This window comes from Protopterus annectens, chromosome 15.part0, assembly GCF_019279795.1.
Source record: "Protopterus annectens isolate FY-2018-M chromosome 15.part0, PAN1.0, whole genome shotgun sequence".
Lineage (NCBI taxonomy): Eukaryota > Metazoa > Chordata > Ceratodontiformes > Protopteridae > Protopterus > Protopterus annectens.
In genome coordinates this window covers 607,714,127-607,786,215 of record NC_056749.1, presented here as the reverse complement: position 1 = coordinate 607,786,215, position 72,089 = coordinate 607,714,127, and positions in this window count along the sequence as shown.

Below are 72,089 nucleotides of genomic sequence, written 5' to 3'. Positions count from 1 at the left end.
TTTAACTGTAACTCCAGTTAAATACTACCCCTATTGCAGTTATAAGAAGGTACACATTTATAATTTGTACCTGATAAGTTCATGTACAATACTGCATGCATCATGTGTAATTTGCTTTTGTTTTTCTGGCCCAGATAGTAGCTGAAATTGGTCTTTGCATCAGTCCACTCACCCAGGCAAGAAAAAAATCTAACAAACAATAAAAAGCAACAAGCAAATGCTTAATAAAAATTGTTCTATGAAATGTAAGGCATGATGGCAGTTCATATTTTCAGGAAATTAAAAAAATAATATAACTATAATTCTCCACACCCAGTTCTAACATTGTTTAGCACACATTATACAACTCCCCCCCCCATTAATATTCAAAAACGTACACGCTGATTGGTCAGCGTGCACATTGTAAATCAGCGTTATAGTAATGGAAAAAGGTCCGGTTGCCCAGACTTTTTCCATTACTATAACTCTTTTCTCACTGTTTCGCTATGTTAAACGAGTTTAACATAGCGAGACAGCTTTAAAAAAAGCAACGGAGATTCTCCGTTGCTTTTTTAAAGCTGTCTCGCTATGTTAAACTCCTTTAACATAGTGAGGCAGTTTGTGAAAAGCAACGGCGATCTTGCATTCTTTGTTGCTTTTTTCAAAACTGTCTCGCTATGTTAAATGGGTTTAACATAGCGAGACAGCTTTAAAAAAAGCAACGGAGAGTCTCCGTTGCTTTTTTTTAAAGCTGTCTCGCTATGTTAAACCCATTTAACATAGCGAAAACAGTTTGTAAAAAGCAACGGGGATCTTGCTTTCTCCGTTGCTTTTGCCCACAGTTCTGATGTACTGCGTAGGCATACGCATGCGCAGTACATCAGAACTGCCGCAGAATACCAGACAGCTGCGGAAGGGCAGCAAGGAGGCATTATACAATGCCATTATTTAAGAAAAGTAATTTTTTTTTTTCTTAAATAATGGCATTAACCCACTTCTGGGTGTGGGCAATGCTGGATTTACCCACGGTTGGCTTTGTTTGGCCACTCGGGCTTCGCCTTCGTGACCAAACCACTCCAACCGTGAGTAAATCCAGCATTACCCACACCCAGGCGTGGGTTATTGCCATATTACCACGTGGAGTTGCTGCAGACCTCCAATGGGATTTTCATGTATACTGAAGTAACAAATCTATGCCAGGAAAATGCAAAGCAATCAGAACGACATTTTAACGTACTTGGGGCTTCCTTGCAAACACTGCTATGAATCACAAAATGTTAGGCTTTCTACTGTAGGAGCATTACAAATTATGTGACCCCTTTTTAACAATTCTGAAATAGCATGCATGTCTGTGCTGCTATGTGATCCCTTTCTATCTGTTCCAGCAGGAAGACCCATATTATATTTCCAGTCCAGACATACTAGACCAATGCTACTATGTAACTCCACTAAGCAAAACCCACAGAATCTCTGTAGATCATACACTGCCAAGACCCCATGATATGTTACCTTTTCTACATCTGCTTTGTTTTTATTTTAGTTTTATCCATATTTATTTGTTAGCTGTATAAACCCTGTAGGGACAAGTGGTGACCCAGAAGCACTGTCTTGTTAAGTGACTTGGTTAAAGTCACACATTGGGTAAATGGAGGCTGGATGAATCAGAAATCAAACCCTGGTCTACAGGTGAAACTCATCAATAGCACGTGGCTTTAATCCTGTGCTGAACTAGCAGAAAATACAAAGATAATCACACTACAACTATACGTCTGTAGCACCATATTTGCTCTTTCCTCTCTACAGAGCTGATTTCATATTGCAGTCAATGTGTAAGAAGTGAGACATATTTTAATATGGTATTGCAATGCCTTATTTGCTATGTGTGGACATCAGTATTACAGTGGTTGAAAGGATACTTTATCTTGGGGAAGATGGTGTACGCAGAATTTAGAGATGGTGGCGTTTGCACAAAATAAGGCTGAACAGAAATAGTTGGGCTGCATAGCTCTTAAAATATTGTTTCAATACTTGGGTAATGTTCCAAGAATCAGGTACACGGTCCAGGGCCATGTTGATTCTGCTCACTTAGAAGCTTGATAGATTGAGGTTTTATATTGGTATGCATTTTACATGGAAGAATATGTCCATAATTGCTATATTTGAGAGAAGTTAGTGTCTATAATCTTCTTTGCCATATGAAAAGCAGATTATTTTACATTTTGTGGACATCTTTTGTATTCTCAACTTGTGTTGAAGCTTTACTTAAAATCTGCAAGGTTCAGCTCCAGTATTGATGCATACATCTAGCACAAGCACTTTCATTCTAAATCCTTTTAAACAATACTACTGCCATAAAAAAGCACAAAAGTTCACAAACTGTAGAAAAAGTCAGCACTCCTGGAATCACACACTTAAGCAACTCAAGTAAATCCTTGTAGTAAATGGCTGCAAAGCACTTTGAGAGCTGTAAAAACACTTTTTATTCAACCAAAATAACAAATAGATAAGCGCTTTCGTCAAGAACCTCCTCAACTTCATCAGATAAGAGCAAATCCAGGAAACACTCTTAAGTACATCCTGCAAGAGCATTAATTAAGTAATAAACCAATCCAATCACACTGACTAAAAAGGACCTCCCTGAACTCATAAATATTCATGAAATGCAATCATAAAAGTATTTTTAAAAATACACTCTTTAAAACCAGCACTTAAATGACATTAACAAGTGCACAAATGCTTAAAATAAATACAAATACACACATAATGTATAAAATCTATAAAATGGTGTTTATATAAAAATGAAAGTATATATAAAAATGTATATAAATATTTTTTATATTTTTTATTTTCTATATATTTTACCTTTCCATTGCTTTTAGTTTTAACAGACAAGCAATGGAGAGTGAAACTTTTAATCCTGACCATTGCCCCCCATTTAAGTGGACCTGCTAGATTAATTCTTTCTTTTCCAAAAGCAGCCACCATGAGCCACCTCTTTTATCCAAGTCAACAGTGTCCATAAGGAAAAATTTGAAAGAGTAGTCTGATTTTTCTGTGCAGTCTTTACTCAAGGCATTTGTGGATTTACCAAGTCTGATATCCCTTAAATGCTCATAAATTCTGTTTTTAAATTTCCTCTCAGTCTTTCCGATATAGAAACATTCACATGAGTTATACACTGCACAATAAACAACTCTCTCAGTATGACAGTACACATTCTTATTCACTTGTATTTTAAAACCATTCACCAAGAATTTTGTGGCCTTCCATCACAAAACTACACTGAGCACAGGAACCACATTTTTTCATAGACCCTGCATGTACAATGTTTCTGTTAGACTCTAAAATGCATTTCAGGTTCATCCCTCTCTTAAAAACAATATTCGGTTTAGTTCCAACATATTCTCTGATATCCCTATCATTAAGCGATATAGCCCAATTTTTTAATAAAATATCTAACACATCCTTACTGTTACCATGAAAAGTAGTAATAAAAGCACATTTAAAATTTGAATTCTGTTCAGCACTGGATTGGGTCAAGTCATTTCCTACTCCATTAACCAAACAGCCATCAGTAGGGGGTATACCCTGGGCAGGTATTACCTCATGGTGACCTAACAAGGGTTTAAAAAAACCTCTTTCTCTTTTGTTTATCACCTCAATCATGACTTCATTAAGGAAGCATAACTGGTAACCCCTCTTGAAAAACATAGCTTTCAGATGGTCACACTCATCTAAGAAGTTATCAAACAAACTAACCATCCGGGCTGCCCTTACAAATTGCCCGTTACTACCCCTCTTTTTTGTTTAAATGGGTATGCACTATCAAAATGTAGAAAGCTGTTTGAATAGGTTGCTTTCCTATGAATTTGTGCTACAAAAACCTTCAACTGACACTCTTTCTTCAGTAAGACGTCCAAATATGCTATTTGTTCACTGTTAACCTCATGTGTGAACTTTAAAAAAATGGTTGTGCCATTGATATATTCTAAAAATAGGGGGGATCTCTTCTCTTGGACCATTCCAACAAATAAAGACATCATCCAAGAACCACCGTGTATACAATGTACAGAACTTAAACCATGGGGTATTTATTAACAATTTCCTTTCCCATTCCAACATAATTATGTTTGAGACTTTGGAGTGATTAAGTATCAGTTTTCAGTACTTTCTTGCTGTACTTAACTGTTTTCTGCCTAAACTCAGATTTTCCAGCATTTATTGTGATTTAAAACCTTGTTGCTTTCACATATTGTACTTATTTGACTGCCTGCAGTTTTAAAAAGTTGTTTTTTGTTTAAATAATTTAACTGTTGTAGGCTACACACTAAAGTGTGATAGCCTTTTCTGATCATTTGTAGTCTTTTAAAGCTGTTTTAAGTGTATTTTTTTACTGTTTTTGCCTTATCTTTTCAAAAAAAACAAAAAAAATTCCTTGTTTCCCACCTTTCTAAGCTAGTATAGTCCAATTTTCAGGCTAGTGCTGAATTCAGGGCTGTGATACTAGTCTCTGAGTTGCCCATACCTTACTTGGATAGAAGGAAGTTTCTCTGTTCACCTGTGAGAGGGGGGAGCTTTGAGCAACCTATCTGTCCCTGGAGGAGTGGTTCCAGCCCAGAAGTTAGTACTTTATTGGCCATTTTGGGCTAATTTCTATCTTTTTCATTTCCCTACTATAAAAACTGCATTTGCACAGTTTTGCACTCTGGGCAATGCCAATTAGCTACGGTATAATTATTCTCGGCTCCACTAAGTCTCCTCTTCAGTTTTTCCCTTGAAACTAGTCTAACCCTCACCCTAAGTACTCAAAAAGCATCTTACAGCCCAGCACTTGCTCAGACCCAATAGCAAGCATTAATATACCCTGATACTGATTGCCCAGCAGGGCAAGGCTCTTTATTCACCTCTCACCAACCAAGCGACTAAGCAGCTCACCCTACTGTTCAGGCATGATCAAAGGGCAGCTTCAGGTGCACTCTCCAGTCCAGCTGGTGAATCTGGGTATCTTGAGGCAATGTTACAACTGCCTAATGTACACAGACAACCCTCTCCTCCTACCACAAAACACTAACATATGCAAGAGGTGCAATTATGCAGCCAGACTGGAAGCTAAGCTGTCTCCATCCAAGACTGGAACAGACAGTCAAGAGGAGAAGGTTAACACTTGCACCACACCTCCAGCCACACACAGACCTACTAAAACAACACTGGCAAAAATTACACATAAATACACAAAATCATACTCAGAGGCTCTAAATAAAAACCTGCAAAAGCATCAAAGACCTCCAAAGCAGACACCCAAACAGCCTGCACTTCCTGTCACAAACCAGACAACACATAAAACACAAAATCAGTGTGCCACACAATCACAGCTCTTAAGGTGAAATAACATACCTAACACACTAGTAATAGGTGACTCTATAGTCAGGCACACTGACATCCCACTCACTAGGCTAGACAAGCAGAAGGTTACTGTTAGCTGCCTGTCGGGAGCCAGAATCCGTCACATAACACAAGCACTCAGATCACTCCAGAACAAGTACAAATATGACTCTGTCATTGTTCATGTTGGTGTGAATGACCTGAGACATACCACCGTGGACTACATGAAAACAGACATGGAAGAGCTTTCTGATCATGCAGCCCAGGCTGTTATGACCCTGACCCTGAGTAGCATTTTGCCATCACCAAGAATGATACCTCAGTATAAAGAAAAAACAATCAATTTCAACAATTGGCTAAGCTTCTGATGTCATTCAAACAGGATCCACTGTCTGTCAGCCTGGGACGACATGCTCGACAAGCCATGTTGCTTCGAAAGAGACGGCTTGCAGCTGTCACCCCTAGGCTTTCGAATACTGGCCAAGGCTTTTGCTGCCCCCATAGTGCCTTTTTTTGGCAAGGACCAAAAGTCAAACCCACCTCCATAAACAGCACAATTAACAAAAAACTGAGGGTTATGCTACTCAACGCCAGAAGTTTAAATCTCAAAATGCACAGGCTCGAAGCACTCCTCAGTATGGAAAACATCAGCATCTCTGCAGTAAGTGAAACCTGGTTCAAGGCTCCAGAGAGCACCCCAGCACTACCGGGCTACAACTCATACCACACGTTTCGGCCACAGAACATGGACCGAAACACAAAAAGAGGGGTGTATCTATATTCATCAAGGATACCTACACCCCCAGGTTAGTGGCGCAGCATGATACCTCTGAGATCATTCATGTGCAACTAACATCGGGCAAATCTGCAATGCAAATTGTGGCCTGCTACAGATCACCATCCATGACCCAAGACCACCACTCCACCTTTCTGGAGACACTGGAAAACATGAAGGTCCTGCTGAACACCCTGATATTGGGCTATTTCAATTACCCTACCATTCACTGGGAAAACTACTCGAGTACAAATTCCCAGGCCCAGCGCTTCCTGGAATTCATCAACTCAAATGCCCTAGATCAGCTGGTAAACTCCCCTACCAGAGATGAAAACATATTGGACCTGGTCATCACCAACATCGACAACAGGTGTTCCACACTGGAGGTCAACCCGTCACTGGTTAAATCAGACCATAAACTAATCACTCTAGATATCCACACCCCACCACCACCTCCAACTAAGGAAACCACAGTAAAACACTTTTCTGAAGCAAACTTCACCTTACTTAAGACAGAGGTAGTAAGTTTCACAGCCCCCACTCTAAAGGATAATGCTGCCCAAGATGCAGAAACCTTTACAAATGCACTCTATGAGCACCTACAAGGATGCATGGATTGTGCTATCCCTAGAAAAACCAAGACTCACTCCTCTAAGAGAAGGAAACCAGTTTGGTGGACCCCTGCAATAAACAGGCTATGCAACAGAAGGAGGAAACTAGTTCAGAAAAAAAAGCAAATCCCAAGAAGGAAAGACATCCCTGATCAGTATCAGTAAGAAACTAAGGTCCCTCATGAAATCATCCAAGGCTAACTTTGAAAGAAAAATAGCCAAGGATTAAAAAGATAACCACAAAGCCTCCTTTAGCTATGTTAAGAATCTAAGTGGCAACTCACAGATATGCACTGAACTAGTGCAAAATAGCACAAAATATACTGAACCTACTGATACTGCCAACATCCTGGCAGATAGATTCAGTGCAAACTTCACCCCCCTCTCACCTCCAAAAGGGCCCACAACAATACCAGAAAAGTGTAGTGTCCCAAAAATCACAGACGCACAGGTGAAAACAGCCCTTTCAAAAGCCAAAAACAGTGTCAATGGGACCAGATGGTGTCCCAGGCTGCATTTTGCATGAACTACAGAATGAACTAACCCCCCACCTAAACACGCTGTTCAACCTCAGCCTCTCCACAGGCTACGTGCCCATAGAATGGCACACAGCAATGGTTATTCCTCTCCACAAAGGAGGGGCCACAACTGACCCTAGTAACTATCGCCCCATAAGCCTGACTAGCCTGGTCTGCAAGGCTATGGAACGCATCATCATGGAACTTATTAACAAAGATATTGGGAACCTCCAAACACATGACCTGACCCAATTTGGCTTTGTTAAGAGCAGCTCATGCCTACTAAACCTGGTTGACTTCTTCGAGACAGTCACCAAGACCATAGATAAGGGAAAGGTGGTTCACATAGCCTACCTTGACCTCGCCAAGGTGTTCGACACCATTCCCCACTCGAGTATTACAGAAAAACTCACCAGCCTGAACATAAACCCCTACGTTATGAGATGGGTTGGCAACTGGCTTACAGACAGAACTCACATGGTAAGAATAGTGGGCTCCAGGTCCGACTCTAAACCAGTCACAAGTGGCGTCTCGCAAGGCTCGGTCCTGGGACCCCTACTGTTCGGCATATACTTTTCAGAAGTACAGGCAAACACAGGAGGACTATGGCTAACCAAGTTCACCGATGACTACAAACTGGGAGCCATAATTGACTCTCCGGCTGACACGGACATCCTCCAAAAGGGCCTTACTGAGATGGACACCTGGTGTCAAAGTCATGGCCTCAAGCTAAATGCCAAAAAATGCATAGTCATCCCATTTGGGAAAAACAAAACACCTATGAATTACCACATAGGTGACAGCCCCCTTAATAAAGAAGAGGTAATAAGAGATCTGGGGACCCAGGTAGATGGTAATCTCTCCTTTGACAATCATATTGACAAAGTAGTTAGGAAATCCTTCTGTGTGGCCCATCTAATTACTAAAGGGTTTGCATCTATAAATAAAGAGGTTATAGTGCCCCTCTACTCGTCACTCATTAGACCCATCATAGAATACAGTGCCCCATATAGGATGTACCTCACAAGACACTTCCAACAGCTGGAAAGACCACAAAAGTACCTCACCAAGAGGATTACTGGCCTCAAACATATGTCCTATGCATCCCGACTGAAAAACTCTGGCTGTACTCAGTGGCATATCGCTTACTCAGAGGTGATCTCTGCCTGACTTACAAAGCCATGTCCAACTCAGAATTGATGGGCATGTTCCACCTAAAGAAATCCAAGTCACTGCGAGCCATGCGCTTTAGTGGGCTAAACCTTGCCACAACAATAAACAGAACATGCTGGAGGGATACATTCCTGTCACAGAGACTCCCCATGCTTTGGAACAAAATTCCAAATTACATCAGGCAGAGCCCCTCACAAAAACTCTCCAAGAGAAACCTTGATGAGTGGATGGGTAACAGAAAATGCACCCCTGGGATCACTCCATTGGCTGTGCTTGACAGATGATCAGTTAATTAATCAATGGGGCGGCAAAAGCCGACACACTTTGACTAGGCTTATAAATGCCCTCAGGCAGATAGCCCCTTACCTACCTATGAATCTGTGTTGGCATACAAACCAACGCATGCTGACCCCATTGCCACACCTTCAATTTGTAAAAACAGTTCATTATTGGATAGAATGAAATTATTTGTGAGTACTAGTTCTAATAAAGTCTCTCAGGTGTTAACCAGTGGCTGAGGAAGACTCTTACCCACCAAAAGTTCACAAAACCATTCCATGCCTATAGTATGCGGTATTACCGTATATAAATCTCTGACATCGATTGTGATGAAACTGGCTGTTTCATCAAATTCTAACACATTAAATCTTTTCAAAAAGTCCCATGAGTCCTTACATAGTAAAGGTTCATGTTGCACAAAGTCCTTCAATCTGATGTCCAAGAATTTGGCTATAGGATGGGTAATGGAGCCCATTGCATCAACTATGGGCCACATAGGTGGTTGGTCTGTCTTTATGTATCTTGGGTAACCTGAAAATGACAGGGATCCTAGGCTGTGCTATACTTAAAAAATTAAATTCATCCAAAGAGAGACTACCTTCAATGAATAAATCCTGTAAAACACTTCTCACTTTCTTATATGCACCATGTAGTTCATTAAACGAAGATTGCATGTAAGCTTTACCTGATAGCAAACACCCCACTTTATTGTTGTAGTCCACCATGTTCATCATGACAAACCCAACTGCTTTGTCCGGTTTCATTATCTGGAAGTCCTTATTATCAGACAGTTGTTTTATCTTATTCATTTCATCCTGTTTCAAATTCCATTTTGCTTTTTTGCCATTTTAACATTTCTCATATCTAATTCACAATTTTTTTCAAAAAGCTGCAGTGAGGGATGAATGGGGGGGTTAAAGGTACTGGATAACTTAATGGGATCCATGACTGATCTACAGTCCTTAAATAAAACATTCAGATTAAATTTTCTAGTATACAACTTCAGATCCAATAATGCTGTTTCAATATTGGTACTTTTATCAGGAACAAAAGTCAATCCTCTAGCAAAAATATCACTGTCTGTACTGTCAATAGGTACACTAGAATAATTGAAAACTTTAAAGTCACCATCATGATTTAAAGAAATGGACAAACCAGGGGGAGCTGCATCAACTTCAGCAGACACTGCTAGTACCTCGTATAGGCACCCCTCCTGTTTCCCCTCTGGTTGAATGCATACCCCCCCGGCCCCTGTTGGCATAATGGGGGGCCTGTGGGTTGTTCTCTCTGTAATTCTGCTCCCTCAGTCGTTCCGACCATTTCAGTGGCAGAAATTCTTCCTCCCCTAAAAAAGTCTCAGTGGGGACCATATCCTCTCTAGGTTGTGCATGGTCACCCCGACCTTGGGATTTCGGGGATTCAGGGTATGCAACATTTCTTTCATATTCAGATTTGTCACACTCAATTTAATTTCCTGTTTTTAATGGTGTTTACCTGTTGTTTAATGCTTTTAAAAATACGCACATATTCAAAGTTATTAGCAAAGTGTCCAGTATTAGAATTCAGTAGTACATCAAGTTCTGTAGCTTCCTGTGGTAAACTTTGTATAGTTTTGTCATTATACCTTATAACCAGTTCCATGTATTCAAACATGTGCTGGTCAAATAAATGCGACAATTCTTTATGGAATGCACAGTTACTAATCAAGCCTGTAGGAAACCGCCACAGGCGGAGGCCCTTAAGAACAATCTTTAGTTTAAGGCATTCTTTAAAGTATAAGTTATCAAGTTGCAATTTCTTTATTTTTAAAAGCAACTTAAGTTACATAAGCAACACAAGTTACTTCTAATACTGCACACTCTGCTAATAACTTTGAATATGTGAGAGGATATAGTCCCCAATGATACTTTTTTAGGGGAGGAAGAATTTCCGCCACTGAGACGGTCGAGACGGTTGGAACAAGTGAGGGAGCGGAATTACAGAGAGAACAACCCACAGCCCCCAAATTATGCAAACAGGGGCTGGGGGGTATGCATTCAACCAGATGGGCAACAGGAGGGGTTGCCTATATTAGGTATTAGCTGTGTCTGCTGAAGTTGATACAGCTCTCCCTGGTTTGTCTATTTCTTCAAATTATGATGGTGACTTTAAAGTTTTAAATTATTCTAGTGTACCTATTGACAGTACAGACTGTGATATTTTTGCTAGAGGATTGACTTTTGTTCCTGATAAAAGTCCCAATATTAAAACAACATTATTGGATTTGAAGTTGTATACTAGAAAATTGAATCTGAATGTTTTATTTAAGGATTGTAGATCAATCATGGATCCCATTACGTTATCCAGTAGCTTTAACCCCCCCCCCCCCCATTCATCCCTCACTACAGCTTTTTGAAAAAAAATTGTGAATTAGATATGAGAAATGTTAAAATGGCATAAAAGCAAAAATGGAATTTGAAACAGGATGAAATGAGTAAGTTAAGACAACTGATAATAAGGACCTCCCGATAATGATACCGGACAAGGGGGGTGGGATTGTCATGATGAACATGGTGGACTACAACAATAAAATGGGGTGTTTGCTAGCAGGTACATTTTACATGCAATCTTCTTTAATGAACTACATGGTGCATATAAGACAGTGAGAAGTGTTTTACAGGATTTATTCATTGAAGGTAGTCTCTCTCTGGATGAATTTCATTTTTTAAGTATAGCACAGCCTAGGATCCCTGTCATTTTTGGGTTACCCAAGATACAGAAAGACTTAGACGAATCACCTCTGCGGCCCATAGTTGATGCTAGAGGCTCCATTACTAAACCTATAGCCAAATTCTTGGACATCAGATTGAAGGACTTTGTGCAACATGAACCTTTACTATGTAAGGACTCATGGGACTTTTTGAAAAGGATTAATGTGTTAGAATTTGATGAAACAGTCAGTTTCATCACAATCTATGTCGGAGATTTATATACGGTAATACCACATACCATTAGGCATGGAATGGTTTTGTGAATTTTTGGTGGGTAAGGGTCTTTCCAACCACATGTTAACACCTATGAGACTTTATTAGAACTAGTACTCGCAAATAATTTCATTCTATTCAATAATTAACTGTTTTTACAAATTAAAGGTGTGGCAATGGGGTCAGTGTGCAGTGGTTTGTATGCCAACATAATTATGTTGGAATGGGAAAGGAGATTTTTAATAAATACCCCATGGTTTAAGTTATGTACATTGTATACCTGGTTCATGGATGATGTCTTTATTTGTTGGAATGGTCTGAGATAAGAGATTCCCCCTATTTTTAGAATATATCAATGGCACAACCACAGTTTTTTAAAGTTCACACATGAGGTTAACCGTGAACAAATAGCATATTTGGACGTCTTACTGAAGAAAGAGTGTCAGTTGAAGGCCTTTGTAGCACAAATGCATAGGAAAGCAACCTATTCAAATAGCTTTCTGCATTTTGATAGTACACCCCCACTTAAACAAAAAAGAGGGGCAGTAAAGGGCAATTTGTTAGGGCAGCCAAGATGGTTAGTTTGTCTGATAACTTCTTAGATGAGTGTGACCATCTGAAAGCTATGTTTTGCAAGAGAGGTCACCCATTATGTCTCCTTAATGAAGTCATGATTCAGGTGGTAAACAAAAGAGAAAGAGGTTTTTTTTAAACCCTTGTTAGGTCACCATGAGGTGATACCTGCCCAGGGCATGCTCCCTACTGATGGCTGTTTGGTTAATGGAGTAGGAACTGACTTGACACAATCCAATGCTGAACAGAATTCAAATTGTAAATGTGCTTTTATTACTACTTTTCACAGTAACAATAAGGATGTGTTGGATATTTCATTATAAAATTGGGCTATATTGCTTAATGACAGGGATATCAAAGAATGTGTTGGAATTAAACCAAATATTGTTTTTAAGAGAGGGATGAACCTGAAATACATTTTAGAGTCTAACAGAAACATTGTACATGCAGGGTTTATGAAAAAATGTGGTTTCTGTGCTTAGTGTAGTTTTGTGATGGAAGGCCATGAATTCTTGGTAAATGGTTTTAAAATACAGGTGAATAAGAAGGTGTATTGTCATACTGAAAGAGTTGTTTATTGTACAGCGTCTAACTCATGTGAATGTTTCTATATTGGAAAGACTGAGAGGAAATTTAAAAACAGAATTTATGAGCATTTAAGGGATATCAGACTTGGTAAATCCACAAATGCCTTGAGTAAACACTGCACAGAAAAATCAGACCACTCTTTCAAAATTTTCATTGTGGACACTGTTGACTTGGATAAAAGAGGTGGCCCATGGTGGCTGCTTTTGGAAAAGAAAGAATTAATCTAGCAGGCCTGCCTAAATGTGGGGCAATGGTCAGGATTAAACAATTCACTCTCAATTGCTTGCCTGTTAAAACTAAATGCAATGGAAAGGTAAAAATATATAAAAAAATAAAAAATATTTATATACATTTTTATATATACTTTCATTTTTATATAAACACCATTTTATATATATTTATGTGTGTATTTGTATTTATTTTCAGCATCTTTGCACTTGTTAATGTCATTTAAATGCTGGTTTTAAAGAGTGTCTTTTTAAGAATATTTTTATGATTGCATTTCATGAATATTTATGAGTTCAGGGAAGTCCTTGTTAGTCCGTGTTCTGGGGTTGGTTTATTACTTAATTAATGCTCTTGCAGGATGTGCTTGATTGTTTCCTGGATTTGTTCTTATCTGATGAAGTTGAGAAGGTTTTTGAGTAAAGCGCTTATCTATTTGTTATTTTGGTTTAATAAAAAGTGTTTTTACCGCTCCCAAAGTGCTTTGCAGCCATTTACTACTACATGGATTTACTTGAGTTGCTGAAGTGTGTGGTTCCAGGAGTGCTGACTTTGTAATACTACTGCCATGTCATAGTGAAGAGCTTAACTAAATGTCCATGATACATTAATGCTGTAATGGAGTTTTTATACATCTGCAAGTATGTAGTTTATAAACACACACACACACACACACATACACTTTGATCCATCAAAAAAAACACTTAATCAAAACTTACTTACCCATTCCCACTTCAGCAAAACTTCACTTTAACAAAACCACAGACTGCCAACATCCTTTCCCTCAGAAAAAAAACACTTGACCACCAGGGTGAACTTTGCCCTTTCTGCAATGAAGTGCGATCTCGAAGTTGAATATTTAAGTAGGGGGGACTGTGGGGGGGGGGGTAAAGCCCCCCACTTTGGTGGGTTTAGTTTGGGTCCATGTGAGTTTTTGTTTGTGGTGACCAAGTGGTTCCTTTCTCATGGAAAGGATGTTGGCAGTCCGTGCTTTCGGTAGTATAAAGTTTTGCTGAAGTAGGAACAGGTAAGTGAGTTTCGATTAAGTGAAATTTTGATGGATCAAAGTAGACACACACACACACACACACACACACACACACACACACACACACACACACACACACACACACACACACACACTCACGTATATGGATCTATTTCTTCTCATCAAAAGTACACTTTACCACCGAATTCCAAAAAGCAGACTCCACTTTAGCAAAAGTGCAGTTCAACAAAAATGCAGTTTTGTGAGCTACACTTTAACAAACAATGGTCTTCAGTTCCAGGATCCTTTGGCTTAACAGGTGTGGTACTTTTTACTTGCTGTTGTAATGGGAGGGGAACTTATAATACCAATGGAAGTTGTTGTTATAGATCGCAGTACAGTGAGAATAGGGAAATATACCATTTTCCCAACTGTAGTGTGATCTTGGAGTTAGTATATGTAAGTAGCGGGGGTGTGGGGGTCTCAGGGGGGCTTGCTCACCTGCAAGAATATGTTTGTAGTGTTTCTTTTTGTAGTTTTGTAGTTTGTTAAACTGTCGTTCGTAAAAGTGAGTTTTTGTTGAACTGCACTTTCGCTAAAGTGGAGTCAGCTTTCTGGAATTCAGTAAAGTGCACTTTCAATGAGAAGAAGTAGATCTGTGATATAGAAATGGATCTACTTCACCAGATCAAATGTTCAGAAAACCGAAATTTAAATTCATGAGACGAAAAGACCAGAATATCATAACTATGAAGGTTTAACATGCCGAAATTAGGAAGAAAGAAAAGCAACTGTGTAAATCACACAGCGTTTGAACTTCAGAATGGAGATTGAGGAGCATTGACAAAAAACAGCTGCTTCATTTAAACTTATATTTTAACAAAGAAATGTAAGTTTTTCAATGTTTTTGCTGGGTGGAAGCCCCCTGCCTCCCCCCCCCCCCATGTGGGAGCTGTGCCACCCACATCCCCTGCAAATTTTATATACCTGCTCTGAGAATGCACTACAGTGGGCAAAGGATAAATTTCCCTATCCTCACCATACTGCAATCTCCATATAGAAACGCTAAAAGACTTACTTTTCTGTTTTATGTGTTTAAATGAAGCAGCTGATTTTGGTGAATGCTTCCAGATCTCCATTCAGAAGTTCAAGAGAACCAGAGATTATTAAGCATTTTTGTCTTGACCATCCAACTCATCAGCATTCTGCCTGTTTTCTTATGTAAGTTATCCTAGACTTGTGTTTTCTTTTAGAAATAGCTAGAAACTAGAAAGAGTAGACTAAGTATTTTTCTGTGATGTCAGAACTGTACTACTGAATTATTTTCAGTATTTCTCTGTGATCTCTGAACTGTTTAGTAAGAAGTATTGTCTCGTGTTTTTATTATTTGTTATTAAATATTTTAAAACCTTTTAACTGTGGCTGTTTTGTGTAGAGATCATTTAAGGTCTAGAGTACATTGTATATTTATAGTGATTACTGTACCAAGTCACTCTAATAAGCCTTGACTGTTATACTACCAATTGGATAATAATATTGCACAGTAATAATTGGACAGCCATTTAAGGGCCTTTGAGTAGCTGATAAATAATAACTGGGTGGTGGCAGATGGTGCTACCATATTGTCTGGGTAATAGGGGCTCAGCTGGAGAACCTGTGCCAGCCTTTCCCAGGAGTGTCTGTGTGGTTGTATAAACTCTTATCTCAAAGTGTGTGTGTGTGTGTGTGTGTGTGTGTGTGTGTGTGTGTGTGTGTGTGTGTGTGTGTGTGTGAGTGTGTGTGTGTGTGTGTGTCAGCTACTTGGGCAGGGACATGAAGCACTGGTTGGACAGAGAGCGTGCTGGAGGTTTTAGCTGCCCAACTGGCTGAGATCTGGATCCTATAGCTGTGCCAGTGGGGTGTCTTATTGGGGACCTAAAGAGCAAGGGAATGACCAGCCCCGGACTGACTGTGATCTCTGTGGGCTCTTAAGGGAAATTGCATTTTACTGTGTGTATTTGTTATCCTTTCCTTCATATGTGAGATGCCCTCTCTGGTGTTAGTGGTGAGGATTGAGGCTCCTTGATTGCTGGGCCAGGGCAAAGGCGTCAAAGATAGCATGACCATTGTCAACAGCCTGTGATTCATTAGATAGGATCTACCCTTGACAAAGCCAACATGATGTGGGTCGAGCCTGGTATGATTTTTAATATCATAATTTATCAGCTCAATTGTAATATGTTCCATGTCTTTACAAATAAGACCTGTCAGGCTGATGGGGCTATATATTTTACGGTCAGTGGTGGGGCCACCCTTGTTGAGTGGCATCACTTCTGTTGTGTGTCAAACTTCAAGGCATAGCCTGTGGTTGAACTCAAGTTAAATAGTTAAAGGAAATGCAGTGGAAGAGCTTGCTTAGTGTTGTTAAACAGCCAAGTATATTGTCAGGTCCCATGTTGGAAGTATTTGTCTTGAAGAACAACTTTAGTACACGTTTTTAGTGCTGATGGGGGATCCGAGAGATTCAGGGTAAAGTGGGCTTGGATAGTCATCTCTTTGGTAAACTTTGTACTGAATTTTCTAGTTTATTGTCCATGTCTACTGGATTGAATAGGTGGTGCCATCATGAATAAGTTCAGATCAATTTTGGGTCTTGCTTCTTAGTTTACTAACACAGCTAATGAAAGAGCTGTAATTTTCCTTAACTTCAGATGCTAACCTAAGTTCATAGTATTTTTCATAGGCTCATAGGAGGTTACTAGGCTATTGGCCCTGAGGCCCTTATAAGCTTAGCCAAGAGTTTAACCCATGTTTAGACAAATCACATTTTTAGTCAACTTTCTGACATTATTCCTGATATGCGGGTCTGTTGATCAGATGTATACTTTGAAGGAGTTATTTTCTTTTATTACTGACTTTATCTTGGTGGACCATAAGGGCTGTATATTTTTCAGTTTCCTACATTTAGATGTGGATGGGGCTGACACTTGTATGCATTTACCTAAGTAGGCACAGAATTCCTTTGAGAAACTACCTTGCTGATTGCAGCATCTGGAGTAGTATTGCTATAAGTGAATTTTAAAACGTCTTCATTGAATTTGATGAGATTAATGTGTCTGAAACCTTTGAATTCTGATATGCTGGCTTTAGCAGGTTTAGAAATTTGGAAGGTGGGTGTAACTAGTTTGTGATCTGACTTTAACAGGGAAGGAGATACCAGGGGAATAGTACTATAAGAAACAATATTCTTAAGGAATTGGTTAAGAATATTATATCCTCTAGTGAGTTTAACAATCTGGTTTAAGCAGTTTTGGTTTATTACATCTAAGGGCTTTTTTGCATATCCTACATTGAAGATTTTATTACTCCACTTTAGAGAGAGAGGTTGTTAAATTTTGCCAAAGTAATGGCATTCTAGTTTACAAGGAGCTTATCAAGTTCATTTAGAAGCCTTTTGTCATATTGAGGGGGCCATTAGAGGGCGTAGTTTGACAGACTCTGGTGTGCTTTGGAGTTCTTGAGTTAAGTTTGTGAGTCTCTGAGGTTATATAGTGATTTTATGATGCCTAACAAATATGGAAACACCAATTCAGTTGCCATCCAGACTGAAGGCATGGTAGGCACAAAATCCAGGTATGGGATGAGTATTTTCTGAACATTTAAACCATGTTTTAGTAATTACATAGATATTGAGACTCTATCATGAGACACCCTGATGTCCCTCTCACCAGGCTGAGTAAGGAGAAAGTTACGGTCAGTTGCTTATCAGGGGCTAAGATACACCACATCATACACACATGCATGTCATTGGACCACTATTACCAGTATGACTCAGTCATAGTCCACGTGGGAGTAAATGACCAGAGACATTCCTCCCTAGACTATATGAAGAAAGACACCATGGAGCTCTCGGAATATGTGTCTCATGCTGGTATGAGCTTAGCATTGAGCAACATTTTACCTTCTCTAGGGATGATGCTACAGTACAAACAAAAGATGATTGACTTTAATAATTATCTTAGTTTCTATTGTCATTGTAAGGAGGGTGCCATATTTGCCAGCATAGGATATGGTTAACAGACCATGCTGCTTTGCCATGGATGGTCTGCACCTCTCCCCTCTAGGCTTTCAAATATTTTTTGTTAAATGCTACTATGATGCAATTTTTGCATTTAGATTGAGGCCATTTTCAGTACACCAGATGTATGCATATTCCAGCCCTTTTTGGAGCAGTTTAGTATTAGTGGATGAGTGGGTGACTAGATCAGTTTGCAGTCAACAATAAACCTGGTCAACCACAATTCAAGAATGTGACTTGGATGTCAGCAAAATAAAGACCAAACAGGAGAGGGCCAAGAACTTGATCCCTTAGGTATTCCACTTGTTAGAATTTTACATTCAATGAGGATACCAGCAACTCACTACCTTGGATGTTTTGACGGACAGTTTAGAATCTCAGCAGACAGTGCAAGGGTTCAAATTAAGTGTTTCATTAATACCAGCATGGGGGATAGTATCTAAAGTCTAACCCAGGTCAGGCACAGAGTAACCATTGTCCGCAGCCTATATAACCTTTTATGTATGTATATATTTAAATAAATAAAATAATCTTATTTTATCTATTTATTTATTCTACCAATGTGGGATAGTGTCAAAAGCCTTGGCCAGGCCAAGATAAGTGTATGGCCACTGTTGATAGCCTCTGTAACATTTTCATGGAAGTTTATTAAGCTCAGGAGTCAGGATCTGCCTTTCACAAAACTAAACTGAATGGGTTCTAGATCAGTTAAGGTGCCTATATCTTCATAAATGAGTTTTGCTATGATACATTTCATGACTTTTTGTATAACGCTGGAGATGTTAATGGGACTATAATTAACTGGGTTTCTAGAAGGGCCACCAATGTGTAGAGGATTTACAGTGGCTATACTGCAGGCATCAAGAACAAACCCCGAGCATAAACTGAGGGTGAACAGTTAAAGTAGCAGCTCAGATGGTACATACTTGGCACTGATGAGAATGCAGCCTGGTATGCTATTTGGTCCCATTGAAATATTATTTTTAGCCTTTGGCAGTGATTCTAAAACTTGTTCCAAGCTGATTACAGGGAAACTAAATTTTGGATAAAATGAAGTTAGCACCAAATGTATCTGCTAATGTAATGGCTGTGTCTTTGGGATTAGAATGTTTGATATTTTTTATGGATGAGCTCAGTGCATTGCTTAACATTTTTTTTTTAATTGCTGGGCATAACTGAAGAAAGATTTGTGGTTTCTTCTGCCATCTGTAGTCTTTATGTACTTTAAAGGAATGATTATTTGATACCAAAGCAGGCTGAACAATGCTCACTTGTAAAGGTGGGTAGCTGACCTTTATTCTTTTGTTGGAAGGTGGGCAAAGACATAATTTTACATTCAAAGAATGTTATAATTTAACTCCACAGCTGAATTACATATGATGTCCCCAGCACTAGTAACTGGCAAAATTCCATTAGGATAATAATTGTTCTTGACAGAGTTCATCATTTCTGCTTTCATTTTTAGCTTCTGCAAACCTTTATTCATTTATTTATTTTTCTTTGCTGAGAGTAGACAAATGTTATTGGCCCTTTTGTCCATTCATAGTAGGTGTGATAAAGGGAAATACTGCCAGCCCAGCTATCTGGAATTTTGTAAATAATTGTCATTTATGAATACTGATGTGATTTATACAGAAGTGTGTGTAAAGTATTAAGCTAAAATGTAACCACAGCATGGCTTAACAGGGATGTATCTGCACTATTGTGACTGTTTAGATGTATATGTTTAATGGAAACGGTAATACAGGAGGTTAACTTAAAAAAATTCAGATAAAATAGTTGAAATTAAATTGTTTCATAACCATGTAGTAAAAGATGTTATCTCTCAGTTTCAGTGCAGTAGCAGACACAAAGTCTATAACTAGAAGTTTTTTGTATTGCCTTGAAAGAGAAGTAATTACTAGGTTTAAGAAGTAGAAGTGTTTTATGACTTCCAGGATCTGCAAACATCTGAGAGATATGTATTTTTTCCCAGAGAGATGCTAAAATTCTTTTTCTGACAAAGGAGGTTGAGTTTGGGAACTGAAGTCAGGTGACAAAAAGTGATGTCATCCAAGCTAATCCAACTGTAATATTTGATATTAATTTAAGAACTCTCAGAGAGAGACTGTGCATTTTGTATCTTGTCTTTGACATAAAAATGTCCACTCACCACTTAATGCACCTGCCTTGCTGTAAGTAAGTTTTTAGGGCATAGTAACTCTTAAAGATTCAGATAGGAATATAGTAAATTATAGCTTAGATGTTTTCTTTATTTATTTGAGACTGTCCTGCAATGTTGTTTTAAATGTTTCCTGTGATTTTGAACTCTGAAATAACTGTTTGTTTACTGAGTATTCACTTGTGTTTTTGTTATTATTTATTAAATATATTTACATCTTTTAATTGTGGTCGGTCTGTTTAGAGATATTTAAGCTCTTAGAGTACTTGCATATCTATATGGTGACACTGTACAGGCCACTCCTAAATAGCCTTGCTCTTGGTCAGACTACCATTTGGATTAATAGTAACATTACACAGTAGGATTGGACACCCTTTGCTAAGGGCCTTAAAGTAGCTGATAAAAGTTGGCTGGTGGTAGTCAGAACTAGCTTATAGTCTGGGCAGAAGGGGACATAGCTAGTAAACCTGTTCCAACCTTCCCCAGATGTGTGTGTGTGTGTGTGTGTGTGTGTGTGTGTGTGTGTGTGTGTGTGTGTGTGTGTGTGTGTGTGTGTGAGCTATTTGGGCAGGGACATGAAACACTGGTGGGACAGAGAGGCTGCTGGAAGTCTTAGCTTGGCCACTCAGCTGAGATCTCAACTCTATAGCTGTGCCAGTGGGGAGTCTTATTGGGGTCTGGAGAAAGAGGGAGAAACCAGCCCCAGACTGAATGTAATCTCTTTGTGCTCTTAAGGGAAATTGCACTTTACTGTGTGTGTACTTGTCATCCTTCAAGTGTTTATGTTCTCAACTGTTGTCAGTGGTGAGGATTGAGGCTCCTTGATTACTGACATCACAGTAGGCATCCAAGCTGGTGCTTGTACTACTGAGGCTGTGGGGCAATACTCCTCTTTGGGACAATGACCACTGATGCCAACCTAGTGGGCAAGTAATGTGGTAGAAAGTGCTGCTAGAAACAAAGAGCAGTAATAATAAAAGAGCAGAGAAAACTGTAAGTATTTTGAATGAAAATAATTTGCAAGGACCATGGGCTTCTGTGTTAAAAACATTTGGAACTTTTATTTTGTTGCTTTTGAGATTATTGGCCTTACTTCATATTTTATTGAGGAACAATTAATGATTGTTTCTAAGTCAACTCTTACTGCAGTTTCAGGTGCTCAGAACTCTGATGGCTATGTGAAATGAGCACTGGAACCATTAAGCGGAATGTTAATTACAACAGACATTTCCCTGAGTCTGATTGGTGGATCCAACAAGTAGACCATTAAAGAATGCAAAATATGAAAAATGGATTTGCAATGGATTTTCATGGCAAATGTTGACAAACGGAGGTAAGATTTAATGCTTTCCAACTGAATAATCAAGGTGTTGGCTATGAAGTACCAAACATACTTAGAAAAGGATAGCTGCATGGAGGAATGAGTTTTACTGCTAAGATTTAAAAGTGTAAATTTTGACTTTAGTTTGTGCTAGTTAGCAGAAAGTTGCACAATTATCCAATACAGATCAGCAGCTTGAACATTAAGAAAAAAAGCAGTATGATTACATTAACATCAGGTGATGGAATAACAATATGTATAATTTCATAACAAGACAACTAAGAGACAAGCTGCTACTTAATGACTAAAGAGCAGTCATGATTCACTGTCTCTCGACTAAACAAATAAGGAGAAATAGATACAAATCTGACTGTTTGATAAGAGAAAGTTCAGGTCTGTTTACTTCAGACCTGATCAGGTGGAACGTTTTATCGAGGCTTCTTGAACATTTTCTGTATTTCTTGAGGGATAAGATAGATTTGATCACACTCTGAGAATGACTAGTGCAGTTTTAATTTTAGGGTGGGGGTTCTGGGCATATAAAACAACATGCCTTTCAAATAACTACAATAGTGTGCAGTGTGACAAGTTGTGTTTATAAATCCATTGCCAAAAGACAATGTAGTGAATTCCAACTGATGAATTGGTGGTAGCGGTAATGAAATAGATGATAGTGTTCCTGAGATTAGCTTAAAATAATATATTGATAAGACAGTAAGGCTTGTTAAAACTGATTTCACAATGGACAATCTGGAACATGATTAGGATATGGAGTAGATGTTGAAATGGTTGTTAAATAGTGACAGGCAACCTGTCTGATGGAAGAAAAATTCACTAAGTATTGAGTATCACAAAACTCTCACAGAATGCCAGTGAAACAGTTGTATGATTCTTATATTTTCTATAAGGCCTTTTTGCATTGAAGACATTTGCACAGGCTTAAGAGTATGGTAGGGGGAATTACAGGATTAAGGGAAGCATAACAAGGAAAAGATGCTCATTCATACTGGGCTGTCACATGACTTAACTTGCTTTGAACTCTGTCACTGGGAAGTGACATTTTACTTGTTTTACAAATTTGAATGTACTAGTGCTGATTTAAAATGTTCTACTTTGTTTTGTAGTTTTACATCTGAAAATGGTCATCGACTCTCTGAGGCCTGAATTCTTGATGCTTACATAGCATCATATACTGTAATTGGCTAGTGTACTCATATGGTCTACTTGGTGGTGCTGCGGTAGCGTTGTCGCCTCACAGTAAGATGCTGTCTGGTTAGATTCTCAGCTAGAGCATCTTCTGCGTGGAGACATGCGTACCTTCGTTGAAGGTTGTGCGTCAGGCCTGGCAAGCTGGTACATAAAAATCAACTGCCAATCATTAGCGGACCGGAGTTCTGCTGTGGCGACCCCTAACCGGGAAAAGTCAAAAGATACAAACAAACTCATGTGGTCTACTTTAAACTTGCAGTGTTAGACTTGCTTTGAACTCTGCTACCAGATTTAACTTGAAAAACTGTCCCATAAATCTGGAGTTATGTTTAGTGCCGACCTACACCTGGCTGCACCTTTTTGCATATAGCAGCAGTAGTACCTTCTCTCAGCTGGATTTAGCATTGCTAATTGTCAATCCTACCTCTATTTATGATTTTACAGTGGCTGATTGTTTACTGCCCTGCCATATTATACCCTTACTATGATAATATACATTATTTGGTAGTTATGTATTGGGATTCCGGCGTGTAGCTCGCGAGACATTTGCCTGTGAGCTACATCGCCGAAACCAACTGGCTGCATCAGCACTTTGCCGTAGTGCAAAGTGCCTGAACAGCACAGCCGCTGCAAGTATAATCTATGGACGAGCAGCTGCAGCCGTATGGGCTGTGTAACGCATTCCTTCTTCTCGTGCAAGGAATGCATTTATTTAATTATTTATTTATTGTGATGTCAGACTGACAACACAATAAATAAATAATTAAATAAATGCATTCCTTGCACGAGAAGGAATGCGTTACACAGCCCGTATGGCTGCAGCTGCTCGTCCATAGATTATACTTGCAGCGGCTGTGCTGTTCAGGCACTTTGCACTACGGTAATTGCTGATGCAGCCGGTTGGTTTCGGCGATGTAGCTCGCAGGCGAATGTCTCGCGAGCTACACGCTGGAATCCTATGTATTGTCACAACCACATGTTCTCACAATCATATTATTTATGTTATTGACTCCTCCTTTGCACCACACTCTATGCACGGTGGAATAGTCATCATAACAAAAACCCTCATAGCATAATATGGGTCGGTCCTTACTGAGTCTGAGCAGTCAGCAAAACAAAATGTCTCCAACCCTAATACCTAACAAAACCTTTGTTCAACAGTTGCATCTAGTACATTCAGAGTTCATAAACTTTATAGGTACTTCTCCATGGCCCTGTTCATGATCTTCCCCTCCCTCTCATTGCAGCTAAAACTTTTGATAATATTTAAATACATCCAGACTTCTGGCTTAAGCCCTGTTACTGTATTGCTTTTATGCAACTGTAGTTGTATTTCTGTATTTTTATTGTATGTGCATCACCTTTAATTTGTATGTAGAGCTTTTCTCCCTGTGCGTCCACTGAAAATGGGCTCACCTAGGCCCAGCGGACCTTCCCAGTAAACAAATGCAATAAATAATAAATAAATAGTAAACGTCTGAAACCTCCCAGACATGGGTGTTTCAAAGTGATTGTGAGAATGCGTGGTTTTTCAATGAGTTTGCAAAACAGTGAACCCATTTACAATTGGGAAACAGAACCTTAAGTACCAACAGGACCAAAGCATCAAAAATAACCCATCACAGTATGTCCTGGACACATTGCTGTGAAGTGACCCAAAGCAAAAAGAAGAAAACAGCTGGAATGAGAAAATAAAAAAAACAGCACAAGGCCACTCGTGATCTCTACAATCTACAGCTAAATTGAAGGCTGCAGCCAAGTCTGGCAAAGTTAAAAGAGATTTCATTCTCCAAAGCCACAAGGAGGGTATACTGTCCTGGCAGCAGGGAAGAAGGAAGGGTGATAAAAACAGCCTCAGTTACTCACATCAGGTAAACGAAAAAATAACAAAATGTATTATGTTAGCTCTTTCACGGTATTCACCACTTCATCAGACATACATTCCCTTAAAAAACAAAGGTATTTAAGACCATTCCAATTAATGGCATCACAAATCAATTAGCAATTTAAAGAGACAATGTCAAACATATAAAGTTTAAAACACTATCTTAAAAATAATGGTAGAATGTTTCATCCCACTTTAATGCTTCAACGGTCTCTCTTTCAAAAAGGGTTTCAGGAAGACTTTGGCATTTAGTCCCGGACGTCTGTCTGCCTGAAGTTTAATGATCTATTTTTGCTCTGCCACTTCTATTTTGTTTATAAAGTCTCCTCCCCGTATACATTCATCTAGTACTTCCAATACAAAAAAACTAAAGCTATGATTCATTCCCTCTTTTAAAATATGTTGTGCCAAAGCACTAGATTCTTTTGTATTTCATACATCCCTATAGTGTTCCAGCATACGATTAGTTTTACCAATGTAGTAGGCATAACATGTCTTACAGAAACTGAAATAAATCACATTTTTGGTCCTACAATCAGCATAAAAATTAAACTCAATATTAAAATGTAGAAGAGGATGTTGGTAGGACTCTCCAGTATACACATATTTACATGCACTACAATTTCTGCATTTATGTATGCCAATCCTTTCTGAAAAAATTCCTTGGTTCTATTTAAATTATAGCAGAGATGTCTTTTAAGGGATGTGTTGTTCTTAAATGAAAAGCACTGTGTTTTACCTGTCACACCTTCAAGTTCTTCTACAGTTTTTATTAGCTTTCACAATATCACATACACTGTTGATATCACCAGAGTATGGCAGGGTAACCCTAAAGTCACCAGGCTTCACTCTATTCTGTTTTGAGTTGATCTCAAGTGGAGTCTCTTCTCCATAGTATGGCCTACATCTATTCTGTCCTTCTCTCCAGGCGTCTGTGATATCGCTGTCTATCTCTGCAGCTTTATAGCCCCTACTTAGGAATTTGAATTTAAGATTTGATAATGCCCTTTCCAAGTCAGCATCATTGTTAAAAAAACTCATTATTCTGAAGACTTGTCCTTTAAGGAAATTTTTCTTAACATGTTGAGGGTGCATACTACTATTATGTAGGATGTTATTTCTCCTGACTGGCTTTCTATAAAGGCCTGTGTGTATTATATGTAGTTCCCCTCTGCTAATCTTTGCATCCAAGAAATCAGTATTAATATAAGAATATTTATATATGAATTTGAGTAACCTAGTAGTAGTATGCAAGTATGTAATGAAATTATTCAGACGTTCAACAGTACCATCCCACAACAAAAAGACATCATCTACAAAGCGTGTATACCATTTCAAATTCTCAGTAAATGCATTGTTGGATAAAACATTGTCCATTTCCCATTGAAATAAGCAAAGCTTGGCGTAGCTATTCGCACATGGTGTGCCCATAGCCACACCAACCCTCTGCAGATAAAACTCTTTATTGAATATAAAAACATTATTATCAAGTATCAATTCTAGTAGCGTACAGATAAGAGAAACCTTTCTGTCATTCCAGTTCTTACTGCCCAAGAATTTCGTGATACTAGATATTCCCCATTCATTGGGAATGACAGTGAATAGGGATTGTATGTCCATGGAGAAGAACTAATAATCAGTATGTAAATTGCATGTTTGTTTATACAAATTCTGTAAAAATGCCTTAGTGTCCTTCAGTATAGTGACACATTGGTCTTGTAATGGGTGTAGATTATTCTCCCCATAAATAGATAGAGGTTCAGTCACCCAGCCCTTGCTGGATACTATAGGACACATACGTGGTGCATTCATATGTTTATGTACTTTAGGCAGTCCATACAGGTTAGGAATTAAAGGATAATCTACTTTAAAGTACTCAAATACGGGTTAATTGATCATATTGGTAATCAGTAAGTCAAATACCAAAAAAGATGCCTCAGTAATCCCTTTCACAGTGGAACTAGGTACATTCAAACATGGGTCAACATCACTTAATAAAATGTTCATCTGCTGTAGGTAAAGATCTTTGTCTAAGACCATAACCCCCCCTCCCCTTGTCAGCTGGTCTAATAACAGCACTAGATATATTCTTTAGTTCAGAAAGTGCAACATATTCAGCCTTTGACATGTTATAAAACTTAGCTTTACCTTGTTCAGCTATTTTTTTTTCTAATTTGTTTCTCACATAGTTCAGTAAAAGTCTCTACCATAGGGTGTGAGGGTGGGATAAAAGTACTTGGCTTTTTAAAAACCTCATAAACACGTGCATCTTCCTTAAATAAAACTTTTAAATTTCACCAAAACAACTTAAGACATTTCAGCACCTCCACCAGGTCTGTTCTTTGGGCAGGTATAAAGTTAAACCCTTTAGACAGTACAGACAGTTGAGTATCAGTTAGTAAATGAGAAGAGATATTTATTACTAAACCTGTCTCTTCCATCTCCGTTCCTGGCTGTCTGAATTGTTGGTGCCCTGCAGCCATCACAGTCTCCCTCTCCTCCCTCTGCTCTTGGAGCGTTCTCTTATAGGGAGCAGATCTTTTAATAAAAAAAAATTTGTTTGATTCCAGGTGTGTCTCTGATTGCTCGGCCTCTGTAGAAGTCGATGCTACAATCCGCGGTCTCACAACTCTTTCATTGCAGAGATTATTAGCACTAGCTCTATTAGTCACTTGTACTGACTGTGTTGATTCAGTGGGCTCGGTTTGCACACTTGTAGTGTAATTAGCATTAATAGCCAAAGTATTTGGTGTTTCAGTGACAACATTAGACGATGGAACCTCCCTCGATGCTTCTATTGGTTGTTCAACCCTTCTGTCAATTTCTTGATCTGTAGGCTGCGAATCAGTGGCATTTCTGCTCCTCTCTGGAATTTCCGAATTTTAGTTGCCTGTAGTCTCTTCCGCATATGATAAAAATATCATCACATAGTACATCAAGTTTCTCTCCTATCACATCTTCTGAATAACTGTCTAGTATCTCATTCTGTAAAACATTTATTTCTTCCTGCAGCTCTTTCTGTTGTGGTCAAAAGAACTTAATGAGGAGCTGCATATATTGTTTATTGAGTCCAAGCTTCAAAAGTTGCCAATCTTTAAGTAACCCTGGATAAGTCTTGCCATAACTAGGCATAGTAAGTACCCTGAGACCTCTCAGTACAACTTTGTGCTGCAGGGAAGCCTCAAAGTGAAAGTGCTGCCATTGTAAGTGCTTATATTTGTATAGTTTGTTCTCCACTGCCCGATACTTCTCATGGAAGCTTGCAAACACACTCTCATGCTGTATCACTGGAACAGAATGAGATAAAATTCCATTTGACAGCAAAGGATTAATGTTAGTATTCCAAACATTAGCCCAACGACATCCAGTGTTGATAGAGCCATTCTTACTAGAGGATTATATGGAAGTTTGACATGGATGTTAGCAGAAGGAAGGGTACTTCAACCATGCATTCTCGCAATCATGTTATTTATGTTATTGAGAAAGGGGTCAATAACATAAATAATGTGATTGCGAGAATGCGTGGTTGCATTAATATGAGTACTCATTATTTCTGCTTTCTGCTCCATATTTGAATTGTGGGTGTGAATGCATCAGATGTCTTGTTGCATTACTTTATTGCTTTTTATTATCCACTCCTAGAATCTTGTGGCATTTTACCAATTGCAATAAGCACCATATTAAGTCTTGGAGGCAGTTATCTTTAGGTCTCCTAGAATATTGTGCCTTGGCAACCACACCTGTTGACTAATGATACATTAATAAATTCATACTGCATTGATCAACACATTATAATATACCTATATGCTACTCAGGCACTGTTGTGTTGTAAATGACTTGCGTATTACTGGTTTATTGTGCTGCAGCATCTGCACAATTTATCCTTTTAATACTCTTGTTACATAACATGACATAATGATGTAAATGATGCTGTCAGTATCACGTTACCTACACCACAGGAGGTTTAAAGTATAACAAAGTGAAGAGTTTAGCTTTGTTGTGGCATTCTTGTTTTTGCTAAGCGGTTTGTCTGTGTGACCCTTTTATCCTTTTGTTTAGATGTTTGTGATAATTTGTACATGATCTAATGTTACGGACATCAGGCTTGTTTTTTAGCTCTGTGTTTCTGTGGTATGGCTGAATCATTAACTTAGCTGTAATATTGAAGACAGAAAAAAAGGGCAAAGCATGGCATGTCTACCGCTAGTAGAGTTTGGCTTTATTATCCTGAATGCCTCATTGAAAGTAAATGTCATTGGCATGCAGAAGCCATGTAACAGAAATACCTGAATATGCTTAAGGAGTCATTTGCATATATCCGATGGGCCTTCTCTACAGGAGGTTTAAGGTATTACACAGTGAAGACTCTAGCTTGGCTGGGTCTTTCTTGCAGGTTTTTACTGAATGGTTTGTCTGTGTGATCTTTTTACCCTTTGGTTTGGATGTTATTTTAGAATATTTTGCAGGCACCCTAATATTTATGGACATCCAGCTTGATTTTAAGCCCTGTGTTTTTAAATTTTAAGCAGACAATTCATTTCTGCTGTACTGACAAGGTCAGAAAAACAAAACAAAACACAGTATGTCTATAGCTAGTGGGTTTGGCTTCATTGGTCTGAATGTACCCATAAAGATGTAAAACGTGATAAATCATGGGGTATTTAGAAGCCATGTAGCTGAAACACTGGCTTGTCCTTAAGGAATCATTTGCATATGTCCCATGGACCTCCACTGCAGGAGAGTCTTTCTTATATTTTTTTTTTATAAGTATCATTCACACACATCCACGCACACCAGTTTTGCATTATACATGATGTAGTGCGTGTTTGTAAGATTATGTAACTTTTCAACAAATCCTAATGTGATTAAACCAGGGAAGAGAAGTGTCACATTCTGAAGTTTTTTTTTTTAACTTATTCTGATGTTTTGTAAGCTTGGCATTAGTCACATTGCTTAAGGTAGTGATGGAGAAGTCCCCAAGAGTAGGGGGAAGAGTTTTATTTATCCATATAAAATAAAATTACCAGTGAGTGTGGATGCATCTTATTGTTTTTGTCTGACAGGATTTTTCCAAAATTAACTTGATCTAGTGAATAGTCTCTGTGTGATACATGCTACTGACTTACTGAATGAAAGTCAGTGGTTGGAAAAATATTCAAGCTTGATAAGGCAACATTCATGTTTAACAAACAATAAATACTAAAATCTGAAGCGATTTGGCTTGAGACGTTAGCACCAGTCCACATTACAGTAAATAATTCCCAAAAGACATGCCAGTGAGAGGGGCACCTGTAAACATAGTAACATAATTAGAAGCATGACTTGTAACATAATCAGAGATGTGATCAGATTAATCCTTAATTGCAACAACAGAGTATCCTAGACAAGTAATGATATGGAAAGAGCTATTGCTGTGTTTTTTTTTTCTTTTTTTCTTCTTTTCACGGATAGAAGAACAGAAGTGTACTTTTGAGTACTAGGAATGACACTGTATATCCAGTTTCAACAGCTTGCTCATGGATCCTAATTAAGTTTTATCATCAGCTCTTTGGCTTAGAGGCATAATGCCCAGACTATGACCTATATGACTCAGGTGCAGTTAGCACCCTGAGCACTCGGGGACAGATATGGAGTAGAAAGGAAGGATAAGGTAATAGCCTGCTAATCCCTCTCAGGCTGAGGGAAGGCACATGGTGGAGAGGCATACTGTTATCATGTTGCTGGTTAAGAATGGCAAGTAGGAGGACTGGCATAGCCAGACCAATGTTTGGGCATAGACTTAGAAGGATATGTCACCATGGAGACATGGTGGTTCCCTTTCAATACCTCATTTCATCCCAGCATGCAGTATATGTAAGCTGTCATGTTCAGGATGTTAGGTCCTCCATGCCTAACAGACAGCTGCACTCTGATGACCCTCTTCATGTTCACTCCCATCTGTGGTCATTGGCTGTTACTATCCTGCATATTTGAAATGCTACCACTGTGCAGAAGGCTGAGATTAGCCTGTCAAAGAGACATACCCAGGATGTGTCCCAACTTGTGATGTCCCTAGGAAAACTGGAATAATAGGGTAGATGGGGGTGGTTCAAGGTTAGCAGTGGCAGACCCTGCTTGCAAATCTACTAAATATCCCCTACCTGCAGGTAAAATAATTAATTTTCAGTATGTTTTTGCATCAACATGTGGTTATCCTAACCAAGGGATCATATAAAACAGCATCTAGTGCACTGAAGTGTTTTATAGACAAATTCAAAGAAATATTTAAATTAACATTGTAAATTCAGTACAAAACTGAAGTAATATATTCAGAATTATAAAACCTAGGCAAATAAATGAAAATCAAAATAAGTCAAAAGTGAGTAAAATGTATTGTATACAGAAAATGTTTGTAATGTGCATGATGTATGCATGTTTTACTTGTAGAAAAAATAAATTAGAGTATTGTACAATGTACATGGTGCTGTCATGTCACTTGAGAGCCAAATTAGTGAGTTTGATTTCCTGAGGAACCAACTTTTCTATAAAAATAAATGGTAAGAGAAGTGATATGTACATACCTGGTTTGTAACAAATGTTTGAGTGTGAGCATGCTTCATAGAATGCTGTGTATGTTTTAGTGACATATAGTAAAAAATAATAAGGTCATGTGGAAGCTGGGTTAAAGTGGAAAGAATGATGTAATTGTGTGTCTGGTAGGCACTTGCTCTTTGTTCCATGACAATGACAAACTCAAATTTAGATTATTTAAGGGATGTGCAAGGGGCTTGATCCTCATGAAATCACAAACTGGTATGTGTGCGTGTGTATGTATATGTAATTTCAGGTTTGTGTTACTAATTATTATTTTAAATGATTGCAATAATGAAAACCATTTTACTTCCATGTCAGTATGGAAGTGTGTGTGTGTGTGTGTGTGTGTGTGTGTGTGTGTGCTTTCAGGTTTATATTACTGATTATTATTTTAAATGTTTGCAATTATATCTATAACAGTTTTACTCTGTGTGTGTGTGTGTGTGTGTGTGTGTGTGTGTGTGTGTGTGTGTGTGTGTGTGTGTGTGTGTGTGTGTGTGTGTGTGTGTGTGTGTGTCTGTGTGTGTGTGTGTGTGTGTGTGTGTGTGTGTGTGTGTGTGTGTGTGGTGACAATGGAGAGCACTGGATCCTCTCTCACAGTGTTAAAATGATGTGGCAGCACCATAATTTGACATTGCCCAATCATTTTCACAGATGACATTGACTGGCCCAGATGTTACCTTGCAGCAGAAATATACAAGACATATTTTGGGCAATCATAACTTGTCTGCATTTTTTTTCTTAATTTCATGTATAAGTTTCTGAATGCTGGATTTTGGTTAGTTGACCTGTTTTATAACAAGGAAGTGTAGACAGTCAGATGCTGTCTGTCTGGGGCCATCTGTTCTCCTTCCATCTCTTATTGGCTTTACAGTTAATAAAGGGAAATGTGCAACAGATGCAAAAAAAATGATAGGCCTATTAAGCTAACATGTATTCTGTTAAAATGCTTTAAGAGGTGTATACTTGACTTCATCCACAAAGACAAGACTTTGGGTTTTGGAACAAGTATTGCACATTATGTCTTTATTGGAGGACTGTCTGCCCTAACTAACCTTGCAGAGTTCTATGATATTATATCCGTGGCTAGTGATATGGTTTAACAGTTGCAGTCATCTATCTGGACTTAGCTATAGCATTTGTTTGCTTACCTCCATTAGCCATCCACTTAGCAATAACAAAATAATATAAACCAATATGTAAGTAATCAGATTATGAAATGGCTGAAAAGAAGAGCCCAGTGTCTCCAGACCAAATATACATATTCAGAGAAACCCCTAATCAAAGCAGGAGTACCCCAGGATTTGGTTTTGGGGCATGTGCTACTCAGTTTCAGTGTTGCAGGCACATCAAGACCAAATGTATGTTGGACATGGCATGCCCCACTTAAAGAAATCCCAATCCCTCCAATCTACATGCTCTAGGGACCTAAACCTTGTCACCACAATAAACAGAACATGCCAGAGGGATAGATTCCTGTCCCAGAGACTTCCCATACTCTGGAATAAATTACCTATCTATATCAAACAAAGCTTCTCATTAGCACTCTTCAAGAAAAATCTTGATGATTGGATGGGAAATAGGAAATTCACCCCGGGGATCACTTCTGTGGCTCTGCTCGACAGTGGCACAGGGAAAACTATTTTCTTGGGTGGCAAAAGCCAGGGTACCTTTTTGGCTGGGCTTGTATAGGCCCTAGGGCTGATAGCCTAGTACCTACCTATGAACCTATATGCTGATGACTGCAAAGTAGGCTGTATAATAGAATATAGTGATGATTATAAAAAATTGAACCTTTTCTTTTGTGATATTTCAAACTGGAAAGAAAACAGGATTACAGTTCAATGTGAACAAGCACAAAGCTATGACCTTTGGCCCAGGAAAATTTAGCCATTCCATGCATATCACCAAGGATGTAGTAGAAGTTAAAAGTAAAGTCATGAGACAGTTTCAGAGTATAGATCTGAAATGAAGAGAGATTTGTTGACCTGTATAAGATCTACATTAGACCAATCTTTGAATAGCATGTTTTTTGTATTTATGCAAGCATGCAATTGCAGTTAATGGAACCAGCACAAAGAAAGTTCACAAAATACAGACCATTACTGGCTATGTGCATATATGTATAAAATTAAAGCGTTTACTATTCATTACTACTGTTATAGAAGTAAACTCACTTTTGCATTTAAGGTATTGATGATTTCTTACATTGTAGCTTAGCTATGGACATTAATACAAACATAACTACATTTAGACACACTTACTCTAATATTAAACTGTCCTAAGTTAAGTTCCTTCATAAGCCAAATAAATAATGCCAGTAATGTAGAAAAAGTTACCTTACCTCATTAAACCTTTGTCAATTAAAAAAATATGTTGACAGCCCATGTGGCAACTGGGCCTTTAATGGAAGCTTAAGGAAGCATTAAACTCAGTGTCACTCAGTGTCACAAAGCTGCTGAGAAAAGTGAAAACAAAAAAATGTGAATCACTTTTGAGGTTCAGTAGAAACAATACCGGTGTAGATTCCTTTTGACAAAATGGAACTAAAGTAGTACATTCTAAGGCACACACGGCCACGAAGTTGGAACTTTATCCAATTCACATTTGACTAAGGAAGACATGTAGGGATCTTTATTCAGGTGTAAATGTGTTGCACATGCAAATTTTCTTTGCTTTATTTTCATAGCAAATTCCTGATGTGAAAGTGGCTACTCACCACAGATGTCTAATATTTGGGTGATTTTTTTTCCAGTACTGGTCATTACTGGTTGAGCAGAAGTAAACTTAGTTCATATATATAATGGAAGCACAATGGCTGAGGTCATTTGAGTTACAAGTGATTTGTTTTGGCAGCAGCCAAAATATTTGTACATGTTTATTTACAGTGGACAAATGAAATTAATTTTATTTATTAAGTGCTTTTCCAGAGCATTTACATACCCACTTTGTTTTAATTATGGTAAGATTTTTTTTTTTAGAAAAGTAAAAAAAAAAAAAGTTTTGCCTTACTAAAGTGCTTAGAATCTGTGCATATGAAAACATGTGCTGTGTTTAAGGGAATGGTTCACATGGTGTTGGAACAGGGAATAGAGAAGTATATAGAGAAGGGCCATTTCTTGAGTCAGACATAAATGTATAGTGATTGAAAATCATGTAGGTCCATTCCCACAAAGCAGAAAAATACTTACATGCATCTCTTGTAAAGTTTACTCACTAAGAGCCGTGCGATGAAAAAAGTAACTGACACAATATTTGAAAAAACAAGGACATCAATAAGAATAAATGTTTTACATTAGGGAAATGCTTTCCTGCTTTACATATATACCCTGCTACTAATTACATGCAACACTGAGGTGACTGCTTGCTGGGTTAGATGTAAAATGCTTAGGATATTTTGCCTATGTTTTTCCAGCATTTCCAGGCCCGATTCTGCTCCAGAGCCTCTAAAGTAGTGTGTCAGACATTCTGCATTAAGGAAGAATATTCTGGCACACAAACTGGTGATTTAACAGCTTTGTGCTGCAATTCTTGGAGAGCACAGATAAATAATCCAGCTATTCTGTGGGAAGCATATATAGCAGTCCTACATACACATATGAGAACATGGGCTAATAGCTTGTGAATAGCATGAAATAAAAAGACTGGTATTTTGCAATTTTCACAGAAAGAGGTATCCAGATGGCAAAGAACTATGGATAAGGACCTATAAGTAGAGAAAAAATAAAGGGAGAAAGTAGAAATTGCACTAGATCCTGTATACTTTGAGTATTATTCTGTGTGATTCCTCTAGCAGGTAACCCAGAAATAGGTATGTGGGCTACATCTTTAGAGATTCTGTAAGAATTATGTGCAAATGCTGTGAGAAAAGATGCATGGTAAATCCTTTGGGCTGTAGTGGAACACTGGGTTTTTTTGAAAATATTAGGTAGAGTTACCCAAGTTAGGGGTGTGAGGAGGTATTATCTGCCCCTTTCCCAAGGAAGAGTTGAACTGGTATATTAAAAGGCTGAATAATTTGAAATCACCAGGCTGTAGTGAATTGAGTACATGATGACCTAAAAAGCTACCGCTAAAGGCTATAGGCTTTTTGCCTTTTCTGGCAACTATTGGAAGTGGGTGGGGTCGTGTGTCCAACATCATGGAAACGTGGCCTTAGTTTCAGTTGCAGCTCCAGATATGCTGGCAACTGATGGTCGGTCTTCCTACCTTAATCATTGATGAAAAACTATATGGAGTGAAATGGCTGGAAATGATCAAGATATACCTGTTGCCATTGGTGCATGGTGATCCAGTGGACATTGCTTCAGGGCATTGTACCGGGGTCAGTTCTATCAGAGCTTCTTAGCTGCTGACCTGCTATAAGAAAAAGAAAAATCCCTGTGTTCTCTGTTCAGTAGATGCAGTAACCATGCTTGACATGATAGACTGGCAGTCTTATTCAGGATTTTAAGACTCTGCTGCCTTCTGGAGAGATTTGTGTCTCTTGGTCACACTACATAAGATAGCCACTGTGTTGGCTGAAGTATGGTGTTTTATTTCTTAATCTATTGAAAAAAGAACCACGGAGGGCAGTTGGCCCCTCTGCATTCACACCAATGATAAACTATGTGATGCATGCACTAACAGGGCTAATTCTAAAAGAAGACTTTACCACCACTTGAGCAGATACATGTCTCGAACAGGTCATTAAAATGGGGTAGGCAGTAGGCTAGGCCACCGGAAGTGGAAGAAAAGTTGACAGTTTTAAGAAGTCCTGTGTTAACCATGTCATTTTAAATCCATCAACTGTACTCCTGGATATATTTTCACTGTCTTTCTTAACTCCATTTCCATTGGTGTGTATGTTCCCGTCACCTAGCCTAGACTACTGACTAAATGGAGATGCCAGGGATTGGTTACAGGAAAACAGGACTACGTCTTCCTTACATGTACTAAATTAGACCAACATTAGCTTGGTATTTAATGGGTGGTATCTTGTGTGAGATATAGACTTCAAGCTGTGTCCAGAAATAATGCTGCATAGTATGAATGCTTGGTTTACCTTTGAATAGTTGAAAATCAACTATCTGAATGGCCCTTTGTGTCACCCGGAATGACGAAAGCCGTCATTCCGAACCGCACCAATGTTCGCAAATCAGCAAATCAAAAAACAGATTCACTGATTTTCGAACTAAACTTATGAATACAGATCGTAATGCAGGGGGGCAAGCCCCCCCTGCACCCCCATGTGGGAGGCTGCGCCCCACACCTCCCCTACTTTGCTATTCTAACTCCGAGGTCACACTACTGTGGGGAAAGGGTCCACTTCCCAATCCCCACTATAGTGCACTCTGCACCCACATTGCCAAATCTGCAATGAGCGAATGTCAATGTGCATTCACTCATTGCACATTCAATCCATTTATATTCAGTTATCTGAAATCTTGAAAACTTACTTCCGAACAATGTACTTTCAATTATTGGACTTTCAATTATTCAAAGGTAAACCGTATGCTCAAACATATTCTAATGTGGCAGGATTGTGATTATTGCTGGTTTTAAAGTCAGTAGCAATGAAGTTTTAAACTAAACTGTGGAAATCTACCAGTTCATCACTGCTAAACAAGTGTTGGAAGCTTTTGGAAAGTATATATATATATATATATATATATATATATATATATATTTTTTTTTTTTTTTTCACTTTAAAAGACTGAAAGCCCATAACATTGAAATTCAAAACACTGAGACCAAAATCTTGAAAATTCAAAACATTGAATCCCATAGCATTTGAAATATATAGGAAACCAAGATTTAATACATGCCAGCACAACTATACACAGAAACAAATAAAAAACAAACCATATTACACTTCTCCAACTATAAGAAAGGGGTCAAGCCCCCCTGCACCCCCAAACCCCCTGCTGCTTAAATATCTTACCTCAGAGATCACACTACACAGAACAAAATGGCAAACATACCATTCCATGCCTCATGACTGCATGTTTAAACTATAAATAATATCCTTAACCTTCTCTTAGAAACACAGCTTCACTGTTAAAACATTGCACATTACTATATATCTCTCTGATACTTACTGGAGTTTAATAGGTACCCTCTGTCATGTTCCCTTCTTACTTGCTATACTACAACATAACGCATCTTAATGTAGGGTCATTATTATTTTAGCGAACGCAATGAATTGCGAACACTGTTTAGTCAAATGTCATTATGCAAAATTACAAAATACTGAAAGCACTAAACAGCAATTTTTTTCCTAAGGAAAAAAAATCACTGGGCCATTTTCAGGACTTGGGGAATAAAAATTGGTGATCCGTGTGTTCGACATTTTGGGTTTTTGGGGATTGTGGGTCGATTATATAGTGTTCGCAATTCAGTGCATTTGCTTATATAATATAGACCCTTAATGTAGTGTAATGCGATCTCAGAGTTGATATATTTAAGTAGCAGGGGTGTCAGGGGCACAGCTCCCCAAATGGGGGGTGCATGGGGGCTTGCCTCTGCTTATATTTAAATAAGTGTAATATGGTTTGTTTATTTGTTTCAGTAAGTAGTTGTGCTGGAATATAGTACATGTTTCTTTCCTATGTTTTTTCAATGTTGTGAGATTCAATGTTTTCAGTTTTCAGTGTTTTGAATTTTCAAGATTTTGGTCTCACTGTTTTGAATTTTAATGATATGGGCTTTCAATCTTTTAAAGTGAATATATATATATATATATAGTTACACACACACACACACACACACACACACACACACACACACACACACACACACACACACACACACATACATACAGTGGATACAAAAGTTTACAGACCCCTGTTAAAATGCCAGGTTTTTGTAATATAGTTTTGCATCCAGGAAGAAAGAGGTCATTGTCTCCCTCTACTCTTCCCTCATTAGGCGAATTATTGAGTACAATTCCCCATTTGTCATGCACCTCACTAGTCATCTGCATCAACTGGAGAGGCCACAAAAGTACCTCACAAAGAGGATCATAGGCTTTAAACACTTGTCCTGTATGGACAGACTCAAAAAGGTCCAACTATTCTCTGTCTCATATCGCTTACTTAGAGGCGATCTTTGCTTGACTTACAAAGCCATGTCTCACCCAGCTCTGTTAGAAATGCTACATCTAAATAAATCCCAAATCCTCTGCACCACACACTCCAGAGACCTCAACCTCATAACCACAATCAACAGAACAGGCTGGAGGGACAGGTTCATGACCCAGAGACTGCCCATGTTATGGAATAGACTTCCCATACATGTCAAGCAGAGCACCTCACTGGCCCTCTTCAAGAAAAATTTTGATGAGTGGATGAGAAATAGAAAATTCACCCCAGGGATCTCTCCAGTGGCTCTACTTGACAGAGGCACTGATAACTAAGATTGTGTGGCACGATGCCAGGTTTATCTTATGGGTTTGGCTTGTTAAGGCTCCAGGGCCATTAGCCTAGTGCACACCTATGAACCTATAAATAAATGAGACCACAATAAATCATTTCAAAACTTTTCCCACCTTTAATGTGACTTATAACCTGTACAATTCAATTGTAAAACAAACATCTGTTTGGGGAAAAATATAAAAAATAAAAAACATACAATACGCTGATTGCATAAGTGTGCACACCCTTAAACTAATACTTTGTTGAAGCACCTTTTGATTTAATTACAGCATTCAGTCTTCTTGCGTAGTAGTCTACTAGCATGGCACATCTTGACTTGGCAGTATTTGACCACCATTCCTTACAAAAGAACTCCAAATCTGTCAGATTGCAATGGCATCTCTTGTGCACAGCCCTCTTCAGGTCACCCCACAGATTTTCTATTGGATTAGGTCTGGGCTCTGGCTGGGCCATTCCAAAACTTTAATTTTCTTCTGGTGAAGTCATTCTTTTGTTGATTTGGATGTATTCTTGGGGTCATCGTCATGTTGAAAGGTGAAATTCCTCTTCATCTTCAGCTTTCTCGCAGATGCCTGAAGGTTTTGGGTCAAAAGTGACTGGTATTTGGAACTGTTCATAATTCCGTCCACCTTGACTAAAGCCCCAGTTCCAACTGAAGAAAAACAACCCCAGAGCATGATACTGCCACCACCATGCTTCACCATCGGAATGGTGTTCTTTTGGTGATGCAAAGTGTTTTTGCGCCAAACATACCTTTTGGAATTGTGGCCAAAAAGTTCAATCTTGGTCTCATCAGACCATAACACATTTTTCCACATGCTTTTGGGAGACTTGATGCATTGTTCTGCAAATTTTAGCCAGGCTTGGATGTTTTTCTGTGTAAGAAAAGGCTTTTGTCTTGCAACCCTACCCCATAGTACAGACATATGGAGAATATGGGAGATTGTTGTCACCATGTAGTACACAATCAGTACTTTACAGAAATTCCTGCAGCTCGTTCAGTGTTGCTGTAAGTCTCTTGGCAGCCTTCCTGACTAGTTTTCATCTTGTCTTTTCATCAATTTTGGAGGGATGTCCAGTTCTTTGCAATGTCACTATTGTCCCATATTTTCTCCACTTTTTGATGTCTGTCTTCACTGTGTTCCACTGTATATCCATTGCTGTAGAAATTTTTTTGAACCCTTCTCCTGACTGAGACCTTTCAGCAATGAGACTCCTTTGATGCTTTGTAAGCTCTCTGTGAACCATGGCTTTTGCTGTAGCAGGCAACTGAGTAAATGTCAGGAAAATCCTACTAGGACAGCTGAACTTTATTCGGGATTAATCAGTCTCTCTTTAATTGATGGCAGGTGTATACCCAAGAAGACTGAATGCTGTAATTAAATCAAAAGGTGTTTAAGCATAGTATTAGTTTAAGGGTGTGCACACACAAAAAAGTATTAGTTTATGGGTGTGCACACTTATGCAACCAGTGTATTGTACATTTGTTATTTTTATATTTTTTCCCATAACGGATTTGTTTGTTTTTCAGTTGAATTGTACAGGTTATGTCACATTAAAGGTGGGAAAGGTTTTGAAATTATTTATTGTGGTCTGATTTTTTTTATATCATAAAAACCCCTTCACATGGTCTACATTTCATAAAGTTGAAGACTATATGGCCGAGACCATATGATCGACTTTTGAAATGTCGACCATGTGGAACGGGCATCTCTGTACAGTGAGGAATGGAAAGATTTCCATCTTCCTCACTGTAGTGCGATCTCAGAGTTGGTATATTTAAGTTCTGAGGCTGTGTGGAGGCGGAGCCCCCCCCACATGGGGTGCAGGGTGGCTTGCCCCCCTGCTAGCAATGTGAAGGTAAGTGATTGTTGTGTTTTTTTTTTATCTTTAGATAGTCGACATTTTGAAAGTCTATATGGTCTCGGCCGTATGTTCTTCAACTTTATGAAATGTCGACCATGTAAAGGAGACCCATATATATATATATATATATATATATATATATATATATATATATATATTGTATATTTTATATATATATATATATATATATATATATATATCTACACACACACACACATATATATATATATATATATATATATATATATATATATATATATATATATATATGTGTGTGTGTGTGTGTGTGTGTTTATGAATCTGAGATTACAAGACTCATAATTTTAATAAAATGGTAGAACCCTAGGCTAAAGTATGGAGGGCATGATGAGTGCAGAAGGACATATGCCATGGCATATAATTTTACAAAAAAAATGATTTTGTGTGATGAGGTCTATTGAGGTTTAATAAAAAAAAGCCAAATTTTTCTGTCTGTAATAGAGAGGGCTGTAGCCATCACTATGCCCAGATGACCCTTGTTTGATTAGTGATGTGGGAAGCTAGAAGAGCCAAGTGGAAGTAAGCAGCTGATGCTAGTGTTTGTCTATAGCAGGGAGAGAAAGGTGGTTCATCTGCTTAGTGCAGACTTAAGTGGGATTCTGGGGGTCTAGAATGCAGATCTTTGTGAAATGATGCAATCTTCAGTCAGCCAGAGTTGTTGGATATGTCTGCCTGTGATGCACACATGCATTCTTTCCAGGATATCAGCAACTGCTGGAAGTCATATGCCATGAGGAAGAGTTAGTGTGGGGGTTGTCAGGGACCAAATTCGCACACATGAGTGGGTACCCCTAGTACCTGTAGAGAAATGAATGGACCTATGGTTTCTTACCACAACCAGTGAATGAATGGACCTAGGGTATCTTACCACAACCAGCGCATGAATGGACCTAAGGCTTAACCTTAGTCAAAGTCATTGTTATGGCTTGGCTTGTGTAGGCCCTAGAGGCAATAGCCTAGTACCAACCTATGAACCTATATGGAATGACTGCAATGACTCTCACCTTGGAGGAGGAATAAATAGGTTGATTAGGTACTAGAGGAAGGCTTCAAGATAGACATTGAGGCAGTCTAAAAATGGACTGCCATGTTTGTCTTTGATTATGGTTATACATTTTATTCATTCATTCCTTCATTCATTTTGAGTATACATGGCTGGATAAATGTTCCTTTTTTATTTAAGCCTGTTATTTCAGGATTTTTAAGCTGCAAAAAGATATATTTTAAAGAAACTTAACACTGCCTGAGTTTGGAGACATATAAATAAGAGGTGCAGTGACCAGCATTCTGGAAGTTGGTAAGTGATTCCAAACATTTTGGCTGTGCCTCTGAGTTGGGCTGCTTGATGAGTTTGCTGCCTTCTAGAGATTCAGGAAAGGCCCAGGTTTTGTGTTATTCCATCTACAATTTAAACACTGATTTTCATTTCACAGTGATCTGGTCAAGCACTAAGATATTCCTGTACTGCAGTCTATTTTTCAGATTTAGTAGTATAACAAAATAATGTCAGTGCAATGTTTGTAGGATGTTTTTTGTTTGGAAAGTCCCAATTTCAGGTTTAAATTACTGTTATTAATAAAAGCAAGAAGGTAAATAATTTTAGTAAGTCCATTCTGGATGTTATGATAAAGAAAAATGTGTATTTAATAGTTAAATGAGCATTATAGATCACCGTTCTGATATGCCAGCATATGCTTAGATGCTAGCTGTGGATTTTCTTTTTCTTTTCTTGTTTTATTTTTAATAAAATATAAATTGATAAGTAAGAGTCTACCAAGTAATACGATATGTTGTCTGTTACAATATGCACTACAATTGAAATCTAAAAAGAATTTTCTTGCCTTGTTTTATACACATTAATATTAGTGAACAATAAACTATTCCAAGACAAAAATTGCTCAGGTCATTGAAGCTTTTTCCAGGTGAATTACTGGCAGTCTTGCTGACACATTTTCTAAGTTATACACTTAGAAAAAAATTTGTACATAGGCCAAGCCATAGTTTTCAAGTCATTCTGTTATCAGCACAAACTAAGAATTGATGGACATCCTTCAAACTTGCATATATTAGGGTATATGAGCCACATTTGCAGAGTAAACGTAAAGCCATAAAAAGTCAGCGACTTGAAAAATGTTCTCAAGCCATCATAACCTGGTACTTTGATGCATTCACAATGAATTCATTTTTATTGTTGTTTGTGTGCAGCACCCATGTCTTTACCTTTTTCAAAAATAAAATGAAGGAGAGGAGAATCATAAAGCACTAATACTACCTTCTATGTTACTTAGTATCTGCGAGTGTGCATATATGTGTGGGTATATATAGATACAGATATATATATATATATATATATGTAGCCACTAGAGGGAAGCAAAAACACACTAGTTCGGCTGATGTTTGTTTTCACTGAGTATACTGAACCACACAGTGGTGCTGCGGTAGGGTTGTCGCCTCACAGTAAGACGCTGTCCGGTTTGATTCTCAGCTAGAGCATCTTCTGCGTAGAGACATGCGTGAATGGGCGTACCTTCGTTGAAGGTTGTGCATCAGAGCTGGCAGCTCGACACATAAAAATCTACTGCCAGTCATTAGCGGACCGGAGTTCCGCTGTGGCGACCCCTAACCGGGAAAAGCTGAAAGACTCAACAACTGAACCACACAGTGTATTTGTTAGCATACAGAACAGTGATGAAACTTGGAGCACTTCTTTAAATGAAGTTTTCTGCAATACATTCCTACTGAGTGTTCTAGTTTGTTTAGGAACACATTAGATAAGTTCTATTCTGTATGCTTCTATTCTAGTCTATTTTGTTGTATTGTAACAAATTAGGTGGACTGGTGCAATGTTTCCTCTCACTAATGACCTGAGCTCAACTAACAAAATAAGACAAATAAAGTTATTACATGGAATATAATGCAGCACCAACAGAGTAGCTTTTTAAATATAGTCACAAAGTTAAAAAAATACCATCAATCATCACCATCATCAGAATCCTACTTGTTCCATTTTATTTATAGACTTTTACTAGGCTAATGACTTGGGGGCTTCCCAAAAGAATAATGATGTCCTGTCTCCAGCTACATCTGTCAATAAGGGACATGGGTGCCAGACTCAGTGTAAATTTCTAGTCTCCATCCACTGATCTAGGTTGCGTTTTAAGTAATAGACAAACTCAGCTTCACCTGGATGGGAAGCCTGCTCCATAGGAGAGGCAGTCTCTGGGACAAACATCTATCTCTCCAGTATTTTCTGTTTAAGTCACAGACAAAATTCAGATCCCTAGACCTTGTATTTCTGACACTCTTTAGCTTACGAATATGTACGAGATTCATAAGTGTGAGTCTGTGGATGCCTTGTAAGCCAGACAAAGATCACCCCTCAGCAATCTACAGAAGACTGAGCAAAAGGAGAGGGCTTTAAGGTGCTCTGCATAAGGCAGGTTTGTTACGCTTTGTATTAATTTTGTAAGGACCCTCTCAGATCGCTCTAGTTGCTACATTGCCTGGTCAGGTACATACCAAAGGGAGCACTGTACTTCTGTACTCTGTGATTGGTCTGATAAAGGAAGAGTACAGTTGGATAATGACCTCTTTAGACCTAGATGCCATGCTCTTACTTATAAGTTGCACAACATAAAAGGATTTCCTCACCACTGTGGCCACATGGTGGTCGAAGGTAAGGCGACTGTCTATGTGTGTACCCAGATCCTTGACCATTGGGTTGACTCATAGGGGTGTATTATCAACATGGTAATAAGCTAGATGGTTGACTTCCCAAATGGCACAATTATGCATTTCTTGGCATTGAGTTTAAGACCATGGCTTTGGCATACATAACTTTCAGTTAGTCAGAGATGGATCTTCTTGAAGAATGCTAGTGACTGAGGGGAATCAATAACCCCCAGCTTGTAATCATCTGCAAACTTAGTCAGCCAGTAAACCTTCAGCATTTATTTTCATTTCAGAGAAATAGATGCCAAAAAGAAGCTGGCCCATTACTGAGCCCTGGGGGACACCACTAGTGGCTGGCCTCTTGGTGGAGGTGGCCTCATCCTGTCAGTGAACCAGTTAGTTGTCCAGTGGGTGATAAAAGGGTTTATACCTAAATTAGGGAGCTTGTCTAAAATGCCAGAGTGGGGTATTTTATCAAAAGCCTTGTACAGGTCGAAGTAAGCTGTATGCACAGTCTTAATGTCATACATTGCTTTGGTGACTCTCTCAAAAAAGTCCAGCAGATTTAATAGGCATGACCTTCCTTTAAGAAATCTGAGTTATGTTGGGTCTAGTGTTTGCAGGTTACCTATGTCCTCATTTATCATGCCCATGATGATTCTTTCCATGGCCTTACGTATGAGGCTGGTCAGAGGATGGTCAGACTTATGGGTCTGTAGTTCTCCAGGTCAGTGGTTAAACCTCCTTTGTGCAGGGGAATGACTGTAGCCATGTTCCATTCCCTGGGCGAAAACCTGACTGAAGGCTGCAGTTGAAAAGCGATTCAACCGGAGCAGAGAGATCATGTTTCATGCCATTTATTAAACATATCACAGTTTTATTGGCTCCCATCGATGCAATGTTTTTGGCCTTGGAAAATGCATTGATGACCTGTTCAGTAGTAATAGTTGGGGGGCTTGTATCATGTAGTATTTCCTTCAGACTCTGAAATAGTGAGAGGAGTGGGGAAGAAATTTGAGCTGAGCCTGTTAGACAAAAGGTTTGCAATGGCCTCTGGTTCAGTGTAGGCGATGATATTTGCAATAAGTTCTGCACACTATTGTGTATTTCATCTGAGTTTATGGAAATAGCTGTAGAAAGCTTTGTGGTTGTCATTTGCCTGAGAAGCTATTTTTTTCTACAAATTTACCTTTTGAAGTATTAAATAACCCTATTAGCTGCATTTTTAGATGGTCCACAGGGATTTTAGTATGTATGGGTTTGTTCTCCTACACCTGGCCAAGATTATTTTCTTTTGTTGTATAACTGATTAACATTATGATTCCACCAGGGTGGCTTGTCTTTTGTTATCTTATTCTTAATACAAAAGAGAAACGCTCACTCAATACAGCTATCATTATGGCTGTACAAAGATTTTGTAAATAGCTCAGTGTATGCCATGATGTTTACTGTGTTTGAGGGTGCTTTGAATTTAGCCAAGGTGCAGCTTATTAGAGAGAGGTTAACCTTGGATTAGTTCCTAAAGGGTTTTGGATGCACTGAATCCCTGGATTTAATTTTTATTTCAAGTAATACTGCCTTATGGTCAGATCTGATGAGCATAGATATTACATTGAGTAAGGAAAATTGGCCACCCATATTCGTGAGTACAAAACCAAGGATGTTTGTACCCCTGGTAGGAGAATGGACAACTGTTCCAAGATGCTGGTATTGACAAAGTTTAAGAATCACTGAGCTTGTGCATTATTAGTGTTGTAGAATTCCCCAATTTATCGAGAGGTAGTTGAGATCTCCTAAGAATATTGTATTGGGTGGACAGTGAGGGACTCTAGTACATGAGGAGGACCTATAGTTTGCAAGTATTTTATGGTGAGTTGTACATGAGTTCCAGTGGGTCATACACTTTAGTCTGGATGTGAGATTATTCTTAATATAGACTGAGTCCTCCACCTTTAGTTCCCTCCTGTGCAGTAGTTGGTCTGAAGGTGTGAAAAGTATTATAACCTTGTACTGCTGGGGTACTCTCAATTACTTTAAACCATATCTTCATTACTACACATATGTCTATACTCTCCAGGGAGAGGAAGGTTTGCAGGGTGTGGAGTTTCTTTTTCATATTACTAGCACTGAACAGTACCATCTTCAGATATTCCTTCATAGGCTAAGTTAACTCCATAGGGTAATGAGTTCAGCATCGCCTAACAAAGGCACTATGGGGGTAGAAAAGTATTTTCAGTATCTGAAAGCCTAGAGGGGATAAATGCAAGCCATCTCTGGCAAATAAATGTGGTCTTTCAACCATGCCCTCCCATGCTGTCAAATATTGTACCCCCTATACTGACACCAGTAGCTAAGCCAGTTGTTAAAATCAATTATTTTTTGTTGGTAATGTGGCATCATCCTTGGAGAGGGTAGTATGCTGCTCAGTGCTAGGCTCAAACCTGCCTGAGACATATAATCAGTGAGCTTGATCATGTCTTGCTTCATATAGACAAGGGAGGTATATCTCAGGTCATTAACACCCACGTGGACTATGATAGAGTCATATTGGTACCTGTGGTTTAATGACCTGAGTGCCTGTGTGACTTGATAAATCCTAGCCCTGGAAAGGCAGCTGACCATGACTCTGTCCTTACTCAGTCTGATGAGGGAGATATTGGTATGCCTCACTATAGAATCATTAATGACCAGGAAATTTGGTTTTGTGCTGGTTTGCCTTAAGGGCTTAGCAGTGGTGGCACTAGATAAAGTGTTATTGCGTGCAGCTGTGGGTGGTGTTTTAATGGAGTGTTGAAGTGATGGCTGAGGACCCTTTGTATTGTGCAGGAGGTCTTAGTGTTTTAGGAAGGTTACCTTTAAGTGCATCAGCATAAGTAGTTTTGCATGTAGGGTCTTTACCATGTGCAGTAGGCATGATGCAAGTGTCACTGGCAACCTCTATAAGATTAGTTTTGGTTGTATGAGAGAGTTTTGCCACCAATGTTAAAGTGTATTTACACCTGTCACATACTGTATCTGTTTTATTAAGAATAAGAGAGTTGTCAGTGTATATGAGGCAATTGCTACAATGCTTCAGAATACTAATCTCAACCAGACTGGCCACAGAGGGAAGTGCATATCCATTGCTACTGATTTACTAGGGAGGAGTGATGAAAACTTAAATATGCAATGAGCCAATAAGACAAGGAACTTGATGAGCAATGCTCAGCTATGAGCAAACTAGATATGCTAGTAGTTAAAACAAATCTGTCTAGACAGTAATGCCATAAGAGTGTAGAGCACAAACCTTCCTGTTGTAAAATAACTTGTTTGGAGCCCAAGTGCTTAAATCAGAACAAAGAAACTTAGAATAACAGACACAATAAGCTTTCACCAGTAATTCCCAGATCAGAAGGGTGGAGGCTCCCTTCTCTTCCCACAACAGTGTATACCACAAACTACCTTAATGTAAAATAACTAGCCTGTAGCCCAAGCACTTCAACCAAACGTAAGACACTTTTAGAAGAACATACACAATAAGCATTCAACTAGCAGTTCCGAACTGAAATGGGTGTATGCTACCTCTCCTGCCACAAAGTATAGACCACAAAACTTCCTTATGTAAGATAACTAGGTTGAAGCTCAAGTGCTTAAGTCAAAACTCTGAAGCTCAGAATAATTATGTAAGATAACTAGGCTGACGCCCAAGTGCTTAAATCAAAACTCTGAAGCTCAGAATAACAGTTACAATTTGATCAGGCTACAAGCAAGCAGTAATAAATGCAGTAGATTAATGCAACTGAACGCTTTGAGAACATGCATCAAAAAGCTAAATGAAATAGGAAGAAAGCACAGGTACAGTAACAGCAGTTGAATAAAGTTAAACTTTTTTGTAAGTGGGAAGGGAGTAAAACAACAGTTGCACAAGAACTTACCATAACTTGAGATGTCCTTCTCTTCTATGTTGCAGTATTCTTAACCTTAGGGAGTTGCTGCCTTGCAGCACAGGACATCCTGCCAGTATGCCAAAGTCTTGAGAGCAAGGGTACGTGCGACGGTGCATGTAAGATCCAGATGTGAAGATTGGGGAAAGATGGGTGAAGGCTGACAGCCTAGTCAAATAGAATTTGATACATTTATTTATTTATTTTATTTTATTTTACATTTTTTTTTAACCGGGCTAGTCTAGCTGGATATATGTCCATTTTCAGTAGAGGCCTGGGGAGAAAAGCTCCAAACATGAATAGTGACAAAGTTTACATAATTCTATCATTTGTATAAATAAATGTAAAATACAGGCTTATGTTTTTAAATGAAAGAAAACACTGTAAAATGTGAACTTCAGTATTGTTGCAACATTGCCATCTGCTGTAAGGAAAACCAAGCCAAGCATTTCAAATGTTCTTTCAAGTTACAATTATCTAAAAAGTAGTTCCAAAGCGGCTGGCTGAACACATTCTTTCTATTGTCTTAACTTAAGGAATAATTTTTGGAGTATACATGTGAAATATCTTTTATTGTTACAGTTTCCTGAGCAGGTGTTAGCTTGCTAAATAATGCAGTTTGTTTGCCTAAGTGTCAAAATGATGTAATTTGGGAGGGCCTTAGCAGAGCTGTTTGTTAGTGTTTTAAAAACTATTGTTCAGTGAGTGACTGGAAGCATTTTTGTCTTGGACCATCAACCCCAGCACTGCTTATGCTCTGTATGTATGTAAGCAGGATTATAGCACCATGTGTTCTCTTAAAATTAGTTAAAGATTAGAAAGTTAGATTAAGTATTTTTCTTTGACATCAGACCTGTCCTACTGTATTATTTTAAGTTTCTGTGTAATCTCTGAACTCTTAGATATATCTGTGGTGTAATAGTATTGTCTTGTGTTTTAATTATTTATTATTAAATATTTAAAAAACTTTTACCTGTGGCTGGTTTGTGTAGAGTTAGTAGGCTCTAGAGTACATTGTATGTTTATAGAAGTTATTGTAATAAGCCACTCTAATAAGCCTTAGACTGAATAGTCACATTACCAATTGGATAATAATATTGTACAGTAATAATTGGACACCCTTTCAAGGGCCTTTGGGTAGCTGATAATTGTTAGCTGGTGGTGGCAGAAATTACTACCATATATTCTGGGTAAAGGGGCACAGCTAGAGAATCTGCCTCAGCCTTTCCCAGGAGTGTCTGTGAAGTTGTATAAATACCTATCTCAGAGTGTGCATGTCAACTACTTGGGCAGGGACATGAAGCACTGATGGGACAGAGAGGGTACTGGAGGCTAGCTTGCCAGCTAGGATGAGATCTGGACCCTAGACCTGTGCCAGTAGGGCGTCTTATTGGGGACCTGGAGAACAAAGGAGCAACCAGCCCCAGACAGACTATGATCTATGTGTGCACTTAAGGGAAATTGTATTTTACTGTGTTTATTAGTTATCCTTGCCTCTTCTGTGAGACGACCTCCCTGGTGTTAGTGGTGAGGATTGAGGCTCCTTGATTGCTGGGCCAGGGCATGGTCATCACACTATAAACTGGCTATATCTGTGACATTTGCACATACCCAATTCAGAACAGGCTGCCACACAGAGAGAGCTCCAGGTCTAGGAGGAGTGAAGGAAATAAAAGCCCTGCCAGATACAAGTCATTAATCAGGGAAAGGACTCTTCTTATAATGTGGTCCACAGGAGAAAAGGGGGGTTGGTGGGCGGGATTGAATACTGCAACAAGGAAGAGAAGGACATCTAAGGTTATGGTAAGTTTTTACACAACCGTTCTATGTCCTTCTGTTCCTATGTTGCAGTATTCTTAACCTTATGGAGAGTACCAAAGCTCTCTAGGTAGAAAGGTGGGTGGCTAGTAGGGAAGCAGAGTCAATGAGACCCTGCAGAATGGACCTAGAAAACCCTGTTCTAGCCCTAGAAATGGGAGTCTAATTTGTAACGCTTGGTGAAGGTATGTACAGAGGACCAAATTGCTGACTAAAGCATGGAGGAGTAATCAATACCCTTGAAAAAGGCTGCTGAAGAGGAAGCTGCTCTGGTGGAATGGACCTGGCTGGATGAACCCAATTGCTTCCCATGAAAGGAATAACAAAAGGCAATGGCCTTAGATATCCAAGAGGCAATTTTCTGTTTTGACACTGTCTTACCTAGAGCTTTAGGATGAAAGCAGACAAATAGTTGTTCTGATTTTCTGAAGGGTTTTGTCTTGTCTAGGGTAGAACCTTAGTTGCCTATGAACATTTGAGGAATGTAAGGTCCTTTCTGAGGAATTCTGAGGCTGAGGATAAAAGACAAGCACGTTTATAGCCTGGTTTAAGGATAGTTCATTAACTACCTTGGGCATGAAGGAGGGATTAGTTCTAAGGGAGACCCTATCCTTATGAAAAACAAGATAGGGTGGTGAAGCCATAAGGGTTTGTATCTCTGAGAACCTCCTTGCAGAAGTGAGAGCATATCTCCCAACCATACAGAATTACTAATTTTTTACCAAGTTTTGGGGGTCCAAATAATGGGGGTGCCACGATTCCCAAATTGCACCCCTTCATTTCCAAATTTCCCGGCTATTTTATTAGAATTTTTTTTCTGGGCTTTGAGCTGATGTCATCACGTGCATGATGACATCAGCTCTGTGAAACAGCCTGTCAGAATTGAGCTCAATGTGCATGCATTAATTTCCAGCTGGCCGTGATGGAATGGAACTGTTAATGGCAGATTGGCGGAATAAAGCTGCAAGGTGAATGGTACAGAACAACTGCTGCAGCCTGCATAGTTAAATTTTCCTAAGCTGCAAGTTAAGCAGAGTAAGCCACAAGGCTAGAATGGACAGCTGCTGCAGATTCTGAAAACAGAACATTTTGAAGCAATTCTGCTGGACTGGCAATTTGTTGAGAAATTTTGTTGATGTGTGTCATTCCGAGAATGGAACGTTTTGAAGCAATGCTGCTGGTGATTAGTTGAAGCAATGCTGTGTGTGTGTGTGTGTGTGTGTGTGTGTGTGTGTGTGTGTGTGTGTGTGTGTGTGTGTGTGTGTGTGTGTGTGTGTGTGTGTGTGTGTGTTTGTGTGTGCGCGTGTGTGGGTTTGTGTGAGTATGTGAATATTTGTCTTTATACATGTAGAGATGCATATTTTATAGGAATATTTGAGGCCAGTGTATCTGTCGTGAGATTTCAATAACATCTACAAACTTACTTAGTAAATTAGTCCATTTTTTGCCATTGATTGTTATTTTCCCATAAACGGTTGTTTCACTCTTGACTGATCACTATCACTTGGCAGGTGTAATGTATTATACACCTAGTGCACTGAGGAGTAGCTTTTAAAGAAAGTACTTCTGATAAACAAACTGCCTTTCTGTTCCTTTCCTTATAAACTGCATTTTGTTTGGAGGTTAAAATGTTCAGGTGACAATGAGTACTGTTATCAAGATTGGCAGTATTTCCCCTTTAAAATATCTGTTTCTTAAAGGCCCATTGTTACATGAGAAACTAGCTTTATAGATGTATATAAGAAACAGTGTCCGAAGTAAATATTTTTGAAGTGCAAGTTGAATGCTGCTGAGCTTATTTTAAATTATAACATTTGCAAGATTTTTATGAAGAATATTTTGCAATTTTCTTAGCTGCCAGCCTGCAAATGGACTGTTCTAGTTTCTTTGTTTAATGGCTGTACTGAATAATCCTTTAATTCCTTTCCTCATGTTTTCTTTTGGAAAGGCACCTGGTTGATTGATAAAAGTGTAGGCAGAGTCTGACAATGAATTTAAGTGTTAGATCCTCTCAGTCAGAAATGGATGATGGAAGGAAGTATGCTCTATTTAAAGAGGCATAAAAACCACTTGCAGAGAGTGTTTCATGTTTTTGAGCTGTATATGAGTAAATAAACTCATTGAACTTAAGACATATAAAAGATGTTCAACATCAGAGTCAACAAAGAAATTAATACAACATATGCTGCTTGTGTCCTTTTAGCTCCAAATATAAGTTCAAGCAAATTTCAACCCCTTTTAAGATTTATTCCTCTATATAAGTATTAAAAGCATAGTTCATGTTATCATACCAGCATCACAAGCCTAAAGGCTTATATGCCAACTAAGAAATTAATACAAAATCTGCTGCTTGCATCCTTTTAGCTCCAAATGTTCATAAGTGCATAGGTAGGTACTAGGCTATCAGCCCTAGGGCCTATACAAGCCCAGCCAAAAAGGTACCCTGGCTTTTGCCACCCAAGGAAATAATTTTCCTGTGCCACTGTCGAGCAGAGCCACAGAAGTGATCTCCGGGGTGAATTTCCTATTTCCCATCCAATCATCAAGATTTTTCTTGAAGAGTGCTAATGAGGAGCTTTGTTTGATATAGATAGGTAGTTTATTCCAGAGTATAGGAAGTCTCTGGGACAGGAATCTATCCCTCCAACATGTTCTGTTTATTGTGGTGACAAGGTTTAGGTCTCTAGAGCGTGTAGCTCAGAGGGATTGGGATTTCTTTAAGTGGAGCATGTCCAACAGCTCTGGGCTTGACATAGCTTTGTATGTTAGGCAGAAATCACCTCTGAGTAGGCGATATGCGACGGAGTAAAGCTGGGGTTTTTTGAGACGGTCTGCGTAGGGCATCTGTTTGAGGCCGGTAATCCTCTTTGTGAGGTATTTCTGCGGCCTTTCCAGTTGTTGTAGATGTCTTGTGAGGTACATACCAAAAGGGGAGTTGTACTCTATAATGGGTCTAATGAGTGATGAGTAGAGGGGAACAATGACCTCTTTTTTTCCGGATGAGGAACCTTTTGTGATGAGGTGTGCCACATAGAAGGATTTCATGAATACTGTGGCGATGTGATTATCAAAGGAGAGACTACTGTACACCTGTGTCCCAAGGTCTATTATCACACTTTCAGTGTTAAGTATACTACTGCCTATGTCGTAGTTCATGGGTACAGAGTTTTTACCAAAGGGGATGACAATGCACTTTTTGGCATTGAGCTTGAGGCCATGGCTTTGACACCAGGCATCTGTCTCAGTGAGGCCCTTTTGTAGGATGTCCACATCATTAGGAGTTTCGATTATGGCTCCTAGTTTGCAGTCATCTGTGAACTTCATTAGCCAAAGACCTTCTGTGTTAGCCTGTACTTCAGAGAAGTAGATACCAAACAGGAGAGAACCCAGTACTGAACCCTGTGGTAATCCACTTGTCACTGGTCCGAAATCAGATTTGAAGTCTGCTACTTTCACAGCGTGGGTTCTGTCAATGAGCCAGTTGGCAACCCATCTTGTGACATATAGGGATTTATACCTAGTTTAGTGAGTTTATCTATAATTCCAGAGTGGGGGATGGTGTTAAAAGCCTTGGCAAGATCTAGATAGGCTGTGTGAACCACCTTACCCTCATCTACGGCTTTGGTGACTGCTTCAAAGAAGTCTATCAGGTTTAGGAGACATGATCTGCCTTTTACAAACCTGAACTGGGTGGGTCTAGAGTTTGGAGATTACCAATGTCTTTGTTTATAAGCTCCATGATGATATGTTCCATGACCTTGCAGACCAGGCTCGTCAGGCTAATGGGGCGGTAGTTCCCAGGGTCTGTGGTGGCTCCCCCCTTGTGGAGTAGAATAACCGTCACTGTCTGCATTCAGCTGGCACAAAGCCTGAGGTGAGGCTATGATTGAACATAGTACTTAGGTGGGGTGCCAGTTCGTTCTATAGTTCGTACAGAATGCAGCCTGGGATATTGTCTGGTCCCATGGATGCTGTGTTCTTGGCTTTGGAGAGTGTGGTTTTTACCTGTGCAGCCGTGATTACAGGAACTTTGCATTCTTCTGGTATAGAGATGGGCCCTTTAGGGGGTGAGAGGGGGGGTAAAGTTAGCACTGCACCTATCTGCCAGGATGTTGGCAATATCAGTTGGGTTTGTATATATAGTTCCATTGTGCTGTAACTCAGAGCAGATCTGAGTGTTGCCATTGAGATTCTTGACATAGCTACGGAATGCTTTGTGGTTGTCTTTAGAATCAGTGGCAATTTTTTCGTAAGTAGCTTTGGAGGATTTTATCAGTGATCGCAGCTTCTTACTGAGGTTGACCAGGGAGCTCCTCCACTCATGGGATTTTACTCTCTTTTGCAATAGTTTTTTCCTTCTGTTGTACAGTTTGTTTATGGCAGGGGACCACCAGATTGGCTTCCTTTTCTTGGAGGATAGCATCTTAGTTCTGTTTGGGATAGCATGATCCATGCACTCATGTAAGTGCTTATAAAGTGCAATCGTATGGGATTCAGTAGTCGTAACTGTATTGTCCATCTGCATGGGTGTCATAAAGTTCACCACTTCTGCCTTAAGAAGCATGAAGTTGGCTTTGGGGAAATTTTTTACCATGGTTTCCTTAATGGGGGGTGGGGGCAGGATGTGGATATCTAGGGTGATTAGCTTATGGTCGGATCGGACCAATGAGGCGTTGACTTCAGGTGTGGATCTGCAGTCACTCATGTTGGTAATGACTAGATCTAGGATATTGTTGCCCCTGGTGGGGGGTGTGGATAAGTTGATCCAGGGCATTGGAGTTTATGAATTCCAGAAAGCGTTGAGTGAAGGAGTTGGTGCATTAGTAGTTTTCCCAGTTAATGGTGGGGTCGTTGAAATTGCCCATTATTAGGGTGTTTGGTTGAACCTTTATATTTTCCATTACATCAAGAAAAGAGGAGTGGGAATCCTGGGGCATGGTAGGGGATCTGTAGCAAGCTACAATTTGGATTGCCGTTTTGCCCAGAGTTAGTTGCACTTGAATAACCTCGGATGCATTATGCTGAGCAACTAGCCTGGAGGTGTGGATATCCTTAATGAATATGGGCACACCTCCGCCTTTGGTGTTCCGGTCCAGGTTATATGGCCGAAAAGTGTGGTATGAGTTATAGCCTGGTAGTGCAGGGGTGCTCTCTGGAGCCATGAACCAGGTCTCAGTCACTGCACAGATATCAATGTTCTCCATTTTAAGGTGTGCCTCGAGTGAGTGCATTTTGAGATTTAGACTTCTAGCATTGAGTAGCATCACCCTCTGTTTTTGCTTGCCTGTTCCTGTTACAGTGGTGAATTTGTCATTTGAACCTTGCCTAAATAAGGCACTATACGAGAGGCAAGATCCTTAGCCAGTATCCAGAATAGGGTGACAGGTGCAGGCCATCTCTGACAAAGTATCGTAGTCTGTCGACCATGTCATCTCAGGCAGACAGATACTGGATCCCTTTAGAATGACATCAGAAGCTTAGCCAATTGTTGAAGCCGATCATTTTGTCCTTGTACTGTGGTATCATTCTGGCTGATGGCAGAATGCTACTCTGGGCTAAGGTCATACCTGCCTGGGCTACAAGATCAGAGAGCTCTTCCATGTTTCTTTTCATGTAGTCCAGGGAGGTACGTCTCAGGTCGTTCACACCAACATGGACAATGACAGAGTCATATTTGTACTTGCTGTGGAGTGACATGGGTGCGTGGGTTATGTGGTGGATCCTGGCACCTGACAGGCAGCTGACAGTAACCTTCTCCTTGTTTAGCCTGGTGAGTGGGACTTCAGTGTGCCTGACTATAGAGTCAACTATGACTAGTGTGTTGGGTATGTTGTTTTGCCTTATTGGCTGTGGTTGAGTGGCTATGTGTCATTTTGGTTGTGTTGGGGGGGTGGAGGTTGCTTGCATTTCTGCTTTGGAGGTCTCAGTTGCTTGAGCAGATTATTACTGAGAGCCTCCGTGAATGTTTTTGTGTTTCTATGTGTGGATTTTGGTGGTGTAGATTTAGTGAGACTATGTGATGAGTGTGGTGTGGTTCAAGTGTTTACCTTCTCCTCTTGACTGTCAAGTTCAGTCTTGGTTGGAGTTGTAAGTTATTTGTGTATGCATGTGTATATATATATATATATATATATATATATATATATATATATATACATATATATATATATATATATATATATATATATATATATATATATATATTTATTTTCTAATTTTTCAGTATGGTTTATTTGTAATAATTGATATGGCTCAAGCTAACAATATTTTGTTATTAAATATATCTTGGATTTGAATTGAGTGCATCATGTAACAATTTTAGAGCAAGTCCTATTAGAATATAGAAATGACATGGTGAAAATCGTTTATAAATATGGTATCGCTGCCTTGACTTAGAAGTAGATGCTGATTAATTGCAATATCTGTGAAGTGTTTCAAGCAAAAAAAAAGTTGTTCCAGAATTAGATTTACATTTGTCTAGTAGAAGCAGAGTAAAAGTACAGCAGCAGTTACGATCCACTACTGGCAAATTTGTTTAGTCCACTGAGATCACTAAGCATTCTTTTAAACAGCTATTATGTGACACCCGCTAGCCTGCAAATTAATGCCATCTCAGCTAAGCAATGAGTAAGCTGAAGAAATTGTTTATTCATATTAGGTACAACACATGCTTAAGTTTGTCAGAATTTCTTTTGTTAATTTGTTGATGTGATACATGTTTTGTTGAAAGATTGTAATGTCAGATGGCCCAAATGTTAATGCTTCAAACATCCACATTTTAGAGGTTGTGTGAGGTTCATTTGCTATTGCTGAAAGCTTAAGATATAGCGAATGTTTTGACATTAGAGGTAGGAGCGTGTATGTGATTGCTTGAGGGTTAGGTTAAGGGCTAGTTAAAGAGTTAGATATTGTATTGTGTACATGTTGTTGTGAGGAGAGTGCGTGTCTGTGTGTGTCTGTGTAAAATGCCCCAGGTGAATATACCTGGTGGCTAGAGGTACGCGGACTCAAACCCTGTACCTTGGGTACAAGTAAGAAGAGCCTGAAGTCCCTACCCACCACCACTTCTAGATTTATGCTTCATATTTTTGTTCTGTTCCTCATAAAATCTGTGGTTTTCTGCATTTTTTTGGCAAATCAGTGAAGGATTGAATTCACTAAATAATTACAGGCATTTGAATGTCAGACTTCATATTCTTCAGAAAATAAATGGTAACACAAAATCTTTTATTCTAGCAATTTTCTAAGTTTATAAAATCAGTATTTGAAATTTCTCCATATTTTTGAGGCTGTATTCCCCCATCATTGGCTTTGTCCAGTTTTTTTGTGCTAAGAGGTTGAGAGCTATGATGAGAAGTGAGAACTGAATTCTGTATTCCCCCAATATTGGCTTTGTCCAGGTTTTTTGTGCTAAGAGGTTGAGAGCTATGAATTGCTAAGTCTATTTTCATTATGAGACAGTATTGCCTTGTTTAGCAGATGTCTATTAATTTCTGTGCATTGTGCTATAAAATGTAAATATAAAATCCAAATAATCATTGTAGAAGTAAAGCAGTATGCAGATTAGTGTTTATGGTAAATGGGGTGAAATAGCCAGGTAGTCGGACATTGAAATGGCTGCAGGGGGACTCTGGTGCAATATTTCGGTTGCTGTTCTTCAGTTTGTGTTTGAAAGATGGTATCCCACAATTCCATTGGAGTGGCCTGGGTTACATAATTATGTATGCAACTTTTATGTTAATCAGTGTACAGATTTGTACCTATTTTTTTATGGGCCTTGTCCAGATTTTTGATGTTTCCAGGTTGAGAGGTATGAGTGGAGAGCCAGTAACAGAACTGTTTTCCAAGTACATAATTTAAGTGAGGAAGAATGGGCCAGGTCAAAGGGAGCTACTGTAAGTTTTTCCACCACAAAGTTAAGATCCCAAGGTGGTGGTATAGGCTTTTAAGGAGTTTTAATGTGAAGAACCCCTTTTTAAAACAGCTTGCCATCTAACCTGGATGCCAGAGGAAGATTCAAGGGAAGGCAAGCAGAAAGGGGAGAGAGATGCACTTCCACTGAAGAACAAATCAACCCTGAATGCAGTAACTCACAGAGGTAGGAAAGGACCAGTGGAACCGAGGCTCTAAATGGGTCCTGTTTACTCGTAAGGCACCAATGGGAGAATCTTTTCCATTTAAGTAAATAATTTCTCCTAGTACTTGGTTTCCTGGCCTCCTGCAGAACATTGAGTACATTCTCTGAGTATAGGTGCCAGAATGGGAACAGAACTCTTATCAACCCACGCTGTCAGATTGAGATTGAGAAGGTGGAGATGAATAAGAGATCCCTTGCCTTGTGTGACTAGGTCAAAGTGGTGAGGTAACTTGGGGTGCTTGCCCTGGACTAGAAGGAAAAGAAGGGGAAATAAATGTTGTCTTGGCCAGAAGGGAGTCACCAACAGGATTTTTGGTTTGTCCTTTCTGTTTTTTCAGGAGGACTTTGTGAATCAAAGGAATGGGGGAAGCATAAAGGAGCATTCCCTCCCAAGAAAAGTAGAAGGTGTCCACTTTGCAGGCTTGTGGATGTGGATGGGGAAGCCTTGTGCAATAGAATGGTATCTGTCTGTTCTGGGAGGAGCCAAACAAATCCACTTGAGGAGTAACCCACCTGTGAACTAGATCTAGAAACACCTCCTTGTGCAGCATCCATTCATGGTGAGGGTGTTGAGGTCCTGCTCAGGGTGTCTGCCATCACATTGTCTTCTAAAGGAATGTAAACTGCCTGTAAATTAATCTGTAGTGCTCTTGCCAGAGACCAAATTTGAATGGCAAGGAGGGTAGGACTTTGTTCCTCCGTGTTTGTTTATGAGCCATAGATGTTCATCGTGTTTCACTGTTGCAGTCCTAACAAATGGGCTATCTGGCTCCCGGTAGTCCCCAGTCGGCCAGAATACCAAAGGTAAGTAAAAATTATGTCTGTTGCTGTCAGTTGTAAAGGATGTCAGGGCATTCGATACAAAAGGAGGCAGCCAACGTCACTTCCTCATTCTTCCTTGCCGCGGAGCCTGAAGCAGAAACTTTTCTTGCATGAGTGCCGGTCGGCAGTTTACCTTTGTTGGTTTCCGACTACAAGAGTTGAAGTCTATTACAGCTAAGTACCCTGTTGGGGATCCTCTTTTCTTGCCTTAACAAATGTCAGAAAAAGTTAATAATTGCCTTACCTGTGGAAAGCAGATTCCCTATAGAGATTTTCATTCCTATTGCATCATTTGTTTAGGCCTTGACCACGACGTTCTCAAGTGTGATCACTGTGCCTCCTTTAATCCATGTACTATCCGTCATCTGGCTAAGATTTTGGCTAGGCATTTTGGAGTTTGGCCTAAGTTCATTGGTATGGCGACCGCCGGTCTTCTGGCTTTAGATGTTCTGAAGAAACATAAGGATAAGGACCACGACAGGCCTCAGAAAGCTAAGTCCTTGGATGAGGCTAAGTTGGTCATCAGTCAGATGGTAGCCAGTGAGACACCTTTGCAGTCACTGCAGTCTGCTGATGTACAAATGCAGGCCTTGATTGAGTCTGAGTCCCTTAGGACTTCAGCCTCTGTTTTGCCTTCCGACCTGTCGCCGGTTGCCTCTTTTGCTGGAGCCGGACCCGCTAAGCTGACTCCAGTGTCTGAGGCCTCCGTTTTGCATTCTGACAGCAAACTTCTTCCTTCAACCTCTGCTGCATCTTCGGCAGTGGCTAGGCCTCCTGAACCCTTCAGGCTGGCAGGTAAATATTCCATTCGTAATCCTGTGAAAAGGCAGGCTCCAGCTTCTTCTCGTTCCCCTCAATCCCAAATGGCTAAAATGGCTAATGATTTGTTGACTCTTAGGGGTTCTCAACCTCCTCCTTCTAAAAGGAATAGGGATGTTTCCCCTGAGGCTTTGTCCTGCTCTGGTTCTGATTCTTCCAGCATTTCTGCTGATGAAGAAGAATTTTCTCAGGCTTTTTCTCCTTTTGAGGATTCAGATGCAGAGGAGCCCATACCACTCTGGTGGAAATGGGAAGCACAATCGAAGCAATGGTATGAATCAAAACAAAAAAATGCAGATGGATGTACGAGTAAAAAATTCACCAGTCCACAAGTTCATAAACACGTGAAATAAGCTGCTCCAAGCAAAATACGCCAAAGACCCTTTATTCACAAAGGAAAGAACGCCAGTAACATTTACCCAGGTTTCCGTCTCACAGACTTCATCAGAATACAAATGTTTAAAAGAAAACAGCCACTTAAATAAACCTCAAAACAATCACCAATTATTAATTAATAAATAAATAAATTCAATTATATTTTAAATATAAAATGTAGTACATTCATAAAACAAACACTAAAATTAATGAAATTAATTAATGCCATGTATCTCAATGTTTAAAATATGTTGAACTATGTGTGTAAGAAATATATGCACATTAATAATTTTTTATAAATATGTAAACAATTATATAAAGTTATAAAAAAAAAAAAAATATATATATATATATATATATATATATATATGTGCAAATTAAACAATATGTTTAAATGTAATATGTAATGTATTAAAGTAACAACTACGAAAAATGAACCATGTGTCTGTATGTCATAATATGGCAAACATAACTACATGGAAAAATATATAGCAATGATATGTGTACTAATTTACAATTTTAACAGATTCAATAGTATTATTATTATCATCAATTAGTACACATATCATTGCTATATATTTTTCCATGTAGTTATGTTTGCCATATTATGACATACAGACACATGGTTCATTTTTCGTAGTTGTTACTTTAATACATTACATATTACATTTAAGCATATTGTTTAATTTGCACATATATATATATATATATATATATATATATTTATTTATATATATATTTTTATAACTTTATATAATTGTTTACATATTTATAAAAAAATTATTAATGTGCATATATTTCTTACACACATAGTTCAACATATTTTAAACATTGAGACACATGGCATTAATTAATTTCATTAATTTTAGTGTTTGTTTTATGAATGTACTACATTTTATGTATTTAAAATATAATTGGGAATTTATTTATTTATTAATTAGATAATTGGTGATTGTTTTGGAGGTTACTATTTAAGTGGCTGTTTTCTTTAAACATTTGTATTCTGATGAAGTCTGTGGAGACGGACGAAACCTGGGTAAATGTTTTACTGGCGTTCTTTCCTTTGTGAATAAAGGGTCTTTTGGAGCGTATTTTTGCCTTGGAGCAGCTTATTTCACGTGTTTATGAACTTGTGGACTGGTGAATTTTTTACTCGTACATCCATCTGCATTTTTTTTGTTTTGATTCATACCATTGCTTTGATTGTGCTTCCCATTTCCACCGGAGTGGTTGCTGTTGTTTCTACATATGTTGTTTACGGGCAGAGGAGCCCATCCCTTTGGCCTCTCCTGCAGAGGATTTCTCTTTTGGTGATACTTTAAATACCCTCAGAGAACCTTTTAAATAGGAAAGTCAGGATTATTCTCAATCCAAGAAACAGATTAGGAAGTTTCTGGATTTACCTCAGCATAGGCCTCTTGCTATTCTCCCTGTGTTGGAAGTTGTTGATGATGTTTTTCTAGAAAATTTCTTGTCTCCAAATTTGGTTCGTCCTGCTCCCAGGAAACCTGACAGGTACTACAGAGTCCCTGATTCTCATCTGTTTCTTTTCAGGAATCCATTGGCTGATCCAGAGGTTATTTTTCAGGGCCCCAAAACAGTTAAGGCTACTATTACCAGGAATCCTGTTCCCTCTAACAGGAAATCTAGGAACCTAGATAGGTGGGGCAAGAAGGTTTATACCTCTGCCACCCTAGCTATTATGGGTACCAATTGTCTTTTTCATGTGTTGAAGTACCAGCAGTACACCTTGGAGGCTATTAAGTCTAGGATAGCAAGTGTACCTCTTTTGGCAGATAGTAAAGACATGCAGGATTTACTGAATTCAGCCAATCTGGTCAATAAGCATTCTTTGCATTGTGGTTTTGACATCCTTAAGGCCTCCAGCAGGGCTACGGCTATATTATTAGAAGGCACACTTGGCTCAGAGAACAGCCTCTTCCAAAACCTGTCAAGGCTAAGCTTTTGGATGTACCTTTGCGTAAAGATAGTCTTTTTGGCAGAAAAGCAGAGGAGGTACTGAAGAAGATGAAAGGCCAAGTCCATGCAAACTGTTAAGGATTTTCTGCAAGTTCAACCCCCTCGCTTTAGCAGGAATTACCCTTCCAAGAGTTGGACCTTTCCTGATACCAGCAGACAGAACCATTCCAGGACTAGAGGTTACAAATCTTCTAGGGGGCTACCTCTCAAAGGTCTAGGTATTGACAGTCTTCCATTTCTAAAGGGAGAAGCTCCAAGCCTGCATCTCAATCAAAACACTCTCAATGACATTTTACAACTTCTGCCTGTTCTTCCTTGCCAGGAGAGTCCTTTAGGGGGAAGGTTGGCCCGTTTTGCAGATGTCTGGGCCACTATCACAGGCAAATGGGTGCTCAGAATGGTGTCCCTAGGGCACAAGTTTTCTTTCCACACCTTTCCAGCTCCTATGGAATTCCCGGGCATTAGAAAAAAAAATGTCTCTGTCTTATCTGGGAGCAATAGAATCAGTCTCTGCTCAGCAGGTAGGTCAGGGCTTTTATTCCAGGCTTTTCCTAGTTCCAAAAAAGAAGGCACCTGGCTGGTAACCTTGGATCTCAAAGAGGCTTATCTGCACATTCCTATCAGGGAAAGTTGCAGGCAGTACCTTCATTTCAGAGTGGGTGAGCAACATCATCAATTCTCTGCGCTGCCCTTTGGCATATCTACTGCTCCCAGAGTCTTCACAAAGTGCCTGTCCCCAGTCATTGCTTTTTGCAGGCAGAAGAAAATTCAGATTTACCCATGCTTAGATGACTGTCTGATTCAAGCAAGTTCTCAGGAACAGCTATTAAAGGATCTGGAATTCGTAAAGACTCCTCTCTTCCCTGGGTTACACTCTCAGTGTGGAAAAATTGAAAATGGTACCATCCAAGGAGATAACATTCCTGGGAGCGAGTCTGAACACAGCCGCCCAGATGATATATCTCACCCAGGAGAAGCAGACAACTCTTTCAGTTTACTTCAAGGACTTGGCAAGCCTGTCCCAGTTCCCTGCAAGAAAGTACCTGCAAGCTCTGGGATTCATGACATCTTGTATTCTCATGATTCCATATGCAAGATTGAAGATGAGGAAATTGCAATGGTACCTCAAGAACATTTGGTGTCAACACTCAGAGGACCTGGATGTGATGATTCCTCTGCTTCCATTTCTGCAGATGGAGTTTCTATGGTGGGCAACAGACTGTCTACAAAACAAAGGCATGCCTTTTCGGACACCTCTTGCCACTCAAGTTCTAACTACAGATGCATCGGACTATGCCTGGGGAGCACACATGGATGGCAGATGCATACAGGGACGTTGGAATGCCCAGCAGATGTACCTGCATATAAATCTAAAAGAGTTGATTGCAGTTCAGCAGGCCTTACTGGCTTTCAAGCATCTTCCTTCTCCGGGGACCCTGCTTGTCAGGACAGACAACACTACAGTCATGTGGTACATCAACAAGCATGGAGGGACTCACTCTTACCCCCTGTGCAAACAAAGCATGATTATTTGGTCCATGGCAGCATCCCTGGACCTGCATCTTCTAGCTCAGTTTCTTCCAGGAAGGCTCAATGTTTTGGCAGACCAGTTGAGCAGGCAAACCCTGGATCCTCAAGAGTGACAGCTGAACAGAGCAGTCTTTTGCAGCATCATTCAACATTGGGGCACACCTCAGGGGGATCTTTTCTCCTCTCCAGACAACCATCTGCTACCTCTCTTTTGCACCAGACAGCAGCACAGCAGAGCCTGGAAAGTGGATGCTCTGTCCTTCTCTTGGACATTGCTATAAGTGTACGTTTTCCCTCCTCTTCCTTTTCTTTCCAGAGTATTAGTGAAGATCAGGGATGAACGTCTAAGGACTGTTCTCATAGCTCCAGACTGGCCCAGACAGCATTGGTGTCCCCTGCTTCACAGTCTCTCCCATCTTCTTCCTTATCATCTTCCTCTGAAGCCAGATATTTTGGTTCATTCTACATCCTCATCTTCAGTCTCTCCATTTGGCAGCATGGCTCGTTGTATGACTCCTTCCCTTTTTTCCTCCATTCCCCAACAAGTGGTTGACGTGCTGAGGGAGGCCAGGATGTCTAGCACTAGGAAATCCTATGCTGGCAAATGGGAAAGGTTCTCTCAATGGATGCAGGCTAGAGGAGAGTCTCCTTCTCAACCTACCCTTCCTTTGATTCTGGAATACCTGGCTGATTTGCTTCAGGGTGGCCCTTCTTTTTCCTCTATCAAGATCCATGCTTCTCTGCTCATTGTTCTCTTGAACGGCCCATTTTCTCTCATCCCCTGATGAAAATGTTTCTCAGAGGTGCTTGCAATCTAAAACTTCCCAAAAGAGCACCTACTCCAGCCTGGTATCTTAATTTTGTTCTGGAGAAACTCACTCTTCCTCCTTTTGTGCCAGCTGCCTCTACAGATTTAAAGTTTCTCTCTTGGAAGACCACCTTCCTCTTAGCTATAACTTCAGCAAGGAGGGTTTTGGAGCTTCAAGCTTTGATTGCTGTGGGGCCTTTTCTTATTTTTCATCCAGATAGTCTCTCTGAGGACTAATCCCTCCTTTATGCCTAAGGTGATTTCCAGCCTGACTCTTTATCAGTCCATACACCTTCCCACCTTCTTTCCTAATCCTCACAATAGAGGTGAACAGATCCTACATTCTTTTGATGTGCGCAGACAGCTCAGGTTTTACCTGGACAGGACTAAGGACCTTCAGAAATCAGCACAGTTATTGGTTAGTTTTGCCCCTGGAGCCCAGGGCAAGGCTATTTCTAAGCAGACCATTTCTAAATGGATGGCACATTGCATTTATTTTTGTTATTTTTTTCATGGCAAAGCTCTGCCTCAAGGGGATAGGACCCACTCTACTAGAGCGGCTTCCACTTCAGCAGCCTTTCTTAGGGGTATCCCTACTAAAGACATTTTGGAGGCTGCCACATGGTCTTCTGTTCACACTTTCACAAAGCGTTATAATTTGCCTCTGTTTTCCAAAGCCAGGGCAAGGTTTGCCACTGCAGTGTTGCAGGGCATTATCTCCAACCCTTGATTATGTTGGTTCCTCCCCCCTTTTTTCTCTGGGCTTTGGTAATCAGCCCATTTGTTAGGACTGCAACAGTGAAACACGAACATAGTACAGTTGTGCACACTTACCATAAATGTAGATATTCGAGTGTATTCACTGTTGCAGTCCTCTTTTCCCTCCCTCATTCCCCCTTTTTTTGGTCCTCTCCTATTCTCTTTTCCTGAGGTACAGGCATAATTTGTTATTTGTCAAATTGTTTTTTGATTTAAGCCTTATTTTCTGGGGTCTTCTGACTGTTATGGCAAGAAAGACTAAGGAAGTGACGTCGGCTGCCTTCTTTTGTATCTGATGCCCTAACATCCTTTACAACTGACGGCAACCAATGTCATTTTACTTACCTTTGGTATTCTAGCTTACTGAGGGCTATCAGGAGCTGGATAACCCATTCATTAGGACTGCAACAGTGAATACACTTGAACATCTACATTTATGGTAAGTGCACACAACTGTACTGACTGTCATGTTGTCTGTGATGACCTTCAATGTGCCTGGCCAAAGGGTTTGTTGAAAAGCCTGACATTGCCAGGAAGAGGGCCTTTAACTCCTTTAGGTTGATGTGGTTCTTTCTTTCTGGAATGGACCATTTCCCCTGCACTTTGTGCTGGATGTTGGTACTGTGAAGAGCAGCCCCCCCCAACCTAGGTTGATGCATCTGTGAAAATAGACTGTGTGGGTGGAGGAGTCTGCAAAGGCACCCCTTGACTGAGGGTGATGGTTGAAATTCACCAGCTGAGTTCCCTTTTTAAGCATGGCAGAAGGGGAGGATCGGTCTCCAAGGAATGTGAGTGTTAGTTCCAAGAATTTGTCAGTGCCCACTGAAACCTCCTCATGTGGAACCTGGCTAGAGGGATCATGGGAATCAAGTAGGCCATGAATCCCAGGATTCTCAGAAATTTTCTGACTGAGATGGATGGTAGTGGTAGTAGGGCTTTAAAAACTGAGTGAAAGACTCCATCTGTGTTGAAACAAAGACTTACATCAAGTCTCTCCGTATTCTGCACCCCAGGAAAGCTAGGTCTTGTGAGGTAGTTATTTGAGACTTTAGACAGTTTACAGTGAAGCCTAGATTCTGTAGGACCCTGCAGACAAAGTGCAGGTGTTGAGACAAGGTGCGAGAATCTTGATGCAGGATCAAGAGGTCATCCAGATAATGATAAATTTGAATTCCCTGAAGTCTGCAATATGCAATGACTGGGGCTAGACATTTTGTTGAACACCCTTGGGGCTCTGGAGAGTCCAAAGGGTAAAACAGTAAATTGAAAATGTGAGGAACCCACTGAGAAACAAAAACATTTTCTGTAAGTGGGGTGAATAGGGATATGTAGATAGGCATTCTTCAGATCCAAGGAGGCCATGAAGGCTTGTGGATGAAGAAGGGGAATGTGGTGATGTAATATGAGCATTTTAAAAGTATGTACCCTGAGGAAGAGATTGAGGTAAGACAGATTGAGTATCGGTCTCCAAGTACCATCTTTTCTTGGAACCAAAAACATTCTTGAGTAAAATCCCTTGGCAACTTGTTCCTGGAGTACTTGTTCTATAGTGCCCTGAGACTGGAGCTGGCTCAGGATAGTAGGGAAGAGGAGGAAAATCTAGGGACATTTTGTCTCCTTGTTTGCTTTCATCCCCTTGAATGGGTAGCAGAGGAGTTGGATGATTGCCTCCTGACAAAACTAGGCTTTTGAGGGTATTTACTGTGGAATCTGGGTACAGGTGTAACCAATAAATGCTTCAGATTCTGTAAGTTTTTCCCTTTTTCTGCAGTGATTTCAGTAACTGGGAAGAGGCAGCTCCTAAGAGTGCTGAATTGTCTAAAGGGGCATCTAACAATTTAGCCTGGACATCCAAAGGCAGTGGTTGTAGTCTCAACCATGAAAATCTCATAAGAACCAAATAGAAGCAGCTTATTTAGAGGAAGATTCAACAGCATCATAGCTGCACCTAATTGAATGTCTTGTCACCTGGGAAATAGTGGATAGAAGAGTATTCAGTTGAGCCTTAGCTGGTGAGTCAGGAATGTCTGACAGCAAAGTGGAGGCCTTAGTCAGGGAGTCTAGAGAAAACTTGGCCATATGAGTCTGGTAATTGAGTGCTCTTATGGCCAAAGTGGAAGAGGTATAAATCTTTTCCCCCAACCTATCCATGAGTTTTTGTCAGTGGGAATACGAAAGTTGAAGGAAGCTGTCTGTAGGACTTATCAGCTGAAACTGCAATTACAGCAGGATCTGCTGTAGGATTCTTAAAAAGGTACTGTTCTTTTTCAGAGACTTTATAGAATCTGTCTGGTCTCTTGTTAGCAGGAGGCTGTGACTCAGGGCTCTGGGAAGCAGCTAAGAAAGCATCCTGGAAAGCAGGTAGTAAAGGGGAGACTGCAGATGGTGAGGGTTGCTCCATATGGAGTAGTTCAAAATATCTTTTCTTGGTGTCTGAAACATCTGATACCTCCTACTTGAAATGCTGTCTAAGTAGAGAAATAGTATTCCCAAAAGAGAAATCCTCTCCAGGGGAGTCAGGAGTGATGGAGTCGTCTACTTCTGGGGCAAAATCCTTAGGAGAATCCATTTGTGAGCAATAAATCAGGGACTCAGAGGAGGAAGACCCTTCCTCTGATTCTGCTTGTGCAGCAAGTGGAAGGCCTGACTGAGGAATCTGGTCCCAGAGTACCAGGAAGGTCTTGAACAGGGACTGTGAAAAAGCTTCTCAAGCTGGGGCAGGGTCTTTTAGTGTGTGTTTCTCCTTTTGTTTTCTTTTTAAGGAGATTGGAGCAGTGAAAGGCCTGGTTGCAGACAAAGTGGATGGTAGAGCAGTGGCAGGCCCCTCTGACACCACAAGCCATAGTTCTCCCCTCACCATCAGGACCTGATGGTTGTAAGGCCTCAGTGAACATACTCTGGGTATCCGCTGTACCAGCTTCCATTCCGGTTCCTGGTAACAGTGGAACATTCGAAGTCCGGAGAGATTCTGGCTGAAACTCACCTGAAGAATTTCACTGGGCGCCTGAGGTGCAGCTTGGACATCGGGCCTGACTTTTTTAACCTTCTGCCTTGACGGCTCCTCAGAGTTGCCCGCTCCACCCTCCATCCCGGATGCTAAGTGTTGGAGATGCTGGTTCTCCAAGTAGAGATTTAGAGCTGACAGATAGCTTTTAAGGGTTTTAGGGACAAAGGATTGACAAATTCACAGTTTTTATAATCGTGACCTGCCCCTAGACAAAATAAACACTGATCGTGTGTATCCTTATGTGGAATCTGTCTTCCATATGCACACTTTCCCTTCCTAGATGACATACATCTGAGAAAGGTAATTAAAATAGAAAAAAACATCACAAGGGTACTTATCTGTATGTAGACAACCAAAAGCAGTCATCGAAAAACAGATAGGCAAAGCCAAACACACAGCAGATAACTGGAGCTGGCAAATGGATGTCTGAAACTCACTGCAGCAGGAAAGTTCAGAATTGGGTACATGCAGATGTCACAGATATAGCTGTTGTCAGTTTATGGCTCTTACGTGCAGAGTCGCACATACCCCTGCTCCCAAGACTTTGGTATACTGGTCAGATATCCTGTGCTGCAGGCAGCAACTCCCTAAGGTTAAGAATACTGCAACATAGGAAGAGAAGAACATCAGAAGATTATTCAAGTTTAAAAGACTAAGGGGAAGGGCCTGCTTAGCTGATCTCTCAGTGCACAATAGAATGAGCTAATGAGATGGGACTGTGATGAGTGTCCAAAATCAGATTTATAGTAGGGGTGGTCAACTCAAAAGCCATCAAGTTTAAAACAACAGCAGCAGAGGGGTGGGAAGGTGGGAATAATCAAATACAGGGATCAGCAATAGTCAGGAAGAGAAGATCAAGTCAAACAAGCACTACAGCTAAATAATGATGCTCTTCCCCCAATTAGCTGGATGTTATTCACTGTGAAGAATTATTTTCTAACTTTTCCAAATGACACTAACCAAGACCTCTTAAAATTGCAAAAGAACAAAAAAAGACTTAAAAAATATAATATAAGAAAAAAAGATAAAAATAGAAGTAACCAAATCTTAAATGAATAACTTAAATCCAAAATAAAATGCAGACAGAGAACAGCAGTTCAAGTTAACACTGGGTTGAAGTGTTACTTGAACTGCTTCCACTTCTCTGAATTCAGATCCACTCTTTTACCTTCTTCTACAGCTGTGCCAGATGGTCACAGATTTTTTTTTCATGCAATCCATCCATTTCTTGTCTGGGCTGCTTCATCTCCTTATATCTTCAACTAAATCTGCTTTATCACATTGCCTTCTGCTTGCTTTCACATGTGACCAAACTACTATAAACGGTTCATGTTGATATTGTCTGCACTTGGGGTTACTTTGGCTTGTGCTCTGATGTCCTCTTGTCTTCATCTGTCCGAGCAATATCCTGGACCTGGTCATTATGAATATGGGTAACCGGTGTTTCATGCCAGAGGTCAACTCCTCACTGGTCAGATCCGATCACAAGCTAATCACCCTAGACATCCACATCCCAACCCCACCCCCCATTAAGCAAACCACCATCAAAAGCTACTCCAAAGCCAACTTCATTCTACTTAAGACAGAAGTGGCAAACTTCACGACAGCCACCCAGATGGATAATGGAAGTACGACTGCTGAATTTTACGCAAATGCACTGTATAAACACATACACGCATGCATGGATTGTGCCATCCCCAACAGAACCAAGACACTATCCTCCAAAAAAAAGAAGCCAATCTGGTGGTCACTTTCCATAAACAAACTCTACAACAGAAGGAAGAATCTGTTGCAAAACTGAGTAAAAACCCAAGATTGGAAGAACTCCCTGGTCAGCCTCAGCAAGAAGCTGAGATCCCTCATAAAATTGTCCAAAGCCAGTTATGAAAATAAAATTGCAACTGATTCCAAAGGCAACCACAAAGCATTCTATAGCTATGTCAAGAATCTCAGTGGCAACACTCAGATCTGCTCTGAGCTGCAGCACAATGGCACTAAATATACAGAACCAACTGATATTGCCAACATCCTGGCAGATAGGTTCAGTGCTAACTTTACCCCCCCCCCCCTCACCCATCAAAGGGACCATCTTAATACAGGAAGAATGTAAAGCCCCTGTAATCACAGATGAACAAGTAAAGACCGCCCTCTCCAAAGCCAAAAACACAGCATCCATGGAACCAGACAACATCCCAGGCTGCATACTGCACAAACTATAGAACGAACTGGCACCCCACCTAAGTTCCTTGTACAATCATAGCCTCACCTCAGGCTATGTGCCTACTGTATGATGTACAGCGACAGTTATCCCACTCCACAAAAGGGGTGCTACCATGGACCCTGGTAACTACTGTCCCATTAGCCTGGTCTGAAAGGCATTGGAACGTATCACCTTGGAGCTTATAAACAAAGACATAGGTAACCTCCAAACCCTGGACCCCACTCAGTTTGGGTTTGTAAAAGGTAGATCATGTCTACTAAACCTGATTGACTTCTTTAAAACAGTCACAAGAGCCGTAGATGAGGGCAAGGTAGTGCACACAGCCTATCTTGACCTTGTCAAGGCTTTCAACACCATCCCCCACTCTGGAATTATAGATAAACTCACTAAACTGGGCATAAACCCATGTGTCACAAAATGGGTGGCCAACTAGCTCAATTGCAGAACCCACACAGTAAAAGTTGCCGACTCCAAGTCCGACTTCAGATCAATGACAAGTGGGGTACCACAGAGTTCGGTCCTAGGTCCTCTCCTATTTGGCATCTACTTCTCTGAAGTGCAAGCCAACACAGAAGGTCTTTGGCTAACAAAGTTCACAGATGACTGCAAACTGGGAGCCATAATAGAATCACCAATTGATGTTGACATTCTACAAAAGGGCCTCACAGAGACAGATGCTTGGTGTCAAAGTCATGGCCTCAAGCTCAATGCTAAGAAGTTCATTGTCATCCCCTTTGGGAAAACTCGATACCTATGAACTACCACATAAGTGGTAGCTCACTAAACATTGAAAGTGTGATAAGAGACCTCGGGACACAGGTGGATAGTAGTCTCTCCTTTGATAACCACATTGCCACAGTAGTCAGGTAATCCTTCTACGTGGCACACACCTCATCACAAAAGGGTTCTCCTCTAGAAAAAGGAGGCAATTGTTCCTCTCTTCTCATCCCTCATTAGATCAATCATAGAGTACAATGCACCATTTGGCATGTATCTCACAAGACACCTACAACAATTAGAGAGGCCACAGAAACCCTTCACTAAGAGAATTACTGGCCTCAAACAGATGCCATACGCAGACAGTCTGAAAAAACTCCAGCTCTACCCCGTCACATATCACCCACTCAGAGGTGATCTCTGCCTAACATACAAAGCTATTTCAAACCCAGTGCTGTTGGACATGCTACACTTAAAGAAATACTAATCTCTCCATACCACATGCTCCATGGACCTAAACCTTGTCACCACAATAAACAGAACATGCCGGAGAGATAGATTCCTGTCCCAGAGACTCCCTATACTCTGGAACAAACTCCCCATTCCTGACAAGCAAAGCTCCTTATTGGCCCTCTTTAAGAAAAATCTTGACGACTGGATGGGAAATAAAAAATTCACCCCGGGGATCACTTCTGCAGCACTGCTTGACAGAGGCACAGGAAAATAATTTTCTTGGGTGGCGAAAGCCAGGGAACCTTTTTGGCTAGGCTTATATAGGCCCCGGGGCTGATAGACTAGTACTTACCTGTGAACCTATGGTGTTCATTCCTCTGCCATATACCTGACACACTGATTTTTGCTTTGACCTTCTCATTCAGTCATCCTTTATCCTCATGTATCAATTCCAAGATTGCACAGCAG